Raw genomic sequence first — 72,089 nt, forward strand, 5'->3', positions numbered from 1 at the left:
AACAAAACAAAACAAAAAAACCTGAGGTGACATTTCTCAGGCAAGCCTACATATGTGTGCAATTCTCCATCTTTTCTATCTCATGCTTAAAATACTTCCCAGAATCCTTAAGAATTTGATCTAAGAGTCTTGCTCTTGATTGCCTCTAGACATCTGAATGTTTATTCTTCCTGTCTATAAAGGTAGCACTTTAACTCTTACTGATATGAAATTAATAATACTTAATTTCTATGTATTAAATTTTCTAACAGCAGCATGGGAATTATCTAGAAACTTGGTAGAAATACAGATTCTCAGGCTCTGTGCTGGACCTACTGAATTGGAGTCTGCTCATTTAACAAGATCTGCAGGCACTTGGTAGGCACATTAAAGTTTGCAAAGCCTTGGTTAAGATTTTGAATCTGAAGGAGCTTGAAATAATTTCCATCAGTGTTGGGGAGAATTTCTAAGATTCTGTCTCTTTGTGGAGCAGGATAAATGGCTTTGGCAGTGGAGCTAAAGAGTGAGGCACAGGGTGGGCAGTTGAGGATTGGTGGGAAGAACAGAGCATGGCTTGGGTTAGCCAAGGGGCTCTTTACTTTCTCTGGCAAGGGTCCTCTGGTTGAAGAAAATGTCCCCTATTAAGAGAATGCAGGAGATGCGTGTTTATTTCTATGCTGCCCCTTATTGCTCTTTGCAATTTTTGGAGCACTGGCAATTCCAGAAATCCTCCCCAAGCTCCAGGGCACTTCAATCCTAACCACATAAATGTCGTTATGTATTTACTACAGGTTTTACCTCCCCTTCTGGGTGGTCATGTTGCCTGAAGGTAGAACCCGTGTTTTTTCAAATCTCCACATGGCCAAGGATAATAATGTGCCCGTAGTAGGCCCTAATTAACATATGTCAAAAGACAGAAAAGAGAAATTTTGGAAAGCTAGAAGACTGAAAGACAGGAAGGAAAGAAGGGAGGAAGGAAAGCTCTCACATGTAAGATTAAAATTGGTAAATTTAATCCAGATTAAGAATTGTACAAAAGTGTCAATATAACTGATAAAATTCAATAAAGAATACTTAAAGCTATAATTTGTTGAGCATTTGCAGTCTATGGTAGCACTATGCTTATATATGTATATTATGCCATTTATTCTCTGCACTAATCCTCTGAGGTGGGTATCAGCATGAAAGTCATTTCAAGAGACTGTTAAAGACAGATCCCAGGGCACCACATCCAGACCTTCGGATGTATTCAGTAAATGTTGAATGCGAACCAGGAATCTGCATTTTAGCAAACAGCCAAAGTTATTCTAATGCACCATACTTTGATGGCTCACCTAGACTTTCAACTTCTATTTATATAATATAAGAACCATTAACATTTCTGGCAGCCACATCACAGTTTTCTCATGTTAATTTTGCTGTCAGTCAGAACACAAGTTCTTTCTACACTAATTACTTTCAAGACAGATACTGTCTCCCTCCAGTTTCATATTTGTACACTTCAAACTGAGAGCTGTAATGAATAATTATATATTCATTACTGAAAAATTTTATGTGGTTAATCTAGTTCTCAAGAGAAAATGTGTAAGGAAGCAAGAAATGTAGCTGGAACTGAGCCCATGGAAACACCTACAATTAAAAATAAGATATGAGAGGAAGCCTCAGCAAGAAAACTAACAAAGAGTCAGGAAAGACATCTGGAAGGTTTAACATCTTAGAAACCAATGGAAAGAGGTGTTGAACAGTGTGAAGAGGTAAATGAGGATGAGAACTGACAAATTCCTGCTGGAGTTAAAACATGGACATCACTGAAAATCTTAGGGAGAAAATTTCAAGGGAAGCCAGATTAAATTAAGTCGAGGAATGAATCATTGAAGAAGTGGAGAGAGTGTGTTTGAACTGTTGTGAGAATTTAACAGTTTCAAATTAATTTTTAAAGAGATTTTAACTCTCCCTAATTTTGAACATTTTAATCATATTAAGTGTACTTAATATAAATAATATTAAATGCAATTACACTTATAGAAAATGTAAATATATAAAGACAATAATGATTGATATTTTTACCCACAGTAAGAAGGAAATGTTAGTAAAAAAGTAAAGGAAACCGCCACAAAACAATACACTAAACTGTTTTTGTCAAAGACACAGTGTTCATAGAACCAGATTTACCAGCAAAACATCATCCATGAAATAGGCTTGCCATGAGGGGGTCATGCTAAAGGTATTGACCTAAGTCAGGACATGATGCTAACGTATTTTATGGCATATCTGGATATACACAGCCATAAGCACTAAGCAGAAGTTTATAGATTTATTTTCACTTCTCAAAATTGTTCATTTTCCTTTGATCCTTTTTGTGTTTCCCGTTGTTCCTTACTCCTAGTGCTGTCAGCACTCTGGCACATAGAACAGGGACACCTTTGAGATAGGACTTTTTTGTTAAAAGTAACAGCTCCTCAGGTAAGATGCCTGGTCTCCCATTGAGTACTCAGCTATATTACTTCTTTCTTAGGAAAGATAGATTTTTTTTTTTTTTTTTTTTGCTGGGTTCCTTGCATTCCTTGGTTTTCTAACTTTTGCCAGTATCTGGTTCATGATACTGTCCATAGGTCATTTAATTCCTGTGTCAGCCCCAGCTCTGTGTTGAGAATTCCCTTCATCAGATGATGTATAACACATTATTCTATGCTCTGTGGAGCTCAGTAAATTATTTGATAGAGATGAATGGAAAGAAATAAATTATAAACAACTAGACAAGTGCTACACAGATCTATGAGTCACTCTATCTCCTCACTGTAGTATTCTTTATTCTACACATTTTCTTCATAAGATGGGCACACACAGTATCTGCTTTATTCCCAAAACACCCATAGCAGATTGTCAGGCAAATACAGGTGCTCAGTTAATATTGATTGAATAACTAAACCGAGATGTGATTAAAGCAGCTTGGGAGAACCAAAGGCAAGAACAGAGAAGGTGAAATTAGAGATGAGGAGGGCTTTGCCAGGGTGTGAATTGAGGCATTCTAGCAGGTGCTGTGGGTGTAATGGGACGTGAGGATAAAAGGGTCTTGAGTACTTGGGAACAGGAACAAAGCACAAGTGTGGCATGCAGCTGGAACGTGGAATGTGTTTCTTATGGGAGCCTTTGGGAAACCACTTCCAAATTCTTTCAGGTCATTGATCGAGCTCTGTTCTTCTTGGTTGCAGGACTTAGGTTGTCCTTTCCTTGCTGATGGTGAGTCAGGGTACAGCATTTTCTCCTAAAGGCTGCCACATTCCCTCTCATGTGTACCATGGACTTCTATCTGGTTCTTGCAAGTGAGTTCCTACATCTCAGAGCCAGTAACAGTGCGTCACATCAAGTACTGCATGTGCTTCAATCGCTCTGAGTTCTCTCTGCTGCATCTCTGACTCCAGCTAGAGAAAGTGCTCTGTTTTTAAGGGCACATGTTATTCAAGTGGGCCATTTGGATGGGTCATCAGGATGATCTTCCTATTTTAAGGTCTGTAAACTTAATTACACCTGCAAAGTCCCTTTTGACAGGTATCATAACATATTCACAAGTTCCAGAGATTAGGGTACCAACATTTCTGAGGGACTGATAATCTGCCCACTACAGACACAACCAAACGTGAGATGTTAATAGAGTCCACGATAGTTCACGTGGCAATACGTCATTGAGAAACAATGTGTGGAAGTTCACAAGTGCCCTGGGCAGACACTCAACATTAGTTATGTTCCATTTTAGTCTTGCAATAAAAAGAAGGATGTTTTCTACCTTATTTTTTAATTTCTAAAATTCAATTTATGTGTGCTATTTTATATGTCTACATTGTTAGCTTAATGACATTGAAACCAAATTATCTGTAAATGTTAATTCCACCACTTTAAGGAGTGGCTGTCTTCTTTCATTATTTGAGAGTCTTAATTTAAAAAAAAAACTTTGAATAATTCAATGTTTAATTCTTATAGTACTATGTGGAAAAGTATAATTGGATAATAAATGATAAGCTTGCTTCCTACCTCCCTCTCTGACTTACACATATTACCTTTAAAATTGACTACAAAAAATGTCTATAAACGATTCACTTATGAAAACAAGGCAGAAATTTGAAAGTAAACAGTGGCATTCTTCATCCAATACACAAGATGAGTTAACATGTAATAGGGGTTTTAGCCATTGTGTTTGAAAAGTAACTGAAAGGTATGGCCAACATCCAGTAACATTGTTTAATCGAAATAATAAAATAAATATACAATCAAATCTACATATGGGTAATTATGCAAATATCACCCCACCTACACCAGTGAATTCTTTTTGATGTGGTCATGGTCAGTGAAAATAAAATGAGATGTAAACACGGCCTTACTTACTTCTGCATATTGTCATCCCTACATAGAAAGAAAAGTGACAAAGTTCTTTCTCTTTATGTATTTTGTGGTATAGCTTAGCATGTCAATCACTCTTTCCTTCTTCTCAAATTAATTCTCTCCCTTCCCTGGCTTTTATCTGTATCCTAAGGACATATATTCCCAGGCTTTTTGCCCTCTGGTTTCTAGGTACGTTCAACCAATGAGAAGTGTTTGATGAAGATATGAAGGTGGTGGAAGGGGAGAAGGCAAGGTTTTTCTCCTTTCTTTTTTTTAATTAATTTTTTATTGGAGTATAGTTGCTTTACAGTGTTTTCCTTCTTCTTTCTGCTGTCTTTGGCATCTCCTTTCCAGCTCTGGAAGTCATCAGATAGACTTTCACCAGGTGGTCCTGGTTTCTGGGCTCTGGCATCATCTTCTTTCTTTCTCCCTCTTTTCGTACTTAAGATAATGAAACAAACTGTAAGAAAGGTACTAAAATATTCATTTAAAGATAGGCAAAGGGTTTTAAGCAAAGCTAAAATTTGTCATGGGTGCCTGTTTCCACTCCAGAATTATTTAAATTGTGTTGCTATGAGTGATAAAAAAGATGACATACTGTAGTTTAGAATGTCTAAAATGTTTTTGATGTCTAGTTTTAGATATTTAATGCCTGGTTTATGGGTTCTCAGTAAGATAGCATAAAAAGATATAAAAAGTTAGCACACAACTTTAGTCTATTACCATTTCAAATGTTCATACCTTAACCCAATGCATACCACTGGAGCATAAGTCTTTTATCTGCTTCCCTATAAATAACTAGACTTTATTTAAAGTCACTTCTATTCACTCAGTCTGTTCAACACAGGAAAGAATCCATGCAGCTGTTGATGAGATTTTATTTCAGGGTATCCTACAGAAGAAAAAAATTGGCAATTAAAAAATCAATGTGTTCATCTCTATTTGATCCCGTGGTTTAGCAATATCTGTGATAGACTAACAAAAGGCATGTTGGAAGTCAGTAGAACATCAAACACCTTTCTTTTCAGTGTGCATTAATTTTTTTCTCAATAAAATGTAGTAGTTTAAATTGTCTAGTCTGGAAATTGTGGTTTGGATACTTAGCAAATTTTTATGAAAATTCACATTTATTTAGGAAGAGCATGTAGTATAGAATATGGTATGGTTGGTTTAAAAATATTACCTATAGAGCTGTGTTTACAGTGAAATATTTTTATATCACTTCAGATGTACTGAGCCTCAAAGGATTTTTGAGCTCAAGAGTACTGGGAATAATGCAAATATAGTGTTCCAGTTTGGGAATGTGTGTACTCACCTTTTAAGATAAACTCCAGAAGTTTCATTGAGTTTATAAGTGACCCTGAAGTAAATACACACAAACACACACAAACACATGTTTATTACAAAAATGGATGTATTGGTTTCCTTTGGCTGCTATAGTAAATCACCTAAACTTAGCGGCTTAAAGCAATACAAATTTATTATTTCAGAGTTCTGGAGGTCAGAAGTCTGAAATTAGTCTCACTGGGGCTAAAATAAATGTGTAGGTGGGACTGTGTATGTTTCTGGAGGCTTTGGGGGAGAATATATTTTCTTGCTCTTTCTAGCTTCTAGAGCCTGCCAGCATTCCTTGACTTATGCTGTTTCATCTCAAAGCCAGCAATGGCCATTCATGTCTTTCTCACATTGCATCACTCTGACACTTTCTCTTCTGCCTCTGTCTTTCATCTTTCAAGGACACTTAACGATTTCATTGGGCTCAAGGGATAATCTAGGATAATCTCTCCAGAGTTAACTGACTAGCAACTTTAATTCCACCTATAACATTAATTCCCCTTTGCATGTAACATGACATATTCACGGGATCCAGGAATTAGAACATGGACATATTTGGGGGCCATCAGTCTGCCTACCTCAATGGGCAACTACCAGTTATCCCCAAATTATCATAATATATACATAGGTGTATGTACATATAATATATATTTCAAGATGAAGAAGACTATTTTAGACAAAAATATTTTTCAAATGGTTATAGATATACACTGTCATCTTACTAAATCCTGCCTAAAAACAATTACAAATGTTTACCATATGTATATGCATTGATCTCTAATCTGCTATTTGTTTCTTAAGTACGGATTATCTTAGGTAAATTTAAATGAATGAGGTTAAATTATATAACCTTGATTAGACTTCAGGCTTTAATATTCTTTTTTTTTTTTCAGTACATGGGCCTCTCACTGTTGTGGCCTCTCCCGTTGCAGAGCACAGGCTCCGGACGCGCAGGCTCAGCGGCCATGGCTCTCGGGCCCAGCCGCTCTGCGGCATGTGGGATCTTCCCGGACGGGGGCACGAACCTGTGTCCCCTGCATCAGCAAGCGGACTCTCAACCACTGTGCCACCAGGGAAGCCCCAGGCTTTAATATTCTTACTTAGTGTTTAATTATATTGCAAGACCCGGTTATTATTTTAGAATAAACTCAATGTATGATTTCTGCCTCAGTAAACTGTTTCATGTTTATAATATTGTTCTATAATCGTTTTCTAAGACTAAATGTGAGAAGTAAAGGAGAATAATATAAATAAATAGAAAACAACACACAAAACAAATTATAACTGAGTAGTTTTGTACCAAAAATGTTTTTTAAAGCTATCTAAATGCAATATCATAAAAATATAGTAGAAACATCACCCAACATATCTATAATAGCAATCAATGGAAATACACTACACTCACTTATTAAAAGACTTTCAAATTAGAGCAAAAGTCAAAATTCAATTAAAAACTGAATGCAAGAGACAATTCATGATGATGGAAAGCAAAAGGAAGAACAAAGTTATACAATGTGAAAGCCTGTGTCTATGATTGCAACATCTGACAAGGCATAATTCAAGGGAAAAAAATCATTAAGCAAGGCAGAAAAGGCTTATGTAACGCATGTAGTTTGAAATGAAGACCAAAAGCCATGAATATCTAGATGTCAAATAATAAAGCACTGATAGCCAAACTATTGAAGAACAAGGGAGAAGAATGGAAAGTGCTTCTAATTTGAGCACTCTCTTCCGTGTCAGTGTTTGCTCTTTCACTCTCTCTGCTTTGCTGTCTGCGTTTTCTTTCCAAAAGCTTGGTTCTGCCAACTGGTGGTATAGGAGACATTTTAAGCTTCTTTTGGGCCAAGTTTCTGAAAATGGGTCTACCACTGTGACTAAATTTAGTGTTTCTTCAATATTGTTGTTCTGCTGTTAAATACCTCATCCTCAGACTCCAGTGTATCAGTTCATGCAATATATTCCTCCTAAATGAGTAGACTACAGAATAAGCAGAAGCTGATAGAATATCATGGAAGACTTCAATTATATGTTCAGTTTGCTTTGATTTGTATTAAGCTCTAAGTCAGCCTATTCACACTTTTAATACTGATTATGCACTTTGTTAAGGGAAAAGAAAGTAATTTTGTCCTAAAGAGAGGTTAAAAAAGAGAGAGAGAAAAAAAAGGAAAGCGTGGGACAAATCCTGAAGGTAAAAGCAGAAGTTATATAGGGTTTGTAGAAGAGAAACCTTGAGAAAAGGGTTTTGTGCATGGTCAGAATTGGCTAAGATTAGAATAAATTTAATTGAGAAGTACATTTTAGTATAAAAAGTGAGCTGTTACAAAATTAGAATTCGGTTTTCTCTCCCTTTTAAGAAGATAATGTCTTCTTGGACTATTAATCTGCTTTTAATAGCAGATTGTAAAATTTCTTTACTCTGTAAGTGATCTCTTGTAACTTTTTGTATTTGCCTTTGAAATATCTTATTTTTACTTTGGTTAAGTGAATAAGTATTGTTTCACAGTGACCTATCATCCTATTTGACCAAGTGTTTTAAAACCTTTTGATATCTTTGACAAACTTTCCCAAATCGGATTTTAAATGGAGGTCTTTTGATCTCTACCTAACTTTGGGACATTTCAGAAGGCCCCTGAAAAGCCCCAAACAGAGATATTAAACTAATTAGGCCTTTTGGTATGTTAAATTACATGGGAAGCACTGTCAAATGAGTGATGATAAACCTTCCAAGGTTGTACTATATGGATAAATGTTATTAATATAAATGTTCTAGAAATTATATAAAATTTCTAAAATTCAAATATGTCCTGGTATATAATGTTATCAGTCATAATTTTAGCGATTATTTGTAAATATCATATGTCACAAAATTAACCAAATTTCTTTAACAATTACATTGTAATCAGGTCTTTAACCATGTTGTTTTGTCTTTGTCATTTATAGACAGTTATTATTTTACTCTGATGATTTTACAAAAATGCTTCATCTTGAACAATATTCATAGAAAGGACTTTTTGACAAGTATGGGTTTCTGATAGCTTTCAGATGATACTACTGAACTGGGTAAGAAATTAAATAATTCTAGTGGAAACCCTGATGGCTTCATAAAACTGTAAATGGAAAATTAAGACCAAAAATTAGTACATAGAGCTGAACAATAATTTTTATAACTTTTTTTTCTGAAATATTACTGGCTTTTAATCTTTGTTTTCCAGATCTAAGTAAACCTTTCCCCATGGTATCTTTACGATATCTCAAGGAGGCACTTGTACCATAATTGAAACTGAAGGTTGTCTTTATACCAGATAAATCCTTTAATATAACACGTTTAATGACCAACATGAAAAAAATCAGATTTCTGCCTTTAATGATCCACTCCCTAATCTTGGAGATCTTTTAAAGAACTGGCATGGTGCTGGAAATTTTTGGCTTAAATATGTACTTGTGATCTTATTAATGCTTTTAGCTATATTACTTGTATTCTGCCTATTTTACAAGATTGTTGTTTCTTGTATTGCCCAATGTGTGACTGAACCACAACAAAAATAATGAAGACTAAGTGACTTGAGATGGTTGATCAAATATATAGCTCTATATAAGATTAAAAATGATGGTAATAGTGTAACTCTAGATATGGGAAGAAGCAACAAGGGAGAATCATTTCCTGGACCAGAACAGACTAGTAAGACAGGTGGTCCAGAGACTTTTACGGCTACAATTAACCAGCTCTGGTGCAGTAATAGCGCATTGAGTGGCTTATCGACAAAATCCTCCCATGACCTAGGAAGGAACCTTCTTAGCAGCATGGGACAAATTGATCATGACATGCTTCCCAAACCTTGGTCAAATTTATAACCAAAAATGGGGACTTATAAACCAAAGAATGTTGTCCACCATCCAGTTCTACAAGTATCCAATCATTAGCCACTGTAGTTGCTGACCTATAGTACACCTTGAAAGGAATTCAGAAAGAAGAACAGGATGAGGCACTCTGTGCTCTGGGAAAATAGTAAAAACAGGCTATATATATATATATATATATATATATATATATATATGTATGTATATATATATATTACAGAAAAAAAATTTATGAACACAGATTTTGCATCTTCTCTTACATAGAAAAATACCAAAATTATTGACTGAGATACCTGTTTCTCATATCTATCTATCTATCTATCCACACTGGCCTCTCCCCCTAATTCTTTGGAGCAGTCCCTCAGAGCTGAAAGGCTGTCTCCCAGGATATAGTCCTCAGTAAGGTCCCCAGATAAAACTGAAACTCACAGCTCTCAGGTTGTGTGTTTATTTCAGCTGACACACACTTTCTCAGTAGCCTCCCAGCTGCATTTCTGAGAACTCTTTTAGCAATTCTGACTCCATTTTGATTTTCCTTTCACAGTTGTAACTTGGACTTCCTCCGTTAACTGTATCAAAGCCAGCAAACTATATACCATCCAAAGGGAAGAAGTTGATGTTTTTCTGAAGAAAGGTTTATACATATTATCCTTTCTGGATGTATCATAACACTTTCATTCTTTCATAAAAACATCACCTTATTTTTAGGCAGAAAAGCAAATTTAAAGTAGATAATAGGTTCAAACACATAATTTTTTTGAAACAAATAAGGCTTTGTTTGTAGAATACAAGTGGAGAAATGAACACACCATTTAAATGTTAAATTCCTTACATTGGACACAATCTAGTTGACATGTTGGTAGGTTTCACAGGCTTCAGACTGCACAATATTTTAGAGCAGGTGAAGGCTACAAGGAGAAAGGACAAGTTTTTCCCACTGGTAGCTGACAATTTTAATTACCGGATAGTATGTGCTATGCATACTGAATATTTTTGTTTTTGTTTAAGTTAATGAGTAGGAAAACAAGAGTCAGTATTCATTTTTAAATCTATGTTCTAATGAAGGTGAATAGTTTCCAATTAGTTTCATGGTAGAATGAGAAAGTGTATTTTAAAAATTATTTTAATTATAAAACACTGTATATTCATGGTATGTATTAACTTAATATCTTTATTTAATTGCAGATTTAATTGCCAAATCACTATGTCCCTCAGCTTAAAATGCAGAGACCAGACCTTGTTGGATGTTTGTTAATTATGATTAGAGCTCAATTAAACTTTCAATATATTTTATCCGGTGGTGATTATGGAGCCAAGGTGAAGGAGGTCAAAATGCCTGTCATCAAAGTGGATTAGAAGGTGTTACAAGTTAGCAGCTCTGGATAGAACTTGATAATGGCCTTGGGATTTTGTCAGCCTGAAAGCATCTAAGCACCAATGCCACAGGACAGGACAGCACGGTGGCCCTCTGGCAGCTCTCCAGAAAGTCTAATTGCACTGAGGTAGCTTAGCATGAAAATAATGGAGAAAAACATGGGGAAGTGGGTGCCTAGAAAGACTACAAGGGGATTTGCACAACGCAGCAAAGTGAATCACACACATCTCTGGATGGTTTGCATTTGCTTAAGAAGATAAACAGGAATACTTCAAAATCAAGCCTCAGTGATTAGTTAAGCAACATGTGCTGTGGCTTGCTATCTGATTAAAAAGTAATACATGTTTCTTATTGGAAATTTGGAAAATACCCCAAATGTGTATTTTATATATTTTTTTAATTAAAAAATTAAAACACCACTAAGTCCAGAAACACTGTTAAGGTTTGAGAATTTTTGTCAATTTTTTTTTTCTCAGTTCATCTCTCTTTACATCAAATCTGATATAGATGTTTCTATATGATGGGGATACAGAAAACACCATGTTTCTTTATATTTTCATAGAAACCGCAAATACCTGAGGTCTCGTCCCCCAAACTGGGAAGACGTCCTAAAGGAAAACCCCAAAGACATGGCTATGAAGGGACTGCGTCCCCCTATACTCTCTCCACTCCACACGTTCACTTCCAAACCATACCGTCTTCACTCTTAACGCTCTCCATACCAGGCACCTTTCCTCCTTAGAACAATCTCTACTGATCCTAGATCACTTTTCCTCCTTCGCTGCAGATTTTAGCTCCTGTTAGAGTGTCATGATTCTTGGTGATTCCTGTATTTACACAATATGCCCTCCTCTCGGTTCCTTTACCTCCTCTCCTCAAAGAAATATGGACCCTTTTGCTTCTCAGTCTCTCATTTCCACCATCATTCCCTGGAAACCTTGCCACTACCCATAACTGCATCTGCTCTATGATCTCACCCTCCTTCTTTCCCCATTCAATTTTTCTGGTACCTCAGAGTCAACAAGTCTTAGCTCCTCACAACACCACACACACACACACACACACACACACACACACACACTACACCCCATATTTGTGCCGCGTGCTACATATAAACACACATACATACCATACACAGCACACAAACGTCCAATGATCCTCCCACACCCACACCCCACACATATCACATGGCACACCACACAGACACACATAAATATACCAACACACACACACACACACACACACACACACACACACACAAAACGTCCTTAGTCCATTTACTCTCCCAAGCTCAGAGGCTATACAATACCTTTTCTCTCCTTAAACCAAACATCTCCTCTCAAAAGTAAAAGAGAATGTTGGGTTCAAGTGCATGTGGGGAGGTAGATGTGGTGATGGGTGCCCGTGGAATTTTTCTTCTGATTTTTTTCAGTCAACTAAAAAACAAGATTGTCATCTGAGAATAAACATGGGGGAGGAGAAGAGGGAGGGAGAGTGACTTACACCAGTAGCTGTGTTGCTATAAGTTATAAATCCCTGAGAGGGGAAAAACAAGATTATCCTTCTCTTTTCTACAGGAAAAGAGGGTGATTGCTTACCAGAAAGCAGCCAGCTGTTAGTAATACAGTGTTCTTTAGCCCCTGTGGTAGTAGGGGAGGAAGTAAACACCTCCCACTAATTCCAGATGAGTCAACTCCGCAAGAAGAGGCAGCATGATGAGGGAGCATATGTGGAGGTTTTGCACAGGGAAGAAGTCCACAGACTTTGATTCAGTCCTGCCTGGGTTGTAATTTTGGCCCTCTCACTTCAAACTGAGATTTTGGGCAAATAATATAACCCCTCGGAGACTCAGGAGTCTCATAGAAGAAATGGAAACAACCTTGTGCTGCTTTTTGTAAGGATTAAGTGAGATAACTTATGCAAATATGCTATCATCCTACACGGCACACAGGAAGGCTTCGATAAATAGGGCTCAGCAGGAACAAGTTCCTCAAAGTACAGACTCCGCGTGGCAATTAAAAAGATGTCAACTGAGTTTTCTACAACTCAGCTTCTGTGTCAAGGCTCCATTTGCCTGATGACAGAAAATGTACCCATTTTGAGCTCAATGGACTTTTCCTCACTCTTCTCCCTGGAGTGATGGCTTCATTCTGTAGACATAGCGTCACAGCATAGGGAAGATTCTGACCTTTTCAAGCTGGCAATATCTGAAATGTCCCAGGTCTGTTCTAGTCCCTACACACAGCCATTTCTCTATATTCACACCCCTGGGCTCCCTGACAGTTTGTCTGTTCTCCGGTCAACTGGTCCCCTCTCTCCCCAAAGGAATTCTCCAGACAAAAATCTAGGTATTTTCTTTTTTTCCCTATAAATCTATTAGCATGTCCAGTCAATGCACCTCCAAAATGATACTCCTAGTACGTCTACTTTTACATGGTTCTTTTACCACCACCCTAAGTCCAGTTCCTGGATTTCTGCAACAGCTAACTGATTGCTGGTGCCTTTATTCTTCCCTTACCACTTTCCAATACACTACAATGCAGCCACAGAAATCTTCAAAATACATAAATTAAGTCTGTTATACCCTTATTTAAAACCTCCGGGGCTTACCTGGTGGCGCAGTGGTTGAGAGTCCACCTGCCGATGCAGGGGACACGGGTTCGTGCCCCGGTCCGGGAAGATCCCACATGCCGCGGAGCGGCTGGGCTTGTGAGCCATGGCCGCTGAGCCTGCGCGTCCGGAGCCTGTGCTCTGCAACGGGAGAGGCCACAGCAGTGAGAGGCCCGCGTACCGCAAAAAAACCAACAACAACAACAACAAAAAAAACAAAAAAAAAAACCACCTCCCATTCTCTGCTTATCTCACCTAATATAAAATACCTTCTTTCCCTGGTGTACCAAGCCCTACATGACCCAGATCCTGCTTATCTCTCTGACTTCATTATGTACCAATCAACCTATCATGCACATTATGAGTCTTATTCTTTTTTATAAAACCACTTTATTGAGATATGATTAACATGTAGAAGGCAGTACATAAAAAATTTATACAACTCAATGCGTTTGCAGATAAGTATACAATTGTGACACCATCACTACCAACAAGACTGTAGATATATCCATCATTTCCCAGTTTCCTGTCACCCCGCTTATCATTATATTTCTGTACTGTGTGTGTGTGTTAATAACACTTAGCATGAGACCAACCCTCTTATCAAATTTTAACTATACAGTACAGTACTGTCAGTTATAGGCACTATCCTGTTATTTATCTTGTATAACTGAAACTTTGTACCTGTTGACTATCACCTATTCTCCTCTGCCTCCAGCCCCTGGTAACCACTATTCTACTCTCTGCTTCTGTGAGTTTCACTATTTAAAATCTACCCGTAAGTGAGATCATACATTATTTATCTTTTAGTGTCTGACTTATTTCACTAAACATGATAACCTTCAGGTCCATCCATGTTGTCATAAATGTCAGGATTTTCTCCTTTTGTAAGGCTGAATAATATTCCATTGTATATATATACCACATTTTCTTTATCCATTCATCCATCCATGAGCATTTAGGCTGTTTTCATATCTTGGTTATTGTGAATAATGCTGCAGTGAACATAGGAGTGTAGATATCTTTTTGAGATGCTGATTTCAATTCTTTTGAATAAATACCAAGAAGTGGGATTGCTAGCTCATGTGGTAGTACTATATTTAATTTTTTTGAGAAATCTCAATACTGTTTTCCATAAAGGACTGCACCAATTTACACTCCCACCGACAGTGTACAAGGGTTCATTTTTCTACACATTCTCAACACTTGTTATCTTTTTTTTTAATAATATTCATCCTATCAGGAGTAAGACGACACCTCATTGTGGTTTTGATTTGCATTTCCTTCTTGATTTACAGTGTTGAGCACCTTTTCATATACCTATTTGCCATGTGTATGCCCTCTTTGGAGAAATGTCTATTTATTGTTCTTACTACACTGAGCTTATCTGTAACGTAAGACCTCTGTATGAGCAGAGCCCTCTAAGAGGGAGACTCTCACTTCAATCTTTGCAAATTTGTGCTTTCAGCCAGATGTCTATGCAGGGATGTTCATGCAGCTTTCAGCCTAAGGGTCACTTCTTTATAAAGGTTTATCCTTCCTATCCAGTCTAAGGTAGCCAGTCACATCACCTTCTATCACACTCCAAGATTTAATTCTCTGTATACATATTTTCTAGTTTATTTATGTCCATCTCTTCAGTGTTAGTCTTACTTAACTACAATGTATGCTACAGTTAAATGCTGGGACATTTTCAATTCTCTTCATTATGAAGTTACCATTATATAAAAAGTGCCTCTCAGACGTCTAGGTGTTTAATGAACATGCGGAAGTTGTACAAGTAAATGGGCTGCCCCGCCAGATAAGCAGTGTGAAATTAACCAACCACAGATAATATATATGTGAAGCATTTGACTGTCTATAATCGATAATTTATTAGAGTTGTCAATTTGACAAAGAGTAATATTTTCTTGTTTTAATATGTATTTCTTTTATTCATAGCTTAAGTTTACCTGTGCTTTAATAGTTATTCATGTTTACTCTTTTGTGAATTACCTATTTTTCCCTTTGACAATTATTTTACCATGAAGCTAATCTTCATTTGAGTTGAGAACGAGGGGATAAGAATAAGCCAGGCTTGTGTGTTGGCTTTGCATTCCAGGAAGACAGAAAAGAAAACACAGGAGGAACAAGGTTGGCACATCTGAGGAATAAGTAGGCCGGTGGGTGTGGAGAAGAGAAGAGGTGACTGGCGTTGGGGGTTTGGATAAGCAGGGATGGGATCATGCAGGACTTTGTAGGTTATGCTACAATTTTTTTTCTTTTTTGGTACGCGGGCCTCTCACTGTTGTGGTCTCTCCCGTTGCGGAGCACAGGCTCCGGACGCGCAGGCTCAATGGCCATGGCTCACGGGCCCAGCCGCTCTGCGGCATGTGGGATCTTCCCGGACCGGGGCACGAACCCGCGTCCCCTGCGTCAGCAGGCGGACTCTCAACCACTGCGCCACCAGGGAAGCCCAATGCTACAATTTTTATATGGTATCTTAGTTGTATTTGGAAGCCATTAGAGGTGTTTTTTAATTCGGGCGCACCTGATCTTAGTTGCCACATGCAGGAAGTTTAGTTGCAGCATGCGGGTTCTTAGTTGCAGCATGCGGGATCTATTTCCCTGACCAGGGATGGAACCCAGGTTCCCTGCATTGGGAGCGGAGTCTTAACCACTGGACCACCAGGGGAAGTCTCCATTAGGGGTGTTTTAAACAGAAGAGTAACATCTCTGGTTCGAAGAAAAAAATCCCTTTTAAGGGGTGGTGAAAGCTCAAATGTACGATGAGTAAGGTAGAAGATGGACAACAAGTCAGAGAGTATTGCAGAGACCCAGGCAAGAGGCAATAACAACTTAGTCTAGAAAAGTAGCAGTGGAAATGGTGGGGAAAAGTCAGATCTGAGATATATTTTGAAGGTAGAACCAACAAGATACAAGATTTTGTGTGGAGTTGGAGGAAAGTGAGAAATATTACCAAATGGATGGCAACTAAAAAGAAGATTGGAAAATAAGCGGGTGTTGTGGGATGTGGAGGTGAAGCAGTGGTTTGGTGACATTGTTTAGAGACTGCTCAGGCAGCCAGTTGGATCTGACGAGTGGGCAGTGACCTTTGGACTGTGAGTCTCAGAGGAGAGATGCGTTTGGGAGATACGCATTAGGGAATCACCAGGATATAAGTACTGGTGGAAGTGCCTGTCCTCACCATAGGAAACTGTAGATAAAGAGGTGTCCCAGAGCTGAGTCCTGGGTCAAGTAGCAAAGGGCGGGGCATCAAAGATGACACAGCAGCGACTGTCACTTACTGACTGCTTCCTTTGCTTGTGGTTTAGAAAGGCCCTGCCCATCCTGAAATAAGACATTTACCTGTATTTCCATCAATTCTTTGTGTGGCTATTCATGTAACTCTTGAAAATACTTTAAGATAATTTTGAGAGATAGATTTCTAACTTCATGTATTTTTCCAACTATGTATCCAGTTGTTCAAGGGTTCTACTAAATAATTCACCACTTTCTCACTCATTTAAATTGGCAACTTGATTATAAATTAAATTGCTATATGTACTTGAGTTCACTTTTGGCCTTTCTCTTCTGTTCCATTGTTTCTTCTGTTCAAATACCAATACTAAACTTTTATTTGTGGTAAAATTTTAATACTTTTTATTGTTTGATCATGCAAATCCTCAATTACTGATCTTTCACAAAATGTTCTTGGTTATTTGTCTCCATTTATTTTCAAGTTAAATATTCACATCATCTTGTAGTTTGTCAAAAAAGTTATCCATTATATTTTTTGTTTTTGTTTTTTTGTTTTTTTGCGGTTCGCGGGCATCTCACTGCTGTGGCCTCTCCCATTGCGGAGCCCAGGCTCCGGACGGGCAGGCTCAGCAGCCATGGCTCACAGGCCTAGCCGCTCCGCGGCATGTGGGACCTTCCTGGACCGGAGCACGAACCTGTGTCCTCTGCATCAGCAGGCGGACTCTCAACCACTGTGCCACCAGGGAAGCCCCTCCATTGTGTTTTTAAATAGTGTTAAATTATATGCACACATTGATTTTGAAAAAGTCACATATTTGCAATATTTTTTTCCCATAAGGAATCTGGTTTATCTCATTTATTCAAGTCTTTCTTAAATCCCTCCAAAAAATGTTTTTAGTTTGATTCCCACATTTAATCTGTATTCATTATTTGATTCCTATTCCTAACTTTTTGAGGTTAGTACCATGGAATAAAAAACAGATTTACACAAAACAATTCTTGGGAATAGAGAAAAAGCAAAAGAGGTCTTATTATTATGACATTTTATGAAGTCTTGGGATACGAGGCAGTTACAAGGCAATGTAAGTTTGTATGATTATAAAACATTACCATTGGGTTTCCCTGGTGGCGCAGTGGTTGAGAGTCCACCTGCCGATGCAGGGGACACGGGTTTGTGCCCCGGTCCGGGAAGATCCCACATGCCGCGGAGCGGCTAGGCCCGTGAGCCATGGCCGCTGAGCCTGCACGTCCGGAGCCTGTGCTCCGCAACAGGAGAGGCCACAACAGTGAGTAGACCCGCGTACAGCAAAAAACAAAAAAACATTACCATTAAAAAGAAAGCCACCCTGTAGATCTGTGTACAGGTTTTACACAGATTCCTTAAGATGTTCTTCAGGTAATGTCACCAACAGCTGTGTGACCAGGCCAATGTATTTACCCTGGTTCAAAGCTGGTTCCCTCCCAAGGAAAGTGGGCATAATTATATGCCTATAGTGTTGCTGTGAATTAAGCCAGGTAACATGTGCTAAGCAGGTTTTATGGGGACTAGCACACAGCAAGCACGCAACAAATGTTAGTTCTTAATTCGAGAAAGTTTCTCTGGTACATAATTAAGACGAAGAACTACAATGTTGGAAAACGAGATTTTTCTTTGATAGTAATCTTTCCCCCTTCTCTTCTACTTTATATCTCCAGATGCCTACATTTTAAACATGCCTCTTTTTAAAATGGTATTTTATTACTGTGTTAGTTTTCTGTGGCTGCCACAGCAAATTACTATAAACTTGGTGGCCTGAAACAGCAGAATTAAAATCGGCATCACTGAGCTGAATTAAGGAGTCAGCAGGACCATGCGCCCTCTGGAGGCTGTAGGGGAGAATTTGTTCTTTGCCTCTTCCAGCTTCTGGTGGCTGCGGGCACTGCTCAGCTTGTGGCCACATCACTCTAATCATCAGGGCCACAGCATCTTCAAATCTCTCTCTCCTCCACCTTCATGTTTTCTTCTCTGTGTGTGATCAAATCTCCCTCTGGATTCTTCTTACAAGGATACATGTGATTGCACTTAGGGCCCACCTGGATAATCCGGGATAATCTCCTAATGTCAAGATCCCTAACATCACATCTGCAAAATCTCTGTCTTACAAGATAACATTCCAGGAATTAAGACTTTATATTTGGTTGGGAGGGCGTTGGCATTCCTCAACTTATGACAATCATGTTCTGCTAAAAGTGATCTGAAATAATATAGAAATACCTGTGATTAATTGAAATAGAAATTGGAATAGTTCTACTTAAAAACAGAAAGAATTCATTTCATAGGTTATATGTTTTCACCATTTCAAACAAACCTTCCTAAAGTTTAAAAACTTTGCTGAACAACTTTATTGTTCTTGTTATTCCTTGAGGGGGTGGGGATGGGCTGGGAACCTTGAAGGTACTGGGGCCGAAGTTTGCTGTGCTCAAAAGAAAATCAAAATCTGATACCACAGGAGTTAATGTTTTGTAAAAATTATTTTCAACTCCAGAGCCTCTGGAACAATCTATTCAGAACCTTTGAAATACAACATAATGTCATCAGCAGAAGGGAGACACAGTGTGAAGGGTGGCTGATGTCCAAGGCTCGGTAGTAGATTTATGATTATTCTGCCACTTGAGGCAGCAAATTTAATAGGAGGTATAGAAAAAAAAGGTTCCTTACTGACTTCCCTTGTGATGATGGAAATAACAGAACAGCCTAAGCTTAAGTGCTATTAAATCTCTTCTGGAGAGTTGGGCACAAGAGGGGAGGAGTGTGCTGTGGGGAAGGCGAGTGTCCCAACAACTTTTGTATTTCATGCACCGAGGGACACTGGAGTGGATTATCTAAGAAAGAAAGTGGATTATCTAAGAAAGGGACACTGGAGTGGATTATCTAAGAAAGGTGAGAGCTCCAAGGGCTGTAGGAGGTGAAGTGACCAGACCCTCAAAAGAGAAGTGTAGACAGGAAAGTAAACACAGATTTTTATATTTTTCCCAAGAGAGTGGTAAACAATAGAAGAAAACCATGACCTTCTTGTACACAACACTCTTGATTATGAGGTTGGGTAAATCGGATGGGGGCTGTGGCTCTGAAGGTAGCAACAGAGGACTGGCCCAACTCATTCTCACAGGTGAAGAGGAATTTCTGGGGGGATGCTGAGTGCTGAGGGACCAAGGGACATAGAACATCCAGTGTTGCTGACAGCTATGCATGCAGCGTGATGACCGCCACCATGGACACAGGGTGAAGCCTCCTGACACTTTTCCCATCTTGAGATTCTCATACAGCAATGCTACGGAAAGGAAGGGACCTCCCCATGCCAAACGTGACTGGGATTGAACAATTTCCTAAGTGAGGGAATTTAGAAGAGGTTTTAAATTTATTAGGAAATCAAAAGAAGCAAAATAAAGTGATGTGACCTTTTTAGTGTTGTGTCTCATGTTCATACAGACATGTGACCAAAGTGACAAAACCGGGACAAAGAATAATTGCATTTAAGAAACTTAGTCTCCATATAAAGACAGAGCTTCCAGGGCTTCCCTGGTGGCGCAGTGGTTAAGAGTCTGCCTGCTAATGCAGGGGACATGGGTTCGAGCCCTGGTCTGGGAGGATCCCACATGCCGCGGAGCAACTAGGCCCGTGAGCCACAACTACTGAGCCTGCGCCTCTGGAGCCTGTGCTCCGCAACAAGAGAGGCCGCGATAGTGAAAGGCCCGCACACCGCGATGAAGAGTGGCCCCTGCTTGCCACAACTAGAGAAAGCCCTCGCACAGAAACGAACACGTAACACAGCAAAAATAAATAAATTAATTAATAAACTCCTACCCCCAACATCTTCTTAAAAAAAAAAAAAAAAAGAGCTTACAAGTTAACAAATAAGTTACAGGAAAATTAAAACTCTCTTAAAATATGACCTTGAAAAAAACAAGGGTCAGAGCAGTGTATACAAATTTTTTCTATGTGTGTAAAATAAGTAGAAATATATGTATATATGACTTTGCTTAAATATGCATAAAATATCTTTTGAAGGACTCACATGGCATTTACAAGGCTGGTTTCTTGCAGGGAGGGAAACTTGGTGGCTGGGGGACAAGGATGGGAGGGAGATGTTTCATGGCATGTGAGTATGGGAGTGGCAGTCAGACTGGCTCAGCTGCTAAAGAAGACTCACAGGACCCCCAATGTCAATGCTTGTTAATTTACAGTTTATTTCGGGAAAAATACTCAATTTAGTTACAAATTAAAGACAGGACATCACGGCCAAAGGAGGCCACCCAGCAAGAAGTCTGAAGAGGCAGGTCTAAGGTCCAGTTTCCTCCCTCTATAGCATCATATCAGACTGCTTTTCTCCCTTGAATCAGAAGCCACTGGACATATGCAGAGAACAACTCTTGAACTGGGGCTATTACACCTTGCTGGTCAGGTAGGCATACTTCTTACTGTGTAACCAAACCCAACAACAAGAGCCCGTTGGAAGTGTACTGAGACTAGGTACAAGTGCCCCTGTTATCAAAACGATGCTGGCAAGCTGGTACAAACTGCCCCCAAACTCCTCAGACCCATGGGCACAACATAACCCTGTGAATCAGTACCTTTCACTTCTTGACCAGGAATCGGTGTCATGCAAGTATGTGAGCCAAACAGTTCAGGCCAATTCCAGGAATGAGCGAATTAACCCTCATATTACAATGCACTTTGGTGACTTTTGAAATTTTAAGTAAGAGACTAAGATGTATATGAGACTGTGAGATGTCAGGGTTCAATTGGGGAAGCAAAGCACCATTATTATTATGGAATAAGAGAATAAGAACTTAACACAATTGTGCAAGGATTTGGAAAAATAAGGATCTCAACAGAGGAATTGGTAGGCCAGAGAAAAACACATGAGGGTGGGCAAGATGAAGTAAGGAAGGGAATCTGGGAAACAGCACATCTAGCTGCTGTGGGACCTTGAAGGAGACTGGTGGAGAAGTCAGTAGAAGGTCAATTGCCTCGGGACTTTGCCTGTGCTATTCCTCTGCCTGGAACAGCCTTCTCTAATCCACCTGCCTTGCTCCATCACATCTTTCCTGTTTACTTAGATGTAACCTTCTCAGGCCACCAATTTAAAATTGCAACCCAACCTTCCCACACTCTTTTTTGTACTTGATTTTTCTTCATGCTACTTATATTTTAAAACACTCTATATTTTACTCATTTATTTTGTTTATTTTTCATCAGGATAGCAGGAATTTTAGTCTGCTTTGATTCCAGTTTTATCAGCTATGCCTGAGACATAGTAGGTACTCAGTAAATGCATGCAGGCTTTAGGAACAATGAAGTCATGCTGATTATTCATGGCTAGCTTTATTTTCTTAGAGAAAAAAAGTATTTCCATATCCTCTTAAGAAAAATATAGCATGAATACTTATGATAAATTCTCTAGTCTGCATCTAAAGATATATAATTTGCCCCAGGTAGAAGTAATAATCACTTTAATCAGCCTGGCCACTTGGTTACATTTCTTTTAATCCCTAGATATGAAGTTCCAGAGACAATCTGATTCTGAGTTATAATTAGTACATTTTAGGCTAACCAGTAGTCATAAAATAGATACGTAGTGCAAGTCTCTTTTTGTTTGTTGGTTTTGACCCTCAGCTTTAAGGTTCCAAACAAATAGAAGACAAATTGCTAAGTGAAAGAGAAGATTGAATAGTTAAGGTTCACTCTGAATAACTTAATTGTCACATTGTCTCTGGGGAGCGGGGGATAATTTATAGAAGTGTCTCTTCTACAGATAAAGACATAGGCACATGGGGTTCTGTCAGTAATTCAGCAACAGGCTACAGAAGGGCTCAAATATTGCTGACCCATGACTTTATTTTTTTATACAACATTTGTATCATGGGATATATTTAACCTAGAGTTTAGATCAATGGCTTTTTGTGGGACAAGGTTTTTTTTTTTTTTTTTTTTTTTTTTGCGGTATGCAGGCCTCTCACTGTTGTGGCCTCTCCCGTTGTGGAGCACAGGCTCTGGACGCACAGGCTCAGTGGCCATGGCTCATGGGCCCAGCCACTCCACGGCATGTGGGATCTTCCCGGACTGGGGCACGAACCCGTGTCCCCTGCATCGGCAGGCAGACTCTCAACCACTGCGCCACCAGGGAAGCCCTGTGGGACAAGTTTTGATAGTGAAAAACTTGGGTATGCAGAAGTCAACTTGAACAATTCAACCTTTGATTTCTTTGCTGTGAGCTCAGGTGAAGTCCACCCAGCACCCTCTTCTGATCTCTGTGTGTCCACCTGCGGTCCCCGCCACAAAGTGTTGCTGTTCCTCACCACGGCAGGCCACGTGGACACAGTGGTTTGCTCTTTTGGAGACAATCTGTTCCCTTTGGTAACCTTGCAGGTCCCTCTTAGGGCCTGGGAAGCAAGCCGTGGAGGCAAGACCCTCTGTGCCTCACTCTCAAGCTCCCAAGCATGTCAGCCATCCCTGCGTCCCTCCCTGGCTGTGTGGTCTGGGGATATTTGCTGAACTTCTGTCTTCAAGAGCCAGGTTAGTAAAGGAATTATGGGGCTTAAGTTCTCTGGTTTCTTTTAGTCTCATAGTTAAAATCATCAGAGTAAATGATATTGCACGTCCCTTCTCATCCCTTCCCATATCCCGTGTTTATACCAGGTTGATGAGAACGCAGTGAATAGCCTCTACACCTCCTCTAAAGCTTTTTATATTCCAAACTATCCCTTCCTCTTCCCTGACTCAGAGAAACTTCTAAAGAGGGATACGGGGTGGGATCAAGAAGGAGTGGATTCTGCCTCAGTAGTTCCTTGCTCGTATATTCTGTTGTATACCAGTGATACCTTTCGAACCTAGAAATTATGAAATTGACATTTTCATTGTTGTTGTTGATGACTGCTCTGTGAACCAATCACTTCCTGATGGCCCAGTGTCTCACAATTTAACTGAAGGATATTGTGAAACAGTTGGTTTACTTCTCAAACAATCATTCCATCACAGTTTTTAGAGCCTTTCTCTAATTCTGAAGTCAATTTGTCCACAGTTATGCTAGTCAGTTGTGAGCATATTTAGAATCTTCTTAGGCATTTCTGTAGTGCTGTGCTCTATCTAAATACTGCAAAAATCTTTTGGTTGTTGTTGATTCAGAAGGGGATGTGGTGGTGAGTAGGGAGGAATCAACCCACAGAAATGGGACAATGGATCATGGAGATAAAATGAGTTTCTTCCTGAAATCTCATTTTGGTAGCCCGACTTAGAATTTTTCAGGTTGCTTCCCATAGAAGAAATAATGGAATCTTTTGTATTAACATCTAAAATTGTGAGGAAAGCTGGCTCTTAAATGAAAAGATAGATCTGGACTTAACTGACTCTGTGACTGATTTTGTGCCTGATAGGTGGTGTGGTTAGACAGTCTTGGGGTCCAACCTTAGTTCTCTTTGTCCCTGGCATCGTGAACTTACCCAGAAATACTCACATCTGAATGATGGAGATAATATTTCCATTTCAAATTTTTTCAAGCTATTTACATGAGATATTATATGTATCTAGAATGGAATGATTTAGTAGAGAAATAATCTCTTAGCTCAGGATATATGTTGTTTAAAAAGGATTCAAACATTCGCTTGAAGATTTCTAAAATCAGTTGTCTATGAAAACATGAGAAATGAAAAAGGGAAATTAAGACAACACCACCAAAACTGAGTGAGGCAAGGAAAGGGAGGACAACAGATTATTTTCCAGGTATGAACCTGTTACCAAATCGGGTCCAGCTGCTCACTGCTCAAAAATCAATACTCGAGAGAGATGGTAGAAAGGAAAGTTGCTTTTAATCAGAAGGCTGGCAATCTGGGGAGATGGTGGACTCAATGTCCCCAAAAAACCACCTCCGAAGATTCTGCTTGACCATGAAAGTTTTAAAGGGAAAAAGGGAAGTAATCTCAGTTAATCGTTGAAATAGTGGATCAGACTCCTTGGCAGCCCCCACTGCATGCATCGACTTCTTGTGATCTTCCTCTAGATGTTACTTTGTTCACGGTTTGTTCACACGGTTTGTTCTCAAGATTACTGAGGGGAAGTTAGGAAAGAGATCTGGTCATCTGTTAATTACTTATTCTTCATTTATACTTCTTTGATCTACAAAAAGAACTAACAAGTTAGACAAGGTATTGCGTGATTAGAAGATTTGAAAGGTGTGCTTAGGCCAGAGATGAGTAGAGCATGGAGACGCCCGGTTTAAAAGTTAGTTACAATATAGCTCTGCTAAAGTGGCAAGAAAAGGGACTTCCTGCTGAGGGCATTTTCCTGCAAAGAACTGCTTCCAAAGCTAAAGAGTGAACTAGATTTGTTCATGCAAAATTGAGTTATTCTTCTTATTCTATAAAGCTCTTTCTAATGTGCAGAATTAAAAAAAAAACATTATTTTATGTTTTAGGTAACTGTTCCCTTTTAAAAAAGGAATATTTCATGCTCTGCTACACTTCAATTTTATAAAGCAGGCCTCATAAATACATTATTATATCCCTCTTGGCTATTATGAGGAGAATTTTAAAGACCAGCTTTCTTACTAAAGATTGATACCTAGAAAATAAAATCTAGAGTTGTTCAGATTTATTAAGAAGGAGAAAGAACCAAGCTAGAAAATCTAAATGAGAGTGAAACGTTTGTTTACTGAGTTATCCCATTAGTTCAGCAAACATTCAAGTAAGAAATATAATGGCAAGTATCCAATTTAACCAGCAGGCATATTAAAATTATAAGAGGCTTTCATAAAGTTTTTGCATACTAAGAGATCCACAATTTCCCTTGAATGAAACTGGAAACTAAAGCCATACCAATACTCCCTCCCGCCCTCATTCTTAAGGTAATGCAAACTTTTCGGAGCAGGCTCTTTATCTAATTTATATTCAATCATTTGGAGTCAATAGTTTTTCAGTGAACATTTTCTTTTGTAGCATATGTCACTTCCAGTTCATGCTTTTTGGTTTGCATTAAAATTATTCTCTCTGTGATAAGAGGATTATTCCATCACCCATTGCAGATCTCAGAAATGATCAAAAGATAAAGATTCTCTCTGTAGTGACTTCCATGTGCCTGTCCACTATACAGTATCTAGCACTCTGCATCAGGGGGTTAGTGAGGGTTCATATAGCTCCTCCCATTTGTTTCTCAGGATGAAACCTCTTTCTAACGGTGATCACAAACTTGCCTACACTGTAACTTTTCCAAATGTGTTGACATTTCAGGCAGGTAGATGTATCTTCCCCTGGTTTCTGTAGAGGTATGAATTTTTCCCAATGTAATCATTTAGTAATTTCAGTGAATATTTTAAAGAGAGATAAACGTTTAAAACATGGGCTCAGATCACCAGATTAGACCCCAAATCAGAAGTTAACCCTAAAAAAAAAGCTCTTTTTTTTTTTTTTTTTTTTAAGAGTGTTGACTCAGGTCAGACTTACTCATGGAAGTTTATCTGTGTTTCTTGGAATGAATCTCTTGTTCTCTTTTTGATATCACTCTTTATACACTTGAAAAACATAGAAACTTTGTTTAATTAGAGACAGATAATATAATATCAGCAAAGAGTTAATACTTGCAATTATAGAACAAAATACTGTTGATATATTAAAATGCTTATGTTCAAAATAAACCACTTTGTCTCTATTGCTTCTCTGGCCAATCAAAGCATAATATTTCTAATTAATTACTTAGCTGCAAACATCAGGCATATTTGCTTTTCCTTTTTTCATTCCTCATACATTGATCCCTGTGGTAGACTGCTACAATAATGGCCCCTAATGAATCATACTTCCCAGTATCTGTGTATAAGTATAGTCTGTCCTCATGGACTTAGAGCTTGGCCATGTGTCTTACTTTGGTTAGAGAGACATCAACAAGTGTGACACAAGCAGAGGATTGAGGAATGCTTGCTCCTTGGAACTTGACTGCTTGACGGGCCTTGTGAAGAAACAGGTCTAGCATGAGAGACATACCAGGTATAAGAGTGAGGCACCTTAGATCAGTGAGCTTCACTTGAGCCATCAGATAACTGCAGCCATATGATTGACTCCAGGTAAAACCAACAGAAAGCCACCCAGCTGAGCCCAGCCCCAAATCCTAAGCCACAGTATAATGAATAAATAAAATGGTTGTCATTTTAAACTAATAAATTTTGGAGTAATTTATTACATGAGTTTAGATAACTGATACAGTCTTAGTGTAAATACTTGTCAAGAAAATTTTTTTTCCTTTTTGAATGGGTATATGTCTTTAACACATTGTAAATTAACATCCCATTTTAAGGTATAAATTCTCCAATTCATATGTATTGCAGTGATGAGAGTGTGCTGCTCAGTTCTCTTTTAAGAGAGAAATTGCTTCAAGGAAGGTGAGAGTTGCCAACTACCCTTCTTATTTACATAAGAGCATTTTGTGCAGTTGATAATACAGGGAAATGCATAAGTGTGGTATAACTAAAACAAATCAGGATGAAATGAAAACCCAAGAAACAAGAAAAGAGAGGAAGAGAAAAAAAGAAAGGTATGACAAAAAATAAAAACATCATGGCTGAGGAAAGAAAATGTAACAGAACCCCAAATGTAGTTTTTAGTTTTCTAAGAGGATTGATAAAATAGGAAATATGTTGGATAATATATTAGTTGTATTGGAGTTGGAAGACTGCTGTTTACACATATCAAGATTATTTTTTTCCCAAAACAGTCATTTTTCTTTCTTGAATTTGATTTTTACTTAGAATTTTCCTCTCAAGTCAATATTTGTCAAAAGCCAATTAACCCATCAAGACCACATTAAACTGGACTTCCTCCAGGAGGTCTCCATGAAGCCAAGCTCCTCTATGAGAATAAGTCCTTTTATTTACCCATTTTTCTGGTTTTTGCACTTATTTATGTGCTGCCTTTTTTGTTAGTTTATAGTAAAGGTCTTTTATCTTTATCATCATCCTTTGTTTGAATTCCCAGTGACAATCATAATACTTCAGACAATTTTGTTTTCATTCAAGTCTCTGCCTTAAATATTAAACCTTAACTGAATTCAAAGGTAATGGATATATGACTTATTTATGTTTCTGTAATCTTCAGGCCTTGTCAGAGAAGAATAAGAAGAAATTTAGAAATAAGTCAAGTAGTTTACAAAGATATTTCACTGAAATTTCATACTCCCAAGATGAGATGCTATTTCTATGAAGAATCAACCCCCACTGATCTGTAGACTCCTCTGTGGTTGCACAGTGGGGTGCAAGCGGGGAATGAGGAGCATCTTGTTCAGTAGCTCCTAAAAATAGACATATTTTATGAAGGTCTAGCAGGAAATAATCCAAGAATATGATGCAAGCAATTTTTTAAAAATCACAAAGGAGAAGGAATAGCATTATGAGGTTTCAGACAAATAATGCTAAAAAGAATGAGACATGTACGTGGGTAATTTATTTTCTGAATTCTATGCATGAAATTCCCATGTTCAAAGCCCAAACTCTAAAGTCTGGTTAGGTCATAATAAATCATTTTAAATCCAGAGAACCACATGACCTTTCTGCACTCAAGACAACAGCTTAGGTTTACCTCCTCACCACCATGCTCTTTACTACCATTTGATGTCTAACAGGAGCTATTTTTGTTTTCTATTCCTATCCTGCTCTTCCTTCTTTCTATTTTATTCTTGGCAGTAGATCCTGGCTTAAGACTATGTAGAAGCATCTCTTCTATGACTATTGGGCTCTTGAGCTCCCACCTAATCACTACCATCATTGTCATCAGTCATGTATTAAGTCTCTATGTTGTGTAAGGTCCTGGGGATTCGAGACACATCATCTATATATTGATATTCATGTCCTATACCGGTGATAATTAATGATGTAGGTAGTAATTTATTCAGAAATTTAGGAAAAGTAAGTCTTAGCTAAGTAAAAAGAAGGGAAATCACTCTGGAAGAGAAAAATGGGAAAAATGCCAGTAAACATGCAGAGACTAACTTCATGGAAGTAAATTGTTCACACAGAGGAGTAAGGGAAGATACCCTTGAAATATATTTTAAGGCAGTATTTTATGGAGGTTTGAATGCCAAGAAAAGAAGTGTGGATTTTATCCTCCAATGGGGAAATAATTAAATGTTTATTGGGAGGCCACAAATTTATTTATTTACCATGTATTGAATACAACATAGAACTAAATGCTTGGAATAGAAAAGGAATAGATGCATTACCTTCCAAAGGAACCGTGCATGACAGAGGGTGAGAAATTGCCACACAGAAATAACAATATATGTATAGAAAAATGTATGAATATGTTTTCCTCAGGTAGGTCAGAAAAATGGAAGTGTTTTTTTTTTTCTACTTAAGAAGAAACATATCAGACAAGGAAATTATAAATAGGATTTCTTTAACCTAACCAAGAAGGAGATAAAGGCAATTTCAACTGGAAAGAACAGTGAGCTAAATGACAGAATCCTGGAAGGTCAGGAAATGCTGACTACAATATGATTGGAGCTGCATAAAAAGAGCTGACTTTCTGCACTAAACCTTACTTTCACAATATTTTGAAAGAGTTAATGGACTTGAAACATTGGAGAGAAAAAAATTGATTACAAAGATCACAAGCAAATATTTGGCTCAACACTCTACAAGTGTAGAGTAGAATTAACTTAAATAAATATACAACTACTGTTGAACTTAATATAATATGAAATAAGTTATTGTTAATTGTACATTCTATGTGTCTGGCTCCCGGCTGAGCACTTCATATTGATTTACATTCTGAGCTAGCTGGTAGACTGAAATCTACTTCATTCTTTCAATGAATATTTATTGAGAACTTACTATGTGCTGGGCTCTCTAAGGGGACCATCAGTGAGCAAAACAGGAAGAACTCCCATTCATGGTGATGCTTATGTACTTGATGGCACCATCTTCCTCACTGTTGTATCCTAAAGGCTACACACAATGCTTAATGCAAGAAAGTGTCACATGCACATCTAGCCAAGATTATCTGGGGCATACTTGGGGTCAAAAAGTTGCATTTATCATTAGTTGCAGTGAGGAAGCCTGCACGTCACGGGAAACATTGAGACATCTTGGTAAAAGAGTGAGTTCTTCTAAAAAGGATCTCTTATGGGATTGGAGTTTGTGTTGGGTGATCTGGGAGAAAGTTCAAGGAAGCAAGGATTTTCTCTATATTAGATACTGTCAGAAAAAGGACAATTCTATGATTGGGAATAATAAGTCTTATCTAGGAGGGAAGACTAGAGGCAGGTTAAAGCTGTAATTGAAAAAAAAATGGAAAAGAGATAGCCATTACTCATATTAGGCAGGAGAGAGGGATATTTGGCAGTTGGATATTTGTTGTAGCTTCCACAATGACCTGGTTTTTGTTTATGCTGGGACAAAATGATGAGTGGTCTTGTTCTTTGTTTCACTTCATCATGGTTGCAGAATGACCTTGTCTGATGTTGGTGTCCTGTGAAATTATTTTTTTCCAAAAGGAGAACAACACGGCAGAGCTGTGAGGACCAGACCAGCTCCTAACAACAACAAGACTTAGCAGTCAGGATATCAGGGGTGTTCTCTTAGAATTAACTGTTCAACCACAATGCTATGAGATAAGAAATCAACTAGAAGAAGAAAACTGCAAAAAAACAAACACATGGATGCTAAATAATAGGCTGCTAAACACTAATAATTCCCTGAAGAAATCAAAGAAGAAATAAAACTACCTGAAGACAAATGAAAATGAAAACACAGTGATCCAAAACTACGGGATGCAGCAAAAGAAGTTTTAAGAGGGAAGTTTATAGTGATACAAGCTTACCTAAGGAAACAAGAAAAATGTCAAATAAACAACCTAACCTTACACCTAAAAGTAACTAGAAAAAGAACAGAACAAACAAAACCCATGGTGAGTAGAAGGAAAGAAATCATGAAGATCAGAGAGGAAATGAACTAAATAGAGATAAAGGATTAGAAAAGATCAATGAAACTTAGACCTGGTTCTTTGAAAAGATAAACAAAATTGATAAACCTTTAGCCAGACTCATCAAAAAAAACAACAAACAAAAAAACAACAGAGAGAGAGAGACAGAGACAGAGAGACAGAGACAGAGAGAGGGTCCAAATCAATACAATCAGAAAGGAAAAAGAGAAGTTACAAGTGACACCACAGAAAAATCATAAGAGATTCCTGGGTACAATTATATGCCAATATACTGGACAATGGAGAAGAAATGGACAAATTCCTAGAAATGTACAATCTCCCAAGACTGAACCGGGAACAAACAGAAAATAAAAATAGACCAATTATCAGTAATGAAATTGAATCACTAATTAAAAAAAAAAAACCTCCCAATAAACAGAAGTTCAGAACCAGATGGTGTCACAGATGAATTCTACCAAACATTTAAAAAAGAGTCAACACCTATCCTTCTCAAACACTTCTAAACTCATTCTACAAGGCCAGCATCACTCTGATCAAAACCAAAGATATCACAAGACAGAAAATTACAGGCCCATAACACTGATGAACATAAATGTAAAAATCCTCAACGAAATGCAAGCAAACTGAATTCAACAGTACATTAAAAGGATCATACACCTGGATGTAATGGTATTTATCCCAGGGATGCAAAGATGTTTCAATATTCACAAACCAATCAATGTGATACACCACATTAACATATTGAAGAATAAAAAGCATATGATTACCTCAGTAGATGCAGAAAAGAATTTTTAAAAATTCAGCATTTAGTTATGATGAAAACTCTTAACAATGTAAGGAAACACACCTCAACATAATAAAGACCATATATGACAGCTAACTCAATAGTGAAAAACTGAAAGCATTTTCTGTAAGATCAGAAACAAGACAGGGATGCCCATTCTTGCCACTTTGATTCAACATAATATGATAAGTCTCAGACAAAGCAATCAGACAGAGGAAATAAATAAATTTAATCCAAATTGAAAAGGAAGTAGTAAAACAGTCACTCTTTGCAGATGACATGATACTATACATAGAAAATGCTAAAAGCACCACCAAAAAACTACTATAACTTATCAATGAATTAGGTAAAAATACAGGATACAGAATGAATATACAGAAATTTGTTGCATTTCTATAAACAATGAAATATCAGAAAGAGAAAATTAAGAACAAATCACATTTATAATTGCATCAAAAGAATAAAATACCTAGGAATAAAACCTGTACTCAGAAAATTCTAAGACACTGATGAAAGAAATTAAGGATAGCACAAACAGATGGAAATATATATGGTGTTCTTGGATTGGAAGAATTAAATTATTAAAATGAGCATACTAACCAAGGCAATCTACAGATTTGGTGTGATCCTTATCAAAATATCAATAACATTTCTCAGAGAATTAAAACAAGAAGTTCTGAAAGTTATATGGAACAACAAAAGACACTGAATATCTAAAAAATTCTTGAGAAAGGAGAACAAAGCTGGAGGTATCACAATCCCTGATTTCAGACTATACTACAAAGCTATAGTCATCAAAACAGTATGGTACTAGCACAGAAAAACAGACACATAGATCAATGAAACAGAAGAGAGAGCCCAGAAATGAACCCACACATATATGGACAATTAATCTATAACAAAAGAGACAAGAATATACAATGGGGAATAAGCTTCTTCAATAAATGGTGTTGGGAAAACTGGAAAGCTATGTGCAAAATAATCATACTGAATTCTTTTCTCACACTATATACAAAGATAAACTCAAAATGCATTAGACACTTAAATGTATGTCCTGAAATCATAAAACACCTAGAAGAAAATATAAGCAGTACTCTCTTTGACACTGGTCTTAGAAATATTTTTTTTGGATATGTCTCTTTAGGCAAGGGAAACAAAAGCAAAAATAAACAAATGGGACTATATCAAACTAAAAAGCTTTTGCACAGTGAAGGAAACTATTGATAAAATGAAAAGGCCACCCACTGAATGAGAGAAGATATTTGAAAATGATATATCAAATAAGGGGCTAATATTCAAAAGATACCAAGAACTCATACAACTCAATACCAAAAAAGTAAACAATCCCATTAAAAAATGGACAGAGGATCTGAAAACACTTTTCTCCAGAGAAGACATACAGATGGCCAACAGGCACATGAAAAGATGCTCAACTTCACTAATCATCCAGGGAAACACAAATTAAAACCACAGTGAGACTTCACATCATATCTGCCAGAAAGACATCTGATAGATGTCTTTTTATTTGTTGTTACATCTACCTTCTTATTATAAAAAAGGCAATAAATGACAAGTGTTGGCAAGGATGAGGAGAAAAGGGAACCCTCGTGCACTGTTGGTGGGAAAGTAAATTGGTGCAGCCACTATGGAAAACAGTACAGAGATTTCTCAAAAAATTAAAAATAGAACTAGCGTATGATCCAGCATTTGGATATTTATCTGAAGAAAATGAAAACAGTAATTAGAAATGATATATGCACCCTTATGTTCATTACAGCATTATTTACAATAGCCAAGATATGGAAGGAACCTAAGTGCCCACCAATAAATGAATGGATAAAGAAGATGTGGTACGTACATATAATGAATATTAGCCATAAAAAAAGAAGGAAATCTTGCCATTTGTGACAACTTGGATGGACCTAGATGGTATTATGCTAAATGAAATAATTCAGACCGAGAAAGACAAATACTGTATGATTTCACTTATATGTGGAATCTAAAAAACAAAACAAAGAAACAAACATAACAAAACAGTAACAGAGCCATAGATACAAAGAACAAACAGGTGGTTGCCAAAAGGGAGGGAGGTGGAGGAATGAGAGAAATAGGTGAGGGAGACTAAGAGGTAGAAACTTCCAGTTGCAAAATAAATGAGTCATGGGTATAAAATGCACAGTGTGGGGAATATTGTCAATAACTACATGATATCTTCTTTGGTGACATATGGAAACTAAACTTATTTTGGTGATCAGTTCGAAATGCATAGAAATATTGAATCACTATGTTGTGTAACTAAAACTAACAAAGTGCTGTAGGTCAATTATACTTCAAAACCAAACAAAGAGATCAGATTTGTGGTTACCAAATGTGAGTGTTGGGGGCAGGGGGGAATTGGATGAAGGCAGTCAAAAGATACGATCTTCCATTTATAAAATAAATAAATACTAGAGATGGAATGTACAGGATGATGAATGGAATTGACACTGCCATGTGTTATATATGACAGTGTTTAGAAGAGTAAATGCTAAGAGTTCTCATCACAAGAAGAAATCTTTTTCTGTTTATTTAATCTTGTATCTGTATGAGATGATGGATGTTCATGCAACCTATTGCGATAATCATTTCATGATTATATAAGTCAAATCATTACACTGTACATCTTAAACTTACGAAGTGCTGTATGTCATTTATATCTCAATGAAACTGGAAGAAAAATATAAAGGGGAAATAAGGAATTAACTGTTTAATTAGTTAAGATCTGATGTAACCATTCCCAAATTCCTATCCCCTCACCACATGGGAAATGGTACCCTTTTCTAGCCAAGTTTAGTTTCATACCAGATGTTGCTATTTTCCGGGTTCATATTGTCTCTGGACTCTTTGCTGGTTCTAGATGGACTGGTTGCCTTCCAGATGTATTGCTACAAAACTAGTAATAGTAAGAGGGGTGCTGGTAATAAGTCTCATCTTACAGATTAAAAGATTTTTCTGGAGTGATTTTTCTTTTTGGTAGTTTAGTTGTAGTTCCAGTTCTTCTCCATCTAATGTTGAGACCATTGCTATCACTATTTTATTTTCAGGTTTTGTTTTGGCATTTTCTCATTTGTGTTCTGTACTCCTGAGAAGATGCTTGCTTTGTCCTCCTCAAGACAAAAAGCTTTTTATATTCTTGCTTTCTTTCTGCATTCGCCCACTCTGGCACATGTTGAGATCCCACAAACCTAAGATGTTCCAAGTCTACCCTCCCACTGGGGCTGCTGGTGGGGTGAGGTATAGGACCTCCTGCCTGGGGAAATCCCCACACTAAGTTGATTAGGTCATCACAGGATTGGTGACCTCGTCACTGACCCTTCTCACTCAGTCACCCTTCATGGCTCTATTAGCAAGAACTGAGAGCACACGTGTCAACTAGTGAGACCTCCTGCTAAGTGGCTTAACATCCCGTTGGTTTTTTCTCACTTAACTTTCCAAGGATACTTCTAGTCCTTTACACACACTGAGAAACGCCATGGATCCTGACATTTTCCTTCTGAGAAGAGCAAGCCCTATTCTGGGCATGCATGGAAGGTTGCCTTGAGGAAATAAGTGACCCTTTGTCATCATCTATAGGTCTAACCCTTCAAAAATTATCTAGTTCGCACACACTCATGGGTACTGTATTGACCTGGCACGCTGCTGCTTTCCTAGCATATGATCCCTTCTAACAATCTGTGGATTCTTGTACACTTTCTCACCCCCAGTACATGTCAGTTTATATACGAATTTGCTGCCCTACCTGAGTGATAGCAGCTGAATTGGTATATATTACATTCCAATTAAATGAAAAGAGTATTTAGATATTTTGTGGAACAATAAAGCAAACACACAAACACACACACACACACACAAGCCCCACCAGCTACATGGCAATAATTCACTATGATGTGTGATTTCTAAGTAAGTGTGCGATTTCTAATTATGTGTGTGATTTCTAATATTGTGTGTGATTTCTAATGCTCTAGCCTGGTGTGTCTTGCTGAAGCCGGGCAGACGTTGTGCTTGATCTAAGTGATTCTCAAAAGTCCTCAATTCTTTGAGGCAAATAGAAATGATTAGAGATTATGTGACAACATTTCTAAAGATCCCCGTTTATAGTTTCCACAGGTTCTCACGTGGCTTGTACTGTGACTAGCTGTTTCAGTACACACTGGTCTTCTTATTTTTTTCTTTCCTGCCTGGTGTGTGTTATGTAGTAATGTATATTTTTGTTATTTCAAATGAAATTGATTTGCAGTTGGGAGAATAACCACCCTAGAGGTCAGTTGATGCTGTATTTGCAGAAAGAAAAGTATACAAGAAAGTCATATGTTCTAAAAATATGAAAAAGCCCCAGTTTACACCTAATTTAATTTCTTCTATCCACTTTTCTTTGCTTATATTTCCTACAACTGTCCTTTAGCACCACTCTCCTAGAACAAGCAGGCTATTTTCTTGCAGAAGAACACTAGGGACCCTGAGGATAGCTTAATCATAAAACAAACTGAAAATTAAAAAACGCCATCTAGATAAGAAACTGCTAAATTGGCTATAAAAACTATTCAAAAACCAATCTAACACCAGAGGCATAGAAAACACGAACAGGAGGCTCATGTTTCTGACTGCTTTCCCATCTCAATTTCACTTTGAAAATTGCCTCATAAAAGACATAGGTAGCAGGTCAGGCACACAGGAAACAATTTTTTCTATCTTCTGATGCCAAAGAAGATACAAGAGATGCAAATTATTTTTATTAAAAGAGATGCAGATTTCCTGATTTGGGTTTTTGTTTTCTTGACTCTATCTTATAAAAGATGCTGAATATTAGGGGGAAAAAGGAAATTATTCATCCTGGCATGTGATGTTTATAATGTTCCCACTGAGCTGCACATCTGTTACTGGAGTACAGTATTATAAATTGGTAAAGGGCGTGCAATATATTTTTCAGCCGAAGTGTAACATAAACCATTGGATAGAGATGGGAAAGGACTTAATAAACAAAGGAAAAGAAAAGGCCTTCACTGTCACAAGCCAATGTCAAAAGCAAACAGCAATTACGTGGAAAAAGAATTAACATTCAAATTTTAAAGTACCATTGATGTCTCGTGGACATAACGCCCTGTCTGTGAACACCAATGGGAAATGAAGTTTTGTTTGTAGCACTGGACGATCCTAAAGGGGAGCAGACCAAGAATAGTATTTTTAAAGAGTGAACAATTATTTCATTATTTAATATTGTATAAAATTTCAAATACTCAAGACATGGAGTTCAAAGATTGAATGCATTTTAAGACAAAACTGAAAGGTGTTTTAAAAAATATTTAAACAGGGCTTCCCTGGTGGCGCAGTGGTTGAGAGTCCGCCTGCCGATGCAGGGGACACGGGTTCGTGCCCCGGTCCGGGAAGATCCCACATGCCGTGGAGCGGCTGGGCCCGTGAGCCCATGGCCGCTGAGCCTGCGCGTCCGGAGCCTGTGCTCCGCAACGGGAGAGGCCACAACAGTGAGAGGCCCACGTACCGCAAAAAAAAAAAAAGAGATCTATTCTTATCCATATTCACCATTACTACCTTGGTCTGCATCACCACCATTTTCACTTCATCTACTGCAATAGCCTCCAACTGGCATCTCTCATACACATTTTCCCCCTTCAATCTAATCTTTGCTTAGAAGCCAGGTATATGCTTTTCAAAGGAGTGCTAATCTCTGATACATCTCAGTTCAGAACTCAACTCAGTTCGGTAGTATCCTGTTACTTTTTTTTTTTTTTTTTTTTGCGGTACACGGGCCTCTCACTGTTGTGGCCTCTCCCATTGCGGAGCACAGGCTCCGGACGCGCAGGCTCAGCGGCCATGGCTCACGGGCCCAGCCGCCCCGCGGCATGTGGGATCCTCCAGGACAGGGGCACGAACCCATGTCCCCCGCATCGGCAGGCGGACTCTCAACCACTGTGCCACCAGGGAAGCCCCCTGAAAGTACTTTTAAAAAAGTGTTACTGTTGACACTGACCCATGAGAGGTAATAGAATAGCACTCTCTGACTTTTTCTCATTTCTAGGAAGAACTTAGAAGCTACACATGGTCTCAACCAAGGTTAGAGCTTCGTCTGCTTCTTCCAAGGAAGACTGAGAAATCTTAAGATAATTTCCTACATCACTGAGACCACTTAGGGTTTAATTATATATTCTATTGCATTTTTCTTTGGCTTCATAGACAGAAGAAAAAATAGACTATAGGAAGGGGAAGGTCATTTATAGAACGAACACAGGATAAAATTATATGTATTGAACTGATGATTACTCCAGTATTGAAAAATTTGCTAGCAAGAATTAGATATCATTTTCATCCATTCTACTGACAAATTTTAGTGCAAATGGTAAGGAAAGAACTTAGATAAAATACAGGGATTCTGGAAATATCCTGAGAACTCATTATTCTTTCTTTTCACAAGAATACTTCTGTCTCACTTGTCCAAATGGCTGTAGGAGATAGTAGATTGCTGGGTATAAGAGAGTCTTTAGCTCTGGGGATTGAGGAATCCTTAAGAAGAGACCTGTGAAGGGCTTTCCTTCCATGGTCCTGGTGAGACCATGGTAAGAGATCTTTTAAGAAAAGATTATGGAGGATATTGGAAAGAACCTGGCTTACAGAAATCTGTGGACCCCTGGGAATTTAGAGGGGGCAATGCTGAACCCGTGTGTACATGTATGTGTGCGTGCACCCATGGACCCACAAGTGTCTGGATGGGCTGGTCTCCTTAGCCTTCAAAAGAGAAAGCAGAGGTGAAAAGGTGGACTGATACCTCTGAGGCTAGGAGAGTATGAGACTATTAGGTCAGTGGTAGGATTTTTCCTGCTGTCTGCCTATTGGCATACCTTTAGCCGACAAAAGTAGATGGTGATTCGACTTCCTTCTGAGAGTTCCTCCACTTAGGGTGCTTCAACAACCAAAGCTGATTCCTAAAGAGATGACAAGGAAAAACAATCCCTCACTGAGGGATCCAAACATCCAGCAAAGGAAACTGAAATAGAGGAGAACCTCTGGAGGGGACAGATGAGGACTCAGACAACACCAGTATATAATAATAACATGGTAAGGAACAGCTATGACTATTCCAGTTAGGTACAAAGCAAGACTTTCTAAAATAAAAACTAAATGTTTGAAGTACAAAATTCAGTAGATGAGGTGAAGTATGGGATGATTGTTGTTAAGACCAGGATTAGCAGCCTGGAAGAGTGAGTGCAAGAATATTATCTCAAAGTACAGACCAAAAATATGAAAAGAGAGAAAATTTGAACAGATGTGAGATCTGGAGAACAGATTTCAGAAATTTAGTACCCAAATAACAACAATTTCAGAAGAAGAAAAGGAAACTGATGGGAAATATACAATAACTATACTAGTGACTAAAGAACGTTTCTCTGAGATAAAAGATTGCTTTCTACAGAATGGAAAATTACATTAAGTTTCTGGAAATAGTAATGAGAAAGACATACGCTAGATTCTTGAACTCAAGGATAAAAGGAAAGAGAAGATGGTTTCTATTAATTTTGCCTATTTTCTGCAAAGGGACTTGGTAAGGAATAGAATGGTAAAACATTTTTATGAACGGTGACATTTAAATATTCATTTATCTAACTTTCTGAAGTATTTCTCTTTATACATTATTATTCTAATGAATTAAACAGTTTAATGAAAGGAAATTAAATGTCTCCAAAAAGTTAATCTTTTTCACATATACAATTTCCATTCTCATGTACAAATTAAATCACCATCCTAAAGGAACATTGTGCATAGTGCTTCATATAGAGTATTTCAGCCACTTATGACTTCAAAGGGAAAAGAGAACCTAAAATTATAAAAGAGATGATTTTAAAAGCATAGTAATGATGAAAACGATAAGGTCACTTGTGCTGTAAATGCATCTGTAGCTTGTTCTTTCATGGGGCTATTTTCATAATAGCAGGACATCAAGTACTTTTTATTATAATTCAAATGATTTGAGAAATAAATAGTACAAAATGATAACATTTTAAAACATATTATACTCAGCAAAAATATAAGTGTAAAATTAATGCTGTGGAAAAATAAGCCATAATGCTTAAAGCAAGCAGCTGACTGTAATCCTGCTTCTGTTTTCCATGAAGTGTAACATTGGTCATCACAATAGAAATGCAGGTTCCCATTCTTTCCCTCTTCATCTGCAGGGATTTGAGAAACCAATCTTATTGCCCTGGACATCCTCTCATTTTATAAAACAAGAACAATGATAGTTTCTATGTGAGGTTTGTTAGAGACAGTGCCTATACACCACTTATTATAAAACCTGGTACACTGTTAGTGATGAAAAAATATTAATGGTGATCATGACTAATGACATTATTTGTTTACACACATGGAGAAGGGACAAGACCAAAGAATTTAGAAATAGACACAACTAGGTTGAAATTCTTCTCTGCCTCTTATTATCTTTGTGGTCTTGTGAAATTTTGTTAATTTTTCTGAGTCTATTTTTCTTATCAGTACATGACAGGCTAATGAGTCCCTCTCATTACTGGATGAGGATTAAGTGAGCTGAAAAGTGGAGGGGGTGGAGTCAAGATGGCAGACTAGGAGGACGTGGAATTCGCATCTCCTCACAACTAGGGCACCTACCAGGCACCGGCGGGGGACCACAAGCACCTAAGGTGACGGGAGGAACCCCCAGCGACCAGGTAGGACGTGGGGCATGGGGGGAGTGAAGGGGGAGGACAAGTGGAGGTGGGACGGGACTGGTGCCCCTGAGGGCGGCTGGGGGAGGCGAAGGGATCCCATGCCCAAAGGGGAACCATTAGGAGGGCAGAGAATCAAAAGGGAGCATGGCCAGATTTCCCCTGCCCACTGGGGCCCCCAGGAACCTGCTGAGATCCCAGGCCTGATCCCCTGCCTACCGAGGCCCCCTCCAGCGGCGCAGGTCCTGAGGGAGTGCGAGGGATGGAAGGGGGAGCAAAAGTACATGCCGAACCTCCAGGACCGGCATCCCTGAGGGGTGGCTGGGGGAGGGGAGGAGTTCCTACACCCAGTGGGACCCACCCATGGTTAGGGGTCCAGTGGCCATGGGAGAGACCCTGGGGGAGACGGTGTGGGACGGGCACGAAGGAATGGAAGGGAACGTGGCCATTGCTTTCCCTGTGCACTTAGGCAACGGGGAGCCTTTTGGGCTCCTGGGGCTAATCGTCTGCCCTCGGAGCCTCCCTCCTGGGGTGCAGAACCCAAGCCCCGCCCCTACATCCCCACCCAGGGCCCTACCTCTACATTCGGAGACCCCCTGTGAGACCCCCTCCAACACGTTGGGCCTAAACCCCACACACACACCCACACTCAGGGCCCAACCTCCAAACTCCAGAACTCCACGCTCTGGAGGCCCTCCGTTCCACATGGTGCCTCTCCCCTTCCACGCAGGTCCTAAGCAGCGTCCCCACCCCATGCATAAGTAAATTCCTAGTAATGGAATTGCTGGATTGCAGGGCATGTGTATATATGTTTTTATTAGATTTTACCAAATTGCTTTCTGAAGTGGTCATCTGTCTTACTGAGAATAACAAGCAGAAATTTTTAAAGCTCTATAATTATTTTCCTGTATGTTTATCCTTAAATAAAAGGTCATTGTCAAGGGCACTGAGGGACACTTTATGCTCATCCCTCTTCACCGTCCATTTGAATGCTGAATGTTGTGGAATTCATAATATTGTTGCTCTGCTTATTAGAATTATGTTGAATGCAGAACAAGTATAACATTTTGTGATTATTTTGTATACCTGTATCCCTTTATATAAAGTGAGTCATTAGCTCCTTGGGATATAACTTCCTATGGAAACACTTCTATGAGAAAACCAGATTTACCTTGCATCATTTCACTTTATGGTGCCTTTTGTTAAAGAATCTTAATCATCTGCAAGTATAATAAATTTCTGTAGCTAGAAAATATCTAGTGAATGTAAAAAATGCAGAATAGTTAAAGAGAGTCCTCGAAGAAAACAAAATCATTAGGAAGGAAGGATGGATAAATGAATGGATGAATGGATACATGCATAGAAAGATGATAGACTTGTAATGAAACAAGTATAGTAAAATATTAATAGAATTTAGGTAGTGTCTTTAGAGGTATTCACCACAAATTCTTTAAATTTTTCTATATATTTGCATGTTTTCTTATTAAACTGTTGAGGGAATATAAAAAGATAATGCAGAAAACAATCCATGGAGAATATATATGTCATTAAAGCAGATGAAACTTGAACTAAAGTAACTTTAATAACTAAACCAAATATAATAATAATCAAAAGAAAAATGTTATTTTTCCTAGGTATAGACATTTCTGCTAATGCAATTTCTATTCCAAGATAGCCTGTTGGTTCTTGATTGAAATTGAAGCAATCAAAATCAACCACTATCCATTAGTTTCAAGACATACTTCCTGGGCTTCCCTGGTGGCGCAGTGGTTGAGAGTCCGCCTGCCGATGCAGGGGACACAGGTTCGTGCCCCGGTCTGGGAAGATTCCACATGCCGCGGAGCGGCTGGGCCCGTGAGCCATGGCCGCTGAGCCTGTGCGTTCGGAGCCTGTGCCCCGCAGCGGGAGAGGCCACAACAGTGAGAGGCCCGCGTACCTCAAAAAAACAAAACAAAACAAAAAAAACATACTTCCTATTCCATGTAAATGGATTCTGCATTCTTGGCAGATATACTGACTAATTCTGTATACACAGTAATCAGTGTATTGGGAAGTTCTACCGGGAAGCATCAAACTTATTCATTTACCTGTTTTTGGAGCCTCTGCAGGAGAACCTCCTACTAGGTGAATCTACTTTACATGAATGTCTTTCTTTTATTTCTGTAGGATAGAAAAATAACTTATTGAATGGGTTTCAAAACATCATTGTACAGCAAAAACTGATTTTTATTTCAAGATTTTGCACTATAAGTAAATAAGAAAAATGCATCTATTGAACAGAAAACCGTGATAGAGTACATCAGTCAGGATCCCAGCACGAGGCTAATGGCACATTTACCAGGGTAATTGAGGAGAGCTTAAGAAAGAAACTGTTTACAAAAATTAACGTAAGCTTAAGAAAACCAAAAAGCAATGGTAAAGCAAGGAATGACAAATCAGATGCGAACAATTATCACACCTAGACCCAAAAGGGCAGGAGGGGGAAGCAGGTACCAGTTATAGTGACGGAGAGGGTCCCCTGATGGAAGCTATGTCCTTTTGTGGAGTAACACAGCCAACTCGCAACAGGGGGAGGACAGCCTGGGAAAGTGTACCCCAGTCTTTCTCTTCTCCCATCCTACAAACACCTGCCACTGTCTATGAACAGCTGAACCTATTAAGAAGTTAGAGAGCCTGTTGGTATCGATACAAGACTGTAAAGGTCAGCAGACGGACACAATTTGAGTATTTAGCTAGGAGATCAAAGCTACCCAGTGCATAATCTCTTACAGATTACAAGCATTTTTATACTTTTAAAAAGTCTCACAATATTCTTCTTTGTCAGTGACTTTGTAAGGATAAGTAGATAAACAATGAGGACTTGTTATGTCTCTAGAAATGTTATTTACCATAATGTTATACGTATTTACCAAATGGTCCTATCTAGAAAAAAATTAAGACTTTCAATGAAATAAACACTCAACATCAGTCACTTAAAAAAAAATCTTAGTTACTGAGTAAAGGGTGAACAAAAGGACGGAAAGTAACGCTTCGGATGATGGGAAGCAAGATCCAACTGGCCCTTCTCCCTCAGGTCGTTATAAGTAAAACTAAAACTTTTTATTTTCTTTAGCTTATTTATCACTTATCAGATTTTGGTAAGGAAGGACTAGCTATTGGTTTTACTGATTTATTTGGTCTTGAGTGACATATTCAAAATACTAAACTTAGTTGTAGCCAGATCTTGCTAAGACTACAAGATTATGTCTAATTCATCTAAAATCTAATTCAAAGCATATTCAACATCTAAAATGAAGCATATTCAGCATGACTTTCATCTTATTTTTACAGAATTTGACATGAAGTTAAAAATATTCTGAATAATACTGTATAAAATAATTGTATACAATTATTTTAATGTGAGATTGAACTAAGGAAAAGGAGTGATTTGATTTTTAAAGTTTTTGTATGTCCTGTAAAATACATCCTTAAAATACCATCTGTGTTTGAAGACCCATTGACTACCTAAATATCCTCATACTTATTATTAAGTTGGAAATATGAACTGGTGCAGCCATTCAAGAGAAAAGTGTGGTAATATTTATGAAATGCTATAAAATAGGCATAAATTTTAACCCATTAGTTTTACTTCTGAGAATTTATCCTAAGAAATTAACTAGACATTTAGACCAAGATTTATGTATGCAATTTTGTTCACCCATAGAGAAAATGAATGGTAAGAAATTATCAAAGAAATAATGCAAGAAAAATTTTCAGGGCTGAAAGAAAACTCAAATGGTCTAACTGAAAGGAATGCTAAGTAAGATGAATAACAGATACCCACACCTAGACATGAGATAAATATTCACAGCTTCATGGATAAAAATAAAATTTTTTAAAGTTTCCCAAGGAAAAAAAGTGCTATCACCTTCAAAAGAATAAGAGTCAGGCTAGGTTCATACTTCCCATTAGAAAACACTGATTGCTTGAAAACAATGGAAGGGTAGTTTGAAAATTCTGAGGAAATGTAACTCTTAACTTATTATTATATACAAAAATAAATTTTGAATCAAATGTGAGTATAATTAAATGAGAGCATAGACAAATGCCTTGTCTCTACATCCTAACACACACAACCTCCACTTCAGGGAGAAAAAAAGAGTAGAAAATCATATGTTGACTTTAAACTGGAAATGAATAAGAAAACTCAGAAATGTCTGAATTTATCTGGAAATGACCAGACGAATCTTTCTGTCATCCTGTACAATAGGAATTCAAGAGAAAAGTTAAATTCAAGTATAAAAAAGTTATTACTTTTTCTTTTTTCACATCTGAGTTTGTGGCTTGTGAAATTCATAGCTATTAATATTACCATTGCTAATAGTAATTATTTCTGGATACTTACTATCTGTCAGATGATTTGCTAAATGCCTTAATATATAAGCACATTGAATCCTCATAAATTTTATGGGATTTAGGTATTACTGATATTACCTCCAGTTTATGGATGACAAATTAAGGTTCAGGAAAATTAAGTAACTTTCTCAAAGTCACTTATTTAGCAAGTGGTAAAGCCTGAATTAGAACCAGATCTTTGTGACTCTCAAGACTATTGTCTTGAACATCGCCGCAAATTTTGACTAAGGTCCAACTGACTGTCCTCTAGAAACAGTACATGCACCTTCTTTGACCTCCCAATAATTCACTGCTTTCTTTAATATTCCCATTTTTGTGTGTGTGGAGAGAAATAATTAGAATCTTTTCAATCCTGTAACTCCAGAACCTTCCTGGTATTCTCCTGACTCATCTCTTCAAAATCTACCCTATGCTGAAAATGTCCTAGCATTCCCTGTTTTCTGCTGATAAGCTTGCATTGAATAAGTACCTATGTAGAGGCATGCAGAGTTGGCTGAATTCATACCCAAAGGCAACTTAACTCTTGCAAAACCTTTCCAAAAATCCTGGGGAAATGCTTGGAGGGCTATTGTAAGTATTAATGGAAAAATGGTGAAAGGATATTTCAGCAAAAGAGAAATACATTGTTTTTTTTCTACTAATAAAAGCAAACACTGAACTTTATGGAGTCAGCATGTCTAAAATTGATTACAGCACACTCTTGGATAATAGGCCATTTATCTTCCATGAACATTTAAATAATGATTAGACCACCTGTTCTTCCCACTTTCACCCTCCTCTCTGAACTCAGACTCCATCCCCAACTTGGTAGAGTGGACATGGAAAGTTCTGTAAGGATTTCCTTTACGCTGCAGAAGTCTAGTGCCAGAGGTGTTTTGAAGCTCAAGTGTATTGCTAATCTTAATGCAGTTTGAATGTCTCAGTACTGAGTTAAGTCTACAGCTGAAGGTTGCTTGCTCACTGTCCGTCTTATTGTGTATTTTTAATCTCAGATATTTAATTTTGTTTTTGCCTATAAGTAATATTATAAACACATGTGTGTATAGCATGTAACAAAGAAAAAATGAATGATCTGTTTTCCTAGTTTACCTAATTCCATATTAATTAAACTTTCAAAGAGTATACCAAATGCAATCATCCTGACATTTTCGTGGCCCTTATTTTCTGTTTCACAACTCCCTGCTGAAGAAAACCTTACAATTCTTTCTACTGCTTCTGGTTTTGCTTACTTTTGTATTTTCCATAACATTATAGTCACTGATAGGGAAGCCGATTGAACTTGCTTTCACTTGGGTAGGAATCATTTGATCTAAAAGCACTTTCCTATCTAACTTTGTCAGAAATAATATCAACTTTGTAACTGACCATCTGCAGGCTCTTGCAGCTACCTGCTAATGCATCTTCAGAGACCTTCCACAGCAATGTCAGAGCTATCCCAGAAGTCTCTCATATATTCTCTGAAAGAAGATCACTACGCTCTCTGCTTCACTACCACTTCACATACCTTGTTCCCCTAACCCTCATCCATGTTTGCAGCTTGATTCTCATCTGTGGAGTACTACTGTGGCCTCCAGGAGCTTCCCAGCCATCCAGCAACCTGCCTCTGCTTAAAGCATCACCATTTTTGTCGATCAGCTGGTTCACGAATATTTACAGAGCACCTACAAAATGCCCAGCACCGATGTATATATCAAAGATGATAGTAAATGTCTTTCTCCTGTGAGTCTTACATTTCAGTGTAAGGTGCTGGGGAACGTATAATGAAAGACAACCTCTCCTTATCACCCCAGAAAAATCTCTTCACAAAAGTAGAAAACATTTTTGTTATTGAATAATCGTTAAACCAAAATGTGATGTGTGGCACAGTCAATCTACGAAAAAGAGATTGCAAAGGCAGAAAGAAATCTCATCCTCCTATGCAGTTAAGCAGATACAACCTACTGCATACATGTTTTCAAGAGAAACAAACTAGTCCTTAATTAAAAGGATGTGACAGCATCATTCGTCATAGCTAGTCTATCCTAAATTTACTGGTAATTAAAGTAGCCACCTGTTTTGCAAAAGTCTTTTAAAAAATAATTTTCTCACATCACTATGACCTGAAGCAGTTTGCAACCTGGGGTCAGCACCCACTGAAGTTAAGGTCTTAGCACCCCAGGAAACTATGGATTGGGGCATTATATTCCTTGATGATTACATTTCAAAGAGATCGTTCCCAGGTCCTTAAGGAAACATTCCTGACTTTTAAAATTAACAGAAGATCAATTTAGCTTTATAAAAAGATTTACATACATTTCAAAGAAACAGGGAAAGAGCTTGCAACTACAAGTTTTCTAAAGTAAATGCATTAAGAAGCAGGAAGGAGTCTCTTCCCTTATTTTCAGCAGGGTAAATTAAGTTCCTTATTTTTCACTTGTGTTTGCTCTTTAAAGGGACATAGGCCATCAATAAGTAGATGAAAAGATGAAAGAATGAACATATTTAAAAGTAAAATGTGTTATAAAAATTAAATAAGCCAATGTATTTGGGAGGTACTTTAGGTAGAATATCAAGGGTGTACTGTCTGAGGACGTGACGTTTGACTTGAGACCTGAGAAGACAAATGTGAAAGTTCCAAGCAGAATAAGTAAATATCAAGGCCCTGAAAGAGGAACAAGAGTGAGTCGTTCAATGGACATCAAAAAGCCAATAGCACTGGGATGTAGTGAAATTGGAGAGAGTAAAGCAGACAAAGGTGGAGAAGAAAGTTGAGGCAAGATCAAGACTTTGTAGACCACAGAATGGAGCTTAGATGTTCTTCTGGTTGCAGGGAATTATTTCAAGCAGGGGAATGACAGGATCTAATTTATGCTTTAGAAAGATGTCTGGCTGCTATGCAGCAGATGACTGATTGGAACTGCTGGCAGTGGTTGTATTGGGGAAAGAATGCAGCTAGAGAAACTGGAGAAGAAGCTGTTGTGAAACTCCAAACAAGGGATGAGTTTGCTGGCACTCTGGTTGCTGCAATAGAGGTGCTGAATGCTGTGATAGATTTGCAATGTCATTCTCACCTTCTAGAGGCAGCTCACATGGCCCAGCTTTGGCCCCCTTCTTCCAAATTCCAAGCCAGCAGTGAGTTCTTCCTATTCTTCAAATCTCTCTGCATCTCCTTTGGTCTCATCTCTCCTCTTTTTACCTCCTCTGATGTTCTCTTCTGTAACCAGTTGGAGAATATTCCCTGCTTTTGATGGCGCTTGTGATTAGATTGGGTGCACCTGGATAATCCCAGCTATTCTCCTTATTTTAAGAACTGTTATGTGGTAACCCTAATTCCAACAGGAAAATTCCTTCAACAGGACTAGATTCATGTTTAACTGAATAACCAGAGGATAGAAATCTCAGGAGGAAATTTTTAGAAATGTGCCTACCCAATTCCTCAGTCCTAAAAGGTTTTTTTTGGAGCTGACCCACCAATTCTTTAGTCCTACACAGATGTGTCTTAATCTCAGCAGCTGACAGCTTAGCGCCCAAATTAGGACAGCAGCTACAATCACATATTATTCATTCATTTATTCATGTATTTAATAAGTATATTTTGAGCTCTTTTCATGTTTTGAGCACTGGAGATAAGGCAGCAAACAAGATAAACGGATCTTTTGTTTAGCATGTAGTTTACATGCTAAGGATAGATGCTGACAGATGTCATTTTTGATATCTTCATAAGACTGGTAGTCAGAAAATGGAGAAACTTTGACTAAGCAACAGATGTTCCAGCTTGCTTTTAAAACATTAGTCTGAAAATGATCAATCAATGTGTTGGTCACCTGCCTGGTGCCTCTCTTTGCCATTATCTCAACAGGAATAGCAGAAATAACTTCTCTCCACATCCTTTTTTTTTTCTTAAGCTTAAGATCTATAGCATAGAGTTCATCCATCTGCAGAATAATTTGAGGTAGAAAACGCTATGTACTCCAAGGGAATTTGACCCTTCGGAAAACCAACGTGCACCTAGGAGATTTACTCTGCAAACAGCAACAACCTCTAAGATTCTCAAAGACACAGATAAGTGGATTCAGAATGGAATTAGTGGTCTTTGGGGTCACATGGAGCATACAGAGAAATCTAAACGAGTCAACCTTTTTAAAGAGCTAGTGACGGCTTGAGGGGGAGGAGGTGATGAAAGAAATTTTGTTCTGACCTGCTTTGTTGTCAGGTCCCTGGTTTGAGCCTGGAATTGGAGCACATTTCCTGAAGCGGCTATTCTTAATTCATCTCAGACCCCATCTGAGCCCTCAGCTGTTATTCTTTTGCATCCATGTGATACCATATGCACCTCAGAAGTTGACATTTCAATGACAAAGTACAAATAAATTTATTAACCTATCTCAAAGGACAAACTGGTTAAAAACAGAGAGCAATCCTACCACACTGCCCACAAACTATGTAAGTTAATTTGCCTACATCAATGATTTTATGTTAAGGTTTGCATTCTGTTGGGTTCCTTGATATCACTCGTCCTACAAATAGGAGGTATAAAGAAAGGAGCTTAATAAACCTTGAGAACAGATTGATTAATTGGACTTAGATGGGCTGAATAGTTTTGTTTTATTTTAATGCCACAAATATTAGGCATATTTAATTTATAGTAAAGAGGGAGGAAACATGGAGGGGAGGCACGTGAAAGGCAAAATGTCCTCAGGTTTCTGGAGGCATTTTGCTTTCACAACTAATGGCTGTGATGGCTTTGCTGACTGAGAGGTAAAGGGCTTGGCAGGGTTCCACAGTTCCAACTGTGCAATTGTCTTTTGAAATGATGAGTGGTTGAAAACATGGTATTTAGAAATCCCAGCGAACTTTCCTACTCCCCTTCACCCCAGTCTTTCAAAATCTTTTTGAAATGAAGGTAAGAACCAAAGTCTGATAAAGGCAACTCATTTGAGCAACTTTTATTCAGTCTTTACTAAGTCCCAAGCTCTATCTTGAAATTATCTTGAAGTTCCAGATCATTCCAGGGAGTTAGTAGGAAAATCTGCACTAAAAGGCAGAAATAATACTTGGTGAAGACTGGACCACATCTGGATGACCTGTCTCTCCTTCCACGTTTCTTTAGAAGCTAGACAATCCCTCCAGAAGTGCCAGAAATTGTTCAAGTTTCATAAGAAGATTCCAAGAGTAAATAGTTAAATAAGTGTAACACTTGCTGATGTTAACCATACAATAAGCATGTTGCTTTTTGTATTTTCGTTTTTAAAAGACATTTGCTTATTTAAAAATGCGTGGGAGAGATACGCTCTTCTTTATCATAAGCATTCAATGGATTGTATAATCATTAGTTGGAGTCCTTCCCTTCCCTCCACCTCATGATAAAAGTCTGAGAGTCATTCATACACTATTGATTTGTAATCCAAGCTTAGAGAGAGGCTTTCATTCCCACATGAAGATAAATTTCAGTCAGAAAAAACAATCCAAAATGCCTTGTGTACTTCCGTTCCTCACTGTTTTCTTTCTCTTTTGCCTCACTAAACTTTTGTACTCAATAATTTTTACAGATTAATGAAAAGAAGCAGGTCCAGAGTGGTAAATACATGTGATTCTGTGAGATATGCAAACATAATGAAGATTATGCCCTGGGGATTTTCCTGAGACAAAAATTATAAGAGCTTATTATTTATTTGAGAAGAGAGAAGAAGCAAACAAAACATGAGCAACAAAGGAAGATTGGGTTGTTTGGTAAGTTTTATTTTGTTTTATTTTCTCCCAATACTCACCTCAGCCCTAGAGACAATACATGACTGTTACTCAGAAAGACAGAGGTAAGACCTATGAATACTCCTCACTTTGATGTCTGCACTTGTGGTAAAATATCTGGACATACATCACCCACAGAGAGTGGCGGGCAGTCACCAGCTCACATACAGAGGAGGCTGACATGTTCTAATATCCATTTCCCTCTGCTCACCACCAGCATAAAGCCTTCAGAAACTGAATCCACCAGGCTCTGAGTAATCTCAGAGTTGAGGTTTATCAGTTCAGTAGAAAGGGTTTCACTCCAGTATCCAGGCAAGGAGCATTACACAACCTCACGACCTTTGCATACAGTTCCACATGATAAGAAATAACTTTTCTCAATAATCAAATTCGTATTGGACTTGTGCCTCTACCTTGCATTTATTGACTTCTGACTCTATACAACAGTTACACTTGTTCACTAATATAAACAGAACAAAATGCCCTCCACTCCAGCAGGATAAACCCTACTGGGGGGACCTCACGTATTAATATATCAGTGATTAGAATCCACGACGTGGACTGAGAATTGCTAAAGGTCAAGTATAAACACGGGAGCATGGAGGCATGTTTGATGACCCAGGAGTGGGAAGACCAGAAAAGGTTTCATGAAGGACGTGGCAGCAGGATTAAACCTTTTCAATCACATAACCATAGACTTATGTGATTCAAAAGATTAGAAAAAAGGCATTCCCAACTTGAGATTAGTGATAGGAAACATTCAGCTGTGTGAAAGCACTTCTAGTGTTAGGAAATCACATGTGTATCAGTGGTATGATGGTTAATTTATGTGTTAACTTGACTAAGCCACAGTATCCCAATATTTGGTACCAATATTGGGTGGATCAGAGTCATTTAACGGTAGAACATCAGTGGAATCTTAGGGATTTTAGATTACACAAAACGCACATAGTGGGAAGTTATTACTAACTTCCAGTCCCACTATTGGAGTCCAGATGTTTACTGCCTGGATCACTCCAGTTCATCTAGCAGCAGGAATTCAACATCCTGAAAGTGTCATTTAGGTATTTCTCACATGAACCTAAAAACCAGTTAGAACCAGCTGCAGCTTCTACTCCCTCCCTTTTTTCTACTTCTCTTTTTTTTAAAATTAATTAATCAATTTCTTTAACATCTTTATTGGAATATAATTGCTTTACAATGGTGTGTTAGTTTCTGCTTTATAACGTGAATCAGCTATACATATACATATATCCCCATATACCCTCCCTCTTGCGTCTCCCTGCCACCTTCCCTATCCCACCCCTCTAGGTGGTCACAGAGCACCGAGCTGATCTCCCTGTGCTATGCAGCTGCTTCCCACTAGCTATCTATTTTACATTTGGTAGTATATATAAGTCCATGCCGTGTCTACTTCTCTTCTATTCAAATTCCTCAATTCCAAATTCCTGCTCAAAAGCCAACTGGGTAAAACCAAATTTACTACTGCCTAACTTGAAAAAAATAATAATAATACGTGTAACAAGGATGTTACCTCTGGATACTCCCAATTTAGAGCCCTTAGGATGCCAAACTGACATGAGAGCCCAAGTGGGGTTCGGAGGGCCCCTTCTTCAATTCATTACCACCCACTGTCCTTCCGGTATACAGCAACAGAATTTTGCAAATTCCTTCTTGAAAATATTTGTCAGCCTCTTCCTCTTACTCCTATCCTTAAGATGTTCAGCACCATCATGTATGGTCCATTGTGATGAAGTTTTCTTCATTAAATTTAGTCCCTTTAAGATTTGAAAGATAAATGTCCTATTTCTATTCATTTAGTAGTTGATTTTTTAAAATTTCAAGTGACATATTGAACCAAGCATTTTTATCATCATGTAGCTAAATATCTCCTTTTATCTTAAGATAATAAACAAACAGGCACTCAAGCATTTTTAAACAAAGGTTTTCACTGAAGGCATTTTAACATAATATAGAAAAAAATGGAAAGAACCTAAATTTGTAACAGTATCAGAATTTTCTAAAACAAATACATGCTCCAATTAAATTGAAAAGGTTAATTAAATGTTCATATACTTTTATGATGGATATAATATAACCCAAACATCATAATAATTTTCTAAAAAACTTAAGTGGTAAATTATTTCCAAGAAATATTTAATGGGAGATGCAGGACACAAATGGTATATATTATTTAATTGCAAATATGCATATATGTGTCTTTATATATTTCGTGCCAAATTAAATATATTTTCTTATATTATGAGTAAAAAGATTGAACCAAATATACTAAAGGAAGCAATGGTGATCTCTGTTTGGTGAAATATTTTTTGTATATATAATTTTCAACTTTTCACATGGCTCATATATAGCATTCATAATCAGATAAAAATAATGAATGTGATTTGGGGAAGGGGTAAGTTAAGAGAAAGCAGTGGAAGGGATAGTTACTATGAGGGATTGCCCTCATTACATCAATATAGGAACTATTTTGCCAAAAAGTGGATGGTACTGGCTTATAATTCACACTTTTACTCATAAATCTCCTGCTTTGTGGTACCTCTGTTAAGGATTCAAGATGTATCAAGTTCAACCACCAGAATGCAGTGAGAGAGGCAGTAGACCATGGTGAAGTCAGACAAGTATAAATTAAAATTAAGCTTAGCAATGTCACTGAACCTGGCAACATTCAACCTCTGTGAGTCTCAGTTTCCTCATCTGTGAAATGGGGGAGTAATATCTACCTCGTCAACTTTTTAGGAAAATTAAAATATAAAAAATCATATAGGTAAAGAGAATAGCTCACTGCCTGGCACAGTTTCACTTAACGGTAATGTTAAAAGTAGTTGATGCTATTATTCCTTCTACTTTAGAATTAACTTGTCACCATGAAGCCACTCTGCAAGAATGGGGAGGCACCCTTTCAAGTAAAAAGCATAATGGTCATAAAAAGAACAATAGTGGTAGCAATGCTAACTGCAGGCAGGGGTTTGGCTGTATGTTTCTCCATATTGTGAGTCAGCATTGAGTTTGTAAAGTTGCTTGGCAAAAATAAATAAATAAATAAATAATAAATGGAACCATATGGTTATAACAAAAAAAAAATTCTGATACTGGCACTTTATTTGAATAAATACTTCATAAATAAATACTTAAATAAATACTCTGCTTGAGAAAAAGAATGAAAACTTTTAAAATATTAGTAACTCAAATCTCATGCAATGAAGTGGAAATAAAACACAAGTGTAACCACTAATTGGATGCTATTTCAGCAAAAGCATTTAAAGGTCTTTGGTCGCAGCATCATACTGTACATTACTCACTTTGCATGAGACAACAAGGAAACACTATATGACCATTGACTATGCATGAGGCGCTACTGGAGCTGAGGGCACAAGATAGAGCTTATTGGTTGCTCAACCTTTGTGATTTGATCTACATTCATATTCGTGTCTTATCAAATGGTAGCAGACTATTTATTACTTTTGTTATCTCTTATTTTCATAAGAGATATCTCTTATCTCTTATTTACATAAGCATATTAACTGATTATTTTTGGAGATAACATCTAAGACCCAAAATATAACCAATAAAAGAAAAGATTTTCAAAGCAGTGAAATAAGGTACACATAAAGGAGAGTAGAGTAACATTTATAAAAAAACTATGTACAACATGAAGAGCTAGACCCTAATCTCCATTTACAAATAGGAAACTGAGTGACAGAGAGAGGATAACTTAATTTGTTCAAAGTTCTGAAGTTACTTAGTGGTAGAGACAGAAGTCTAACTATAAAAGTTCTGCTTTATTACAAAGGTCTTGATCCCTTCCCCCAAACTAAAGTATAAAATGCCATATCCTCCCTATCTGCATTGCTGAACACTTGTGGACAACTCTACATTTACACACATGTGAGAGAGTAGATAATGAGATATAATCAACAGTTTTCTAGTCAGCTTAACCTTTCAATTATTTTGCAAGATGTTAACATGCCCCTAAATATCTTTGATGCTTGTGTTATTAAGTATCTAGGAAACTAAACTGCAAAAAACCTCAAGTATCTCCAAACCCAATATAACAATAGCTCTTATTTCATTTCACGTACAGTCTTCATAAACTGTTCCATGCATAAAGCAAATTCATACAGAATATTACAAGGAAAATCATTTTCAGCCTTCTGGGATTTCCTTAAAATCCAGTGAGTCATCTGTGGCCACGCACAAGGGCTATCTGAACACATCAGCATTGCAGGAATGGGACCAGGAGGACTGATGATGACACATCTACATTATTTTTATTGGATATTGGAAATTATCTCATGAGGAAAAGGGGAATACATGACAGCTTTAAAATCCAAACTGAAAGCTTCTTTATTTTGTTTAACTACTAGTCATATACTTGAGCACAGTCAAAAAATATAATCCTTCTCAGATTCCCTTTCATTGGTGCTTCCTTACTCATATATCACCCCATCCCTCTTCCTCCTTGCTTTGACTTCCTGAAAACACAAATGTGATGATTTGAAGAGATTTCATAGATCTTTAATTTAAAGAGAAAATAATAATGTACTCCACTATTACTGAGTTTTATCTTAATTAAAGTGTGGCATAGTGGTAAAAAGTATGGCTTATGGAGTCAAACTGTCTCTGAATTCTGTTCTGCAATGTACTAGCCATGTGACCCTGAGCAAGTTCTTTATCCTCTGATTTCTTTAGTTTTCATAATCTGAAAAATGGACATAATAATGTTGAGAAGATCAAAAAGTGAATATTCCGTATGTTTAAACACTGAGACTTTCATTTTGGACTATGAGAGAACCTGTGATTGGCTATAATCCAGGCATACAAAATAATCTACCGATTAACCATTAAGATAAGTTTTTCTGGAAAGTCACTAGTCACAGGGTCAGTATACAAAACTCGATTGTATGACTGTAGGTTAGACATGTATGATTAAAATTACAAGGACAAATATTCCATTACACTAATGTTTAAATACATCAAATAAATAGTAAATAAATGTAGTGGGAGATGTGTAAGAACTCTACACTGAAATATATAAAACATTAGTGAATGTTTCGCTTCTGGTATAGCCAAATAAGGTCTTTCCTACAGACAACAAACCTAAGTGCTGAAGGGAAAAGTCTGAAATCACAGGAGTGCAACAAAACCAGGTTTTGAATGGGAGAAATCCGGTACAAAAAGAACACGGCATGGCATCTGATCCCTGTATTTTAATGGATTGTATCTAACGGCAGCTACAGTCAGCAGCAGGCAGGGCAACTAAAACTCCAATAGAGCGCTCGCAGGACCAGAGGACTGAGTTTCAGTACTCCCTGTGCTTTCAAACTTATAAAATATTCACATTAGGGTTGTCATATTCTTCCGATGAATCAACTCTTTTATCAATATAAAATGTCTTTTTTTTTCCCCTCTAGCAATACATATTTTATTGCAAAATACCTTAGCTTAGCACCTTTTGAGGAGGTATGGAAGGAACCATTAGGGGTTTTCTGGGTTGCTAGAATATTTTGTTTCATGATCTGGGCACAGGTTACATGGGGGTGTTCAGTATGTGAAAATTCATCAAGCTATATTCTATAACCATTTACTTTTCTGTATGTATTTCATGCTTTAATAATGTTTTTAAAACATTTCTAGTTAAACAGTGTTCAAAAAGTGCTTAGAGTTGGAGCTGGCAGAACCCATGGAAACAAAGGTTTATTCAATCTGAGAGCTACAGTACCTTAGAAAACCTACAGTGCCAGCACCTCATCTTCTGGATGAAGGAGATTCGACCCAGAAGGAAGCAGAGCTGTGCCTAGGACAGAGCCTGAGCCCAGCTGCTCCACCTAGGCCAGAAATTGCAGTGTTTGGTTGCTATGCAATTAGTGCTATTCGAATCTGCCATTTACCTTGGCATTTCCAGAGGGTGTGAAGGGAAGTGGCTCATGGACCTTTCTGGTCTTCGATAAAAGTAGACAACAGAGAACAAAGCTGCTCTCCTTTATTTGTCCTCTGAGTTAGCATTGTCTTAGATGATGTCCTTATTCTGTTTTCAAAAGGTTTTCCTGTGAAGTCATTTTCTCCCAGGAAGAGCACACTTGCATGATCGGGAAAACATTGAAAATGGAAGAGGGGTTGAGAGATTTTGCCAAGAAAATAATGCCTTGATCACATAAAATTCTCACTGACAAAGACTAAGGAATAATCCCTAAAGTGTCATCTAACTCTGATAATACTCGCTTAATTGTGAGTTGGAATATGGGCACACAAACTTTAGATAAAAAAACGGGAAATTTAGAAAAGAGCAACTTATAGAGCTGAGGCATCAGTGTTTTGAGAGAGGAAGGCAGCGTGGATAAAGTTTAGAAGTGGCATTTCATCCTTGTACCTTTGTGTTTTTTCAATGAGTTTTTAATCCTCTTCCCCAGAAGTAAAGAGGTGATGATGAATGCCTTAGGGCATTCAGACTGCTATAACAAAACACCACAGATTATTTATAAACAGAAGTTTATCTCTCACAGTTCTGGAGACTGGAAGTCTAAGATCAATGTGCCAGCATGGTCATGTTCTGGTGAAGGCCCTCTTCTGGTTGCAGACTGCCTGTTTCTCTCTGTGTTCTCACATGGTAGAAGGGGTTAGGGATGTTTGTGGGGTCTCTTCTATAAGGGCACTAATCCTATTCATGAGGGCTCCACCCTCATGACTAAGAAACTCCCAAAGTCCCCAACTTCTAACAGCATCATCTTTGGGGATTAAGACATCAACATGTGAATCTGGGTGGGGGATACAAACATTCAGACCATAGCAATGGGTATTTTTGTGAAAGCCAGACACTTAGCATTCATTGTGCAATCATTATATTAGTTGTTAGAGTGAGAAAATAATGTCTCACTAAGCGTCAAGCAGTACTGCTGGGCAACTGTTCATTCACTCCGTGGGTTGGATTGAATTTGGGCATCAACTGTGATACCAGCGGCTCCCTTTAGAGCCACGAGAGGCGACTGCACACATAGCACAACCTCAGCTCACTCTAAAAGCTGCAGCATTTCCATGGGTGGCTGCTATGGAGACAGAACTAACAATGAGTGCAGCCTGGCCAGAGACTCCTGAGAGTGCTTTCCAGCTACACCTCCAGAACTGATGGTGTCAAGCATCAATATAAAATAAATGGAGCCTGAGATGAAAATTCACAAAGCAGGAGTCACAAAAGGTTTGGTTGAGAAAATCAAAGTTCATCGTTGGGTAAGAGAGAACTCAGTCTCAGGGCACAGCCAAGATCAAAGTCAGTGCACGTCAAAATCACAACACTAAAATTCAGTGCCAGGCTTGCAATTTGAGGAAAGATAAAATTGGAACAGGTGAGCAGCTAAGAAAATAATGGAAAGCTGTTTTAGCTATTAGTGCGTTGTTTTTGTTTTTTGTAAAAAAGCAACCAGTAGCTTCATCTCTGAGGTTGCATAATATGGGGAGCAGCAGTGGGTCACAAGTCCCCAGAGCTGATGCTCAAGCATTGGCAGAGTGTGTACTGAAATCCATCTGCATAACATTCTCACCCAGGGAAGGAGAAGGCAGCAAGAGAGTAGAGGCGATTAGTCTAAAGATTCTGCTGCACCCCTATACCTGCTCCCACTCACCATCTATCTTAGTTTCAACCCATAGCACCATCTAACCACTGTGAATCATTTCTCTAATCAGTGTATATAACACCTGTATAATCCATTTCCTGCATTATTTTTTGTTTTATTTTAAAGTGGATCTGGAACTTCTGATAGAGGTGGTCCATGGATTACATTTTGAGAAGACTTTCTTTAAATACATTTAAAGTCTCAAAACTATCCATATTACAATGCAAACATTTTGGGAAGACTTATTTTGCTCACAATACGCATAAGAAAGTAAGTTTTCTCTACTAATTGGTAGTCTGAAACTAAGTGGATCTGAGTGACTTACCAAATTATGTCATGAGCTGTGCAAATAGATTGCCAAAATATGTAAGGCACATTGTCCCTCAGCTCCATTCAAGGCTCTGATTCCGGAAAATCTTAGACAAAGACTAAGGAATAATCTCTTATTGGATTTCCCAGACTTCCTTGCCAGTTAGATTCTGGTTTGATTTTCCATTGAGAGGTACTGGCAGGACACTGGAAGAAGAAAAAAATAGATGAATATGGCAGTACTTCTAGGAGTTGAGCACAAGAAGGTGTGTGGGCTCCTGAGCTTCTATTCAGTTGCACTGGTGCAGTTTCAAAGCAGCAGCAATAGCAGTGACATTGCCTCCCGTGGAGCAGGGACAAGTGACAGCTGGACACCAGCCCAGGGATAGCTACAGATTCCACTTCTCTGGATAAGCCCTTCCTTGTTTGGGCTCCTCTAGTGGCCTCTCTGCCCCATCCACTCCACCAGCCCTTCTGACACCTGTATAAGCAATTCCATGCATTATAACCCTCCCTGCCTGAAAGACCTGGAACTGTTTCCTATTCCCCTGTCTGGATGCTGACTGTTACAGTTGGTAAATTATTAAACTATTTCAAGCTATTTTTCTCAGCAATTTGCCCTATACCTTTAAGAAAAACCAGGAAAACAAAAAGGATATATAAGGAAAAAATGTGTTACTTCCCTTCATTTTTAAATAAAAATGTCATTCAGTCATCATTTTGTAGCTTATAAATTATTTCCAGAGATTGTCTCATTTAACCCTCACATTAATACTGGGGTTTCAATTTTTTTTTTAATCACCATTTGCTTCATAGTTAATGGAGAATGTAAGTTATTTGCCCAAGGTCATATATGAAATGACAGAAGTACAACTTGAACTCTGATCTTTTAACTCTGTTCTCTCCAAGAACAAAGCCCTTTCTCTTAAAATTTCTTCACTAATTTAAGAAAATCACATTTAAAAAATAAATCCTTAGGTTTTATGAATTTTTCTGATCCATAAGAAGAAAATCTATACATCAGCCCAAATGCACATACTTTCTCTACCCATATGGTTACAGTATTTTCTTGTTTGGGCATACATGAGAGCAAATTCTTTCCCTGGATCTTAGCATCTTAAGATAGATGGATGTAAATATGATAGAATGAAATAGTAAAAGTTCCTTTCTAACCATCAGATTCTTATGCTTCTGTGACTCTAGTCAGTGATTCTTAATTGTTCATCTCAGTGGCATGTTGTTGAGGAAAATGCAAAATTTTAATTATTTGAGATAATGAGAGACAGCATGCAGCCTCCACAGATAGTGTCCCAAGCTTGAAGAATGTTTTCGCACAAGATCACACTTATGCATTGTGACAGGTTACATCATTTCCCACGATGATGCACCATCTGGCCCAGGGAAGAAAACAAGTATGGGCTCTGTTGTTGTTTAAATATGATGCTGTTTTCAAAGCTGAGATTCAATAAATATTCACCAAGCCATAGAGGAGACTCATAGATCCTTTTAAATCACAATCTTTACTTAGATTCATGGTCAGGCCATGGAAAAGGGTAAATGTCAGCAATTGCATTGTCCTGAAATCATTGAACAATCACTTTATTTTTAAGTGATAGTAATGATAATTTACAAACTGAGGACATAAAAAGTTAAAGGGAAGTTTCCTTGGTTTTGGCTTTGGTCAATATAACTCTATGAGATTGCTTGTATATTAAGGCATGTAAAAAGGCATATTGAAATGTCCCCTTATTGCCACAGATTTATTGCCACAGATAAGTATCTCTTGTAAATGCTTTAACAAGATATCAATTGCTTTTGACTAGAACACTGACTTGTGATGATTTTTATAGATACCCTGTCAGGAACACAGTATGATACATGTTAGGCAATTTTCTAGTAAGACCACTAGAGTAAAGCAAATGACATTCCAGTTAATTATTTTTGTGAAAGTGTTATTTTTTATTCCTTAATTTTCCATTTTCTCTTTCCATTTTCCAAAGTTGAAACCACATGAAAGTTTGAAAGTTTACTGAGGGAAGAGAAACATAGGGGGATTTTAAAATACTTTCCCAACTAGAGTTAGACTGTAAAATAAAAAGTTTTGAAGATCAGGTATGCTTTAAGCATGAAGTCATATGAAAAAACAGGAAGAAATGTATGAACTAGGTAAATAAAATCATCAAGCTGAGATATTTATTCATTTTTTTCTTTAGTATTCCAAAGGGATCCCAGCAGTCTTAGGTTTCTTGAGGGCTTGAAGTCAGTGCCTATTGATATATTTTTTAGTCCCTGGTGACTTTCAGGAGGCTCACAGAACCTTGCACTTGGCACTGCCCTCCGGTGTGCCACAACTACTGAAGCCCATTGCCTAAAGCCTGTGCTCCACAACAGGAGAAGCCACCACAATGAGAAGCCAGTGCACCTCAACGAAGAGTAGCGCATGCTCGCCGCAACTAGAAAAAGCTCACGCACAGCAGCTAAGACCCAACGCAGCCAAAAATAAATAAATAAATAAATAAATAAATAAATAAATAAATAAATATATTAAAAAATAAAAATAAAAAAGCCAAAAAGAGAGGCCTGGAACAGATCCTTCCCTCACAACCCTCAGAAAAAATCAACCTTGCTGATGCCTTGCTCTTGAAATTCTAGCCTCCAGAATTGGCAGAAAATAAATTTCTGTTGTTTAAGCCACCTATCCTGTGGTACTTAGTTACAGCAGCCTGCTACTGTTACTACAATTGATAAATTATCCAGCAATATATAAATAGAACAATACATCATAATGTAGTAGGGTTTATCCCTCAAATGAAAGGTGAGTTAGCTGAATATTTGATAAGCAATCCATGTAATTCACCATATTAAAGAAAGAGTAAATGACAGTAACTATGTGGTCATTTAAATAGACGAAGAAATATCATTTGAAAAAATTCATGATGAAAATAAAAAACTCTTAGCAAACTAGGACAGTACATAAATATTATAAAGGGTATCTAGCAACAATCTACTGCTAAAATCATTCTTAATGGTATTGACTGAATTGTGTACCTCAAGATAAGGACAAGGGCAAAGGTTTCTGCTCTTAACCAATGCTGTTAAATATTTACTCTGAGGCCCAAGCCACTGCCATAAGTTAAGAGGGAAAAAAAAAATCATAGAAAGATGAAACACTACCCAATTGTTTTTAGGAAGCCAGCATACCTCTAACATCAAAGCTGAACAAGTACATTATGAAAAAATAAAATTATGGATAAATTCTCTTCATAAGTATAGGCTCAAAAATTCTCAACAATGTATTAGCAAATTGGATCCAACAGATTAAACTCCTTGAAGTTGTATTAGTATACACACACATACACATACACACACACACAGTTGATTCCAGGAATACAAGTTTAACATATAAAAATCAGTCAAAATAATTACTCGTTCAGGGAAAAAAATGAGAAAAATAACCATTCAAAAAATAGAGGAAAATTATTTAGCAAAGTTAACACACATTCACATACAAACACAAAATATATCAGTAAACTAGGAATTAAAAAAACTTCCATCTTATAAGGCATCTAAGAAAAACCAACAGCTATCATCATAGTTAACAGGGAAATGTTGAATGTTTTCCACCTAAGATCAGAAACAAGTCAAGAATGTTTCCTCTTTCAATTACATCAATATTATACTAGGAATCCTTGAAAATATGCTAATGCTATAAAAATAAGGCATAACTATTGAGAAAAGAACAGTTTATTCTCAATTAACCTGTATGTAGAAAGTATGCAAAAGGAATATAAAAGTGTAATTTAATAAATTAATTCAGCAACTCTCTTGATATAAGTTCAATATACAAAAATCAATTGTATTTCTATATACCAAAAATAAGAAACGAAATTACACAAACCGTACTATTGGTAATATCACCAAAGAACATTTAAAAACTGGAAATACATATAATGAAAAATGTAAAAGATCACTATAATAAAAACTACAAAACATTGCTGAAAAATTAAAGAACTGAATAAATGGACAGATATGCCGTGCTTCTGGGCTAGAAGACTAGATAATGTGAAGATGTCAATTTCCTCAAAATTCTAAATTATATTCAAAAGTTTAGCATTTTCAGTAGCAACTGACAGCCTGAATAATTAAATTTATAACCGGAAAACACTGAAAATACAAAAAGCTTTCTAACAATAGAACAAATCTTGAAGATTTAAACTATCTCAGTTTTAAAACATAAATCTAGTCATTAAGAGAGAGAGATATTGACATAAACGTAGTTAGATTGACCAGTGGAGCAAAATAGAGACCAGAAATAGACCCTCACATATACAGAAAATTGATTTTCATCACTGAGAGAAAGAATGTCTTTATAACAAATGGTGGCAAAACAGTGGATATATGTTTGGGGAAAAAAAATACCATAAACCTTGACCCTTACCTCACACCATAAATAAAATTTACTTAAATTGGGACCCTAGGGAGGATCCTAACAGCAAACTTAGGAAAACATCTTTGTGACTTTGGAATAGATGAAAAATTCTTAAATAGATCACAGAAATGACTGCCATAAAAGAAATGTATTGATAAACTAGTCATAATCAAAACTGAAAACTGCTCGTCAAAGAAAGACACCAAAATGAAAAGAGCAAGTCATAGACCAAGAGAAAACATTCATAATACATATATATACAGAAATACTGGCAGCAGATGTCACAATTTCCCTCATATATGAAGAGCTCCCACCAACTAGTAAGAAACAGATCAGTGTCCCAAAAGGAAACATGGCAAACAGACGTAAACTCAGAGTTCACAGAAAGAGACATACAAATGGCTATTAACTATAGCATTAGATATTCATTCTCATCAATGAAATGAGAAATGCAAAAAAAAAAAAAACACTGAAATAACACTTTTCTCCTAATAGGTTACCAAAAAAGTTTTTGATGTTAACATGTTTATAGGATATTGTGAAATATGCACTATCATGCATTATGGGTGGTAATTTAATTTCAAGAAAATTGGCACCCTTATAAAGTATACTTCCTCCATATAATTCCTCCATATCTGCTGGGAATTGTACCCTGGACCACAGCAAATATCTAAAGATATTCAAATCCCTCATATAAACTGGTTTAGTATTTGCATATAACCTACACACATCGTCCCATATACTTAAATCATCTCTAGATTACTTATAGTATTTAATGCAATGTAAATGCTGTTGAAATAGTTGCCAGCCCAAATTCAAGTTTTGCCTTTTGGAAATTTCTGGATTTTTTTCCAAATATTTTTGATATGCAATTGGTAGAATCTGGGGATTCTACCCACAGAACAGAGAGCTGATGGCGTCTATAAAATTTAAAACCCACCCATACTTTGTTAGAGTATGCCAGAAGTGTATAACTACGTACACACTGTTCAGTCTTCTCTTGTCGGTCCCTGATGAAAATGTTATGCTAGCATTCCAGTCCTGTTACTGCCTTCCTATGGATTCCTTTTGTATATTGAACTTATACCAGGGGACAGACTAACTTGTTATGAGTTTCAGCCGTATTTTGTCAGTTATTATTCACAGCTGAATGCAAACCCGAATTTATGCACATAATTTCATTTCTAGGAAATTATCATGTAAATACAATTCCAAAGGTGTGCAATTGCGACAGTATGTAATTATATTATCATTTATAAATAAGCAAAATGCTTAAGTATCCATCCATAGAGGACTGTTTAAATAAATAATAGTACATTTTAATCTAATATATTAGCAGTTAAAAAGAATGGTGCTGCTTTTTAATGATTGATAGGAAATCATCTCTATGATATATTACTTGGTAAAGAAATATAGAGCTGTGTGTATAAGAGGGTGCTGTTTGTGATATATAATTTAAACAGAAGCATAAATATACATATACACAAATGCACACACATGTAAATACATGAACACTCCCAGCTACCCACCCTACACAGATGTGCTGGCCAAACATCACATAGCTACACAAAAATACTCACACATACACACACACACACACACACTGTTATATATGCTTAGAAACTTTCTGAAAGGATCTTCAAGAGATTGTCAAGAATGACAGTATGAGGAATTTGTTGTTGGTAACATTTTTTGTCATTATTAAGAAAAATTTTAAACCAGATAATTGAAGTAAAGCAAAAGTCACCCTAATGCTAAGAAAAAAAGTCATCAATGACAGTTTTTTATAAAACTAGTACCTTCTCAGCATTCCTCTTTGATTAAAAAAATTGGTCTTCGGGAATTCCCTGGCAGTCCAGTGGTTAGGACTCCGAGTTTTCACTGCCCAGGGCGCAGGTTCAATCCCTGGTCCGGGAACTAAGATCCCGGAAGCCGCACAGCACGGCCAAAAAATAAAAAACAAAAAAAGTGGTCTTCCTGTCCATTGAATTAATACTTTTCTTTATCAGCCTCTTGCTTATTATAGGGCATTTCCAAAATGCCAAGTACAAAGCAAATCAATTGAAGGGTAAAATTGAAAACTTGTAAATGATACAAGATTTCCTAATTCAATGCAAATGATGGTGATGTCTGTTCCAATCAGCAGCCATATCAGGAACAAGGGAGGATCTAGCAGAGCTTGGCTAGATAACCATTGGAGTAAAGAAAGGTTGTGGGCAACACAAGTATCAGTGATTAAAAGTAAGCAATTTAAATATCAAAACTATAAGGTAGTCATATATTCAATATTATAAAATCTACTTATGTGGTATTTTATTTTGACGATTAAAATAAAAAGTAAAAGACGTCCTGTTATGTTTACATACAATTTTGAACTGAAAGTTACACTGAAAAGAAAAAAAATCAACACAAAATTCATTAGAAGAATTAATGCAATATTATGGGTATAATTATAGTTTTTGGTTAGATACAAGCTATAATTGCATTTAGTTTTCAAGCCAAGTTACAACCAGGTTTTCTCTTTATATAAGATTGCCAAATTAAAGACAAGACAGTTAAATTTTATTTTCGTATAAACAATGAAAAAATTTTAGTATCAGTATACCTCACATGCATGTCTTATGAAATGTTCACATGGGACGTACTGATACTACAAATATTATTTGTTGTTTTTCTGACATTCTAATTTATCTTGGTGTCCTGTATTTATATTTACTAAGTCAAGCAGCCTCAATACAATGATATGCTAGTTCCCATTTTAACTGGATTTTGTTGGCATCATTTTTCTAGTACCAATTACCTCAGGAAAAAACTTTCTGAATTGTATTTAAAAACTAGAAGGAAATATCATCAGCTTTTTTTTTTCTTTTCTTTTTACTTCCTTGTATTGTGCAAAGTTTCTACGAGGAATAAATATTACACTTGAATTCAGAAAAACGGTGCTTCAAAGCAAAATAACAAAACAACATGCTAGACTAGCCAGAAATGCCTGGAGTCTAAAGGGAATTAGTCCAATTACAAAGGCAAGGCGTCTAAAAAGGGGGGGAAAAAAAACATGGATTGGGGGATGGGACATAAAGCAAATTAATTTTTTTCTTTCCTTTTATTGCGTTTTTGTTATGGTTTCAGGCAGTGTTTCAATTTGAACTCTCTGTAAGCTTTTAAAATGTGTTTGTGCTTTCACACCCTGATAAAGTGAGAAACAAACTAAACAGATTGATAAAGGGTGACATTGTGTAAGAGTTTAAACATTTAATAAGGAGTAGAATTTGTATAGAGCAGTGTATTTTAAATATACATGAAAATTAATAAAAACATACGAAGAAAAATGATGCTAAATAAAGAGCAGATATGTGTTAGTACATTCAGTTAAGTCCTGCTTGCAAATTTATTTTAATGTTAACCATTTTGAATTGATCCATGGCTTCTTTGAGTGCCTACAATTGTGCTTGGAGCAGAAAAGATTACCAATCAACGTTTGCTGAATCATTGATGAATACACAGTGAAGGAACAAATTGCATAAAAACGGGGTATGTGGCTGCTCCATTGTTTACATGCCATTGCCAGTCAATAGCTGCTTTACATTTTATATGAGTTACAGTATCTCCACTCTGTTGTGCACAATTACTAACAGAGTGCAACATATTTTCACAGAAACAAATTGCTAAGACACATACCATTAGGGATGCTTCTTTCTTATACTTCCCAGATGGAACTGAATATTGAACAACAGTACCTCAATTATAATCATGTTAATATAATGAAATATCTTTGGAAAGTTTCCAGGCTGTTCATGTTGCAATATCTGGAAGTCAACTTGAAGGCTTCCTTTAAATCATTCTCCTGATGGTCTCTCTAATCTCAGGCAATAGCAGATTCACTAAGTCATTCATTTTGCAGTATGGTGTGTGTCACACTAAGAATAATATAGACAAATAAGTTAACTTTTTTCAACCTACTTGGTTTGCATTTTCCCTACTAGGATAATTTTTATTATCATCAATAATTGTGTTGATGCCCATGGCTGTGTAACACAGCTGGTACTAAAGCGATTTGCAGAATTGAGATAGAAAATACTGTACTTAGTGATATGAGTATAAACTCAAGAATAATGTTTTCTGTGAACTCATATTACTTTTACCAACTTTCCACAATTGAATTTTTCACTTTTCTCGTACTCTCTCTCATTAAGGCTCATTCTCGTAATTTGAACTACAGGGCATATATCTTGATTATATTTTAGTGAGCAACCCTTATGTCAGAAATCAGCTACAAAAAAGAAAATGTATCTGCTTGCATAATAATTGACATTTTTCCCATTTAGGTAGTGATTACTTAAATGTAAAATGGAAAAGTTCTCATGTTGATCTTTCTTTAAGGTTTTTTTAAATAATTTATATAATGAATTTTGGTTTTGGTTTTAAAATGTCATAGGTGAGAAATAATCTGAATCTGGGTTCTGATAGTAACATTTTTTTCATATTGGCCCTTAAAAAATATTGAAGGATAATCTTCTGAAGGGATTCTTTGCTAAGACGAATGATGATAGTTTTCTTGATACCATTAACCCCTTTAAAGTCTCATCTAAAGAAAGAAATCCACAAAATCATCAATAACCTGGACTTTCCCATTTGTTTTGGTCTCAGATCTTCTATCCCAAGCACCACTGCCAGCAAATGTTTCTTCTTTGGAAAGGCTTTGAAAGTCACGCTATGCCAGGCTATTGACTAGAAGTGGTGAGTGCTGACTTGTCTCATGAGTTGGAATATATCCAGAATTTCTCCTGCCACAAGGATGTCTCTGACTTGATCCAAAATGAAAACTATGCCCAGATAGTCCTTTACAAGAACAAGTAATTATGAAGGATATAAAGAACCACCATGCTTGCTTCTCAGTATGCATATTGAATTAATGAAATACAAAGGTTTGTCATGATTAAATGCTGACAGTAAGGCCCCAAGGTGGACTTGTTGATACAAAGAGACGGCGCGGGGGGGGGGGGGGCAAGTTAGGAGGTGATATTTGAGCTTATATCCGTTAGCTTTCACATGGATTACATTTTCTTTACCAAGCAAAATGTGTATATAAACTTAGTATTTATTTTTAACAGTGTCTACAGTCTGTGATCAAGTCAGATATCATCTCAGTTCTATTTTTTTCCTATGTACACTGAACTAGTTTTGTGGTGTAATTTATCATCTTCTTGCTTGGGAATTAATGATGTGTGAAGGACTTAATAGCCAAACAGTATCTGATCCTCCTGAGGATACTATGTTGAAATTAAAGCTGTTTTACTTTGGAAATCTGTTGCACTAAGTGAAATAACTGTGCCTAGGGTGTTTTTTCTGTCACTTTAATCTATCACATAAATTAGTTTTTCAAACACTTTAAGTTAGTCCAAAAATAGAGCTATCTCACCGTGAAGGAGAGTTGACTTTTATATGACCCTGGAATGGAGAAACATACCAACTGAGTCTGTGGACAGAAGCTCTGGAAGAGCCACAATCAAACTGGTATTTAAAGATTCAGTGAAAAAGGGCACAAGAAGGTACAAAATATAAAAAACAATGATGTGAATGTATGACATTTCTGCAAGATAGTGGCACATTTTCACAAAGTAAGACTGTGTCATCTGGTAGCTAATAAATCAGTCTTCTCACTTCTTTCTGCTTGACAGTGTCATCTGTTAAAATCACCTGCTCAAACCTTCCTGACTTCCAATTGAAACAAAAATTCAAGACCTTATAACACTTAGAACTAGGATTGAGAGTTAATTTGTTTCCAAAATCTTCAGGAAATTTACGGTAGTCAAAAAACTCACCGTCTAGCAAATGGCACTAAATTGAGACATGCAGTAGATCATCCCAGACAAGCTTCCAGGCAAAGAGCAGAACGTTCATCTAGAAAGAAGGAAAGAATCTTGTGACTGACCCCTTAATTTAGAATATACCTCCTCTGCTGCTTAGGGTTTTCTATTTGTGGGACATGAAGTTTATCCCACTTTTATTTCATAACCACCTTCCTCAAAGAGGCTCTCACTGATTCCTTGCCATTCTACTATATACATTTTCTTAGCCATTTATTCTCTCACTATTTCATAAAACTATTCCACATGCTCTTCTATTTGCAAGCCCCAAGATCCCCTCCCTTCTTCATTCGCAGATGATGACCTTTTTTCTTATTTCACAGAGAAACAGAAACAGTGAGAAGAAACTTTCCACGTGTTTCCAACACAAAATTGACTGATCTATTCATATGTGTGTCCATTTTCTCCTCTTTTCCCTGTAGTATCACAATGCATGAACTCTTCCTCATTGTATACTGGCTTCCAGACTATCTTAGGGACATGCTTTTGCAATTACTCCTCCTCTTTCTTTTATTGTCAAATTTCTCTGCATAAAATTCTCATCTGCATAAAAACATGCTTTAAGAACTTCTTTAAATACACACACACATACACACAACCTCCCTTGATCTCATTTCTTCTCTGGCCACAATCAACTTTCTATACCCTTATTTAATGAACAAATCTTTGAAGGTAGTTTATAACTCAGTCTCCATGTGTCTCCTTTCATTCTGTCTTGGTTGCACTCTAACCAGCCTTTAGTTCCCATAACTCCAATAAAATTAATTTTGTTGCGGTCATTGATAGTTCCATATTGCTGAAGACAATAAGTAACGCTCACTACTGACGTTACTTAAGTCTTAATTATTATGCACATGATGAAAAAGCCTCATAATATGTTAAAACTTACAAATCTGCAAATATATAAAATTTGACAGAACTAAAAGGAGAAATAGACAAATTCATGTTATACTGCGAGATTTTACCACACCTCTCTCTGTAACTGGGAGCTCAAGTAAGAAAGGAAAAGCAAGAAGTGTTATTTAAAATTTGAACATCTCCATTCATAAACGTGACCCAGTTGAAATTGTATAGTGTGGAATACAGATTATTTTCAAGTGCCCAATTAGAACTTAACAAGATCATCCAATGAAGCTCAATAAAGTAAAGTTTAATGAGTATGAAAGAATTATAATAATTCCAAATATTTGTGTGCCACAGAAAAAATAAGAAATCAGTAACAAAAAGATATTTTAACAGATCAAATGTTTAGACACTAAGAAATACACATCTAGCTGCCTCTGGATTTTAAGAAGCAATTAAATGAAAGCTAGAAAATGCTTCACGTACATAATTATGAAAAAAATAAAATGCAACTAAACAATACTAAGAGGAAAATGTCTCAGGTGCATAATAAGAATAGAAAATAAGGCTGAAAAAAATTAATGATCTAGGCATCCATCTCAAGAATGGAGAAAAAGAACAGGAAATTAACCCAAAGAATGTAGACAGAAGGAAATAATAAAGGTAAGAGCAGAAACCAGGGAGTAAGAAACAAATACACAATGGAGAAAAGTCAACAAATCCAAAATATTATATTTTAAAAACACTAATAAATTTCATAAGCCTCTGGCAAGGCTAATCTAAAAAAAAGAAGAGAGAGGAGAGAAGATAGAGGAAAAAAGGGAGAGGAGAGAGTGGATGGATGGAGAGAGAGAAAGAGCTCGATTATCAGCATTAGAAATATTAAAGAAGGGCTTCCCTGGTGGCACAGTGGTTGAGAGTCTGCCTGCCGATGCAGGGGACACGGGTTCGTGCCCTGGTCTGGGAAGATCCCACATGCCGCGGAGCGGCTGGGCCCGTGAGCCATGGCCACTGAGCCTGCGCGTCCGGAGCCTGTGCTCCGCAACGGGAGAGGCCACAACAGTGAGAGGCCCGCGTACCGCAAAAAAAAAAAAAGAAGTATTAAAGAAGATATACCTACCTACATATGGGTATACATGATATAAAACATTTGAGTATAATATTAACAACAATATGTCAATATTTTCAATATGTTTTAAATTTTTGATAAAATGTTTAAATTTCCAGAAAAAGATAATAGCAGTACTGACCTAAAGTAAATAAAAATATAAATAAACCTTTATATATGAAACAGAAATTGATTCTGAAATTCAAAATTGTGCCATAAGAACAGAGTAAACTGAATCTAGCAATGTATAAAGAATAATACATCTCGACAAAGTGCAGCTTATTCATAAAACGCAAAGCCACCTTAACATTTTAAAATCTAATGTTATTCTTCACATTAACTCAATAAAAAGAAAAGCCTTGCAATCATCTGAAAAGGTATGGAAAAGGCATTTGTATTCATCAGAAAAGCTCTTAACACACTAGGAATAAAAGACAACTTTCTAATCTTATAAAAAACATCTAGGAAATTCTATAGCAAAAATCATACTTAATGATGATGTATTGAAAGTTTTTCCATGAGGCTTAAAATGTTACCTTGCCACCACTTGTATTTAACATCATATTAAAGGTCTTTGCAGTGGTATAAGACCAGAAAAAGAAATAAAACTTATGGTTATTGGAAAGAAAGAAATAATTTGAAGACTAGTAATTGAGTACTTAGAAAATCAAAAGAATAATCTATTAAAATTAATATGTGAACTTAGCAATAGATCTAATATCAATACATAAACATCATTTATATTTTTATATACCAGCAACAAATAACCAATAAAAGATTCGAAACATTACACTTTAAGCAACATCCAAAAAAAATTAAATATCTAAGAATACATCTAATGAAAGAGCTCCACTTTGTCCAACATGTAGAAAGCTAGAAAGGCTGGCTGTCCCAACCTAACAATAAGAAAAAGCCAGATAAATTACAAAGTCACAACCTTCTGGAAGCCTTCAAGGAACTGAGATCACACGGTAAGTAGCATGGATTCCACTGAGGCACAGGTTTCCCCCAAAGGAAAGGGGAGGTGGAACTGGCTCACATATGGCAGGCCCAGGAGGAAGACGTGTGGCCATCATAAAAGAGGGAGGTAAGAAGAAATCAGCTAACTCATTGCTACTAAGGCAACGTTAGAAGAAAAAAATTCCCATAACTCTGGGTGAAGGGCAGAAAAGCATCCTGGGCCCAATATCACTAGTGATCTCCTGCAGCTGGTGAAGAAACAGGAGCATCTCTCCTGCATAAGAAATTCCACAGATACAAATTGGAGCATGCCTGGCATGAAGAGGGAAAGCCGGAAGGTTTAGATTACCTCATCTGCAAAGCCCAGGCACACAGGATCGACCTAAGTTGGAGGATAAACCAGGACAACAGAGAACAGCCCCACGCTGCACACCATCAGCCTAAGGAGCCCTGGGGGGGGCAAGAATATCGGCACAGATTCTCTCTGAGGTGTAGATGAAAAAGAGCAGGACCCTGTGGTCCTTCCCTCCTGCCCTCCATGTCCTCAGCCTGCCTTTTGTCTGGGGAAAAACTTTAGCCA

The sequence above is a fragment of the Grampus griseus genome, assembly GCF_964374135.1.
Source record: "Grampus griseus genome assembly, chromosome: 7".
Classification (NCBI taxonomy): Eukaryota; Metazoa; Chordata; class Mammalia; order Artiodactyla; family Delphinidae; genus Grampus; species Grampus griseus.